Here is a 72,089-nt window from a genome sequence, read left to right as displayed (position 1 = left end):
TCACTACAATGGTTGGGCGGTTGGCTAACCCATAGGACTAGATGGGGTTAGGCTGGACTGATGGATCCCTAAAATGAGACTCAATTCCGTTATGGTACGATAGATGAAGTAAATCCCGGATAAAAATTGTTCTATGGAAAAGAATCAACGACTGTGCCTCTCAATGAGGAAAAAAGCGTTGGTCTCTATGATCCAAGTGCAAGTGTTTTCCTTGATCTGACTATGGGACTTCGGGTTCGGTCAGATCAGTTTAGTTAGTGAAGGCTCTTGACTATGTTAGAGTAAAAATATCCTGGAGGAATCGCCCGTGCTTTTCGGGCAAGGGAAGTTTTTTCGGGTTCGCGGTTTTGGAAGAATCGAGGGATTAGTCTCTTGTCTGGATATACGTGGGCGAGGCCCCAAGTGAGGGACCATGCAAGAAGTGCCACTTCCGCTGCTAGCACCCCAAAATTCGTTGCACGGTGGGGACAGGGATCTCTCAAATAGTCTACTATGAGCTATTGTGATGGGCTTTGCCGAGCCTCTCAATCGTTCAAATCATTGAGAAATGATCAAATCAAGTATAGACCAAATACATTGACATCTATACATCCTCTATGTTCCATATGGGCATCATACAACCTCATTACATGCCAAACACTTGCCAAAAGTTATTCTCTGTTTTGATGTAAACCTGTAAACAATGATTAACAGTCACTAATCCCACTCTAATCACTTCAAATGAGATCTAAATTCAAGGCCCATGCATTCATTAGCTTCCTATCAATGTCCTCTAACTTCGTATGTGAGTAATTAGCCCAATTGTGAAAGTGGAGAGAGTAATTAGTGTTTTAGTGATGCTCTATTCACTAATAACAGGTTAATGTCTCTACTAATTTGCTCCAAATCATCTCTTTATTGCTCAATGTACTCAACCTAATGTTGCAAAAGCTTCTCCACATCAATTTTCACACATTTTCTAAGCTCCATGTGCATTCAACCACTTCATATGGCTCCAAGAGGCATCAACCATGTGTAAAATGACAAAGCACTTCTCTAATGAATAATAAATTCAGTTCCACCTGCTCCTAGGGGATTTTGGAAGCTTGTTAATCATCAATGATTGTGTATAAGCCTTACAAAAATACCTATACATTCTCCCAACACATCAATGCTTCCGATTTGTGCAATAAACACCTCCAATGGCATCCATTTGTGGCATGTGTTCTCTGTTTTTGTGAGGATTCCAAAATAGTGATTTTCCCACTTGCACAATGCAAAGATTTACTCCCAAATAAATCTAGGGTTTCCATATGAGTTTCTATTCCATTCACCAATGCCACATACATGTGTCCTTCACCTATTACATGCATTTCCCTCTTTGCATTCAAGCTCTCAAGCTTTCCATTAAAGCTTGCAAAAAATAGAATTTCCACTTGCTTTGGGCAACTCAAATCTTGCTTTGCTTGTGTCAAATCACCTGCAATCCACTCAAGGGTGTTTAGCTTTGCTTACCCGTGGTCCTTAGCTTTTATATATGTTGAGTAGGTGTGTGCTCCAAGCTCCAAGCTTTAATGGATAGCTCTAAAATAGAATTTTTCTCTTCTTCACTCACTCACAAAACGCTAATAGAGAGCACCAAGCTCTGATACCATGAAAAGAGAGAGGAGATAGACACAAGGGTATAGAGACAAACCCTATATAGCTCTCATTATCTCAAACCATCAACATTTACATGATAGAGAAGCTCCATAGCTTTCCTTCATTGCACACCACTAAACACAACACACTACACTAGTGATAAGTTCACACTTAAATAACCTAAGTCTAATGTCCACACACTTGGCCAGCTAGACGCGGCCATTATTCTCCACACACACACACACTGCTAGACTGGTGTCCACATGCTACCGCTATCCACCAAATCCCAATGATCTTGCATTATCAATACCACTTATGCTTGTGTTTATGAATGTGAGAATAGAGAGGAGTGAATGTCCTTGTGAGAAAAGAGGAAACCTCATGGTGATAGCTTGCGGAGGAGGCAAAGGAGTGGAGCTAGCTACTACCACTAGCATAGCATGGAGTCTTCAAAGATACAAGCTTGGATTCTAGCAAGTTCCCCATGATGTGTTAAGGTAAGCATTGTAGATTACAAAAGGAGAGAGAGATTACCAAAATTCAAATCATTTAGAACTTACCATACTCACTAAACAAGCTAAAACTATAACTCAATGAGTCAACAACAAACAAGTTTAAAATAAAATGCCAAATATACTGAAAATATGTAGGAATCTACTCTATAGAATCTAGAATCTAGAGTGTCTAGATGACTCAATTTAGCCAATACATCCTATGCTATAGAAATATCCTGATCCTCATGAAGCTCATCTTTATGGTCATCCTCTGTAAGAGCTTCCTCTTCTTCTCCTCCTCCTTCTTGAGAGGTTAGTATTTGGGCATCATTTTTCTTTTTGTGCTATGTGTAAGGTCTTTCATGCCCTCAATTAGGCAAGTGGTGGGCTACTTGAACATGACCTAAAGGAGCTACTGTGGGTGCACAACAACAAGGTAAACACAAAAGGGTGATTATCAAACATAGAGTGGCACAAAAGGTTTGGTGGGGTGGACGTTAGCATGGAGGAGGACATGTGCAGGGTATGGAACCTATGTAAGCCTGGAAGGCTTAACAACAAGCATGAAGTTAGTACGTGGTGCACTAGTCAGCGTGGATATGAGGCTTTGTGCAAGTGTTGGGCAATTGTTGGAAAGGAATGCATGGGTGCATCATAGAGCATGTGCAAAGTATGAATTAGAGGTATGCGTGGAAGAGTTTGAAGTGCGGGCATTTGAGGTTTGGGTAAAGACTCATCCTATCTGATAGTAGCATAGCAAAGTTGCGCAAGTGCTCATCTATGAGTAGGCTATTACTCCCAATCAAGGCATGTCACCATCTACTTTAAGGCTAGTCTTGCAAGCATGATAGAGATGGAAAAGCATCATGAAATTGGATAGAAAGTGGCAGTTATCAGAGTACTTGCAAACTTTTGATATAATGAAAGAGAATAAGGTGGGTTATGAAAGAAATGACCGCTTTTCTTGTGTCAATGGTGGTCTTCACCCAATCCAACTTTCCAACGTCTTTAAGTACGTTATTGAGGAAATATGTCATGCACTCCATGTAGTAATGTGTGGATACGTTTGCTCCAGTAAGGCCCATGTTGCCTTGTTGGTACTGTCACCATCCAAAACAAATTTAAGTACATTTTGTGGACCCTCAACCTCACTCTAAATCTCACATCAGATGCAAAAGGTATGAGCAAAAACATGATCGGGGCTGTCTATTCATACACATGAGCATGTTCCTCCAAAATATATGTTGAATTATATGAGAGAGAGCAAGATATTTTGTGTAATCAAATTTTGATTTATATTGAATGTTCTTTATCCATATTGCTTCAGGTACAACCTGACACTACATGAGAAACCAATGTCCCCTTGCTCGTCTCACTCCCTTATCCAAATGTTAACCCATGGATTTATCCTTAGCTATTTACTACTTATCTACCAAATAAGTAGTAAATGTATGTGTCATTTTGTACCACACCTATTAACATCATAAGGCCCAAAGCGCACAATTATGTATTCGCTTAATCATTCAGTCAAAGCAGCAGTAATATATGCAGTCATCATTGATGGTTTGCCAATTACCCGTTCTTTATTTACTTGTTTATACCGTTGTCTTTTACTGTTATGTAATTACTATATGTTGACATGCGTAATTATATACGTTGTCTTTTTCGCTAACACTTTGGTTGAGCGATTACCTCTACTAGTGAAGCGGGTGATTGTGTCTAGCCTTTTAGGGACTGGCAATGTCAAAATCATCCGTCGCAATGTGGCTTCATCGGCGGGTTTTGTCCCTGTTTATGTCTAGATAATGGTCGTAGACACCTATGCACTCTCATACATTGATCATTGTCTTGTTGAATTCACCGCCATATCCAATTAGCTAGTCATTGGGGTATTATTGATCACATTGAATTCAAAACCATTAATTTTTTCAATGGGTCAAGTTATTATTGCCATCAATTTTTACACTGTATTCCTCGTGCCATGTGGTTTGATGATTTTCATCAGTTCTTCCCTTTATTGAGTGGCATGCCTTTTCTCTTTGATATATGGATACTAAATAGTAGCTGGATGATCAAGAAACTCTCTCGGACGAGCAAGGGTATGATTCCTGATCACTTTGGACTGCATGACCGACCATACACCGCTCGTTTTAGGAAAAACTTTGCCTCATTGTCTCGCTGGCTGACGATAATCCCTTGGATGATGCCAACTAATATAATTTGGATCCCAGAGATTCATGGGAGGAGAGTTCCACTGAAAGAATCTGGAAGTGATCCTGACTGCCTGTATGGCCTCATTCGTGCACGAAACCTATTAGTCTTTGGTCTCCTCCTCACAGGTCTCAGTGCCACTCCTGCTTTAGTTCCCTATGGGGCCTTGGTATTTCCACTTTTCTACCTGTTACTAATGGCTCATCGAGTTTCCTTGAAGTATTCAAAGTTTAATGGAAAAAAGGAATCTCCGAATACTCATGTCACCAATTTCAAAAATATCTAGCACGCTAATGATATGCCACCCACTGTTCCCACAATTACCAAGTGCAATGCTTTAGCGACACTTTTGATGGGGTGAACCAACCAATTGGCATGCTCAATATTATCCCAACCATTTTCTTACCTTTGAGGCCCTTCACAATGCTTTCCTCCATTGGTTTCAGAAAGATTAAATATCTTCTCAAGTGCTGGATAAGCTTCATCGGTGTAGCTAGAAACAGAAGCACTTGCCTGTGGAGGATTATGCGGCCCATTTCCGTACTCTTTGGAGTCGGGTGGATCCTGAAGATTGGCCTACTAAAGCTTTAATGGGGGAATGGTTTGTTTTTGGATTGCACAAGAAGTTGAAACCACTTGTTGCTTTGGTGGATCATATGATCGGGGGCTTTGATGCATTGGTGGAAGCCACCAGATGTGCTGAGTGCAGTTTGACAAGTTGCACTAGCAATTGTAAGTGTACTTATGCAAGAATATGAGGATGGATGGTTTTGACCAATTTATTATGCCAGTCGGATGTTGTCAAGAGTTGAAAAGAATTATTCTACTACTACAGACTGAGAAGCACTTCGAATGATTTATTCAATGAAGAAATTCTGGCATTATCTTTTGAAAAAGAAATTTACTTTTCATGTAGATCATCAAGCTTTGGTATTTTTGGTCAATAAGCCTGATCTATCAAGAAAATCAGCAAGGTGGATGCTGATATTGCAAGAATTTGAATTTACTATTTGTCTTCTGGGCAATTAACATGTAGTTGCACCAATTTTCTATCCCAGATAGACACTGGAGAAGCTTCGGGAGGTGTATCAGATAAGGTATTACCGGATGCGAATTTTTTTTGGATTACTATAGCTCCAGATTAGTATGAAGAAACGCTTCTGTTTTTAATAGAAGGAAATTTTCCAGATGGTATGAGCAAAGATATTTGGAAGCATTTAGCTCTCTGAAGTAAAATATTTTTGGTAATTTTGGGTCAATTATATAAAATGGGCATTGATGAAATAATCCACCGGTGTGTCCAAGCACATGAGCACACAAGCAGTATTGATGGAAGCACACCAAGATGTAAGTGGTGGCCATTTTTCTAGAGAAGTAACATGTCAAAACATTTTCAAGCTAGATTGTGGTGGCCTAGAGTGATTAAATATGCATGGAAGTTTTCTTGAGAATTTGGTGTTTATCAGCCAACTACATTAGAATAAATATCATGAATAGAAATGATAAAACAATGAATAACAAGATTACCTTAATGCAAGAGAAGATAGCCTTATGCCCAGAAAGGATCCACCAATTATATTGCTAATAAATGGTAAATTGCACTAAGCAATTACAAAGGCTCCTCTCATTTACACACAATGAGTTTAGAGACCTCTTTATATAGGATTCCTAGAGGTAAGTGCGTAAGCTCCCTAGGATGTCTCCACCTTCCCCTGATTGTCTCACCAGACTCACCATAGAGTGACTCCACAATCAAGGGTGCTACCTACCATGCATACACTGGTAATTGGAGACCTTATGACCTTAGAAGTTCTATCCCTAAGGTGCACATAACATTTATCCACCACTAAGGGCTAATACTAATGGATACTAGATCATTATAATCTTAACACAATTTACACGAATGGAGTCCCATTATTGATGTGAATAGAAGGACAATGTCTCCTTGCTTGAAAATCTTGAACTTTGCATTCCTGTCCACTTTCTTCTCCTTTGCACAATTTCTATTGTCCAAACATTGTGCAGTCTCTTTTCATCTAGCTTTAGGATTTTTCAATCCTGTGTACCTTTAATTCTTCTAGAGAGAGCCTTTCAGCCACCATTGCTATCTTAAGACTATGTCAGGAACTCCATGGGCACTTAAGCCTCCAGTCCATACACCATGCTAAAGGGTGTAAGTCTTGTTGCATTCTTATAAACCATTTGGAATGCCCATAATGCTGAATGCAGCTTCGTGTCCCAGTCGTTCCTGTTCTCATTTACTATCTTATTCAATATTCCCTTGAGGATCTTATTGGTGGACTCTTCTTGCCCACTAGATTGTGGGTAGTAGATTGTCGACTTCTTGTGTATTATCATGTGCTGCTTCATTTTCGTGATCACTTAATTGATGAAGTGGATCTAGGGTCACTGACTGTCGCTATAGGGCATCTGAATCTTGTCATTATGGTTTCATAAAGAAACTTTGCTATGGATGACACCTTGTAGTCTCTAAGGGCCTTGGCCTCTACCCATTTTGTGCAATAATCAATGGCCACCAAGATGTTCCTGTCCTTTGAGCAGATGGTTTGAATGGGCCGACGAAGTCCGGACCCCACTTTTGGAATTACCTAAGTGGTAGGGGTGAGGCATTCTGTCTACATCACTTGGTTGCCCCATCCTCCGGCACATGTTACACTCTTTGCAAACTTGTGTGCATCTTTCAATGTAGATGGCCAATTTCAATGCAATTGGCCACCACAAACCCTCTTTGGAAAAATTCCCACCACTTATACCTTGATGTGCTTCTGCTAGCATAGCCTATTGATCATGCTTGGGGACATATCTCCTCAGAATCTGGTTGATTCCCATCTTATAGAGATACGTAGCCACCACCATGAATGATTTTCTCTAGAGAGTCAGCTTCTTTCTCTAATCTTTAGACATGTACTTCGAAAGGGACAAGTCAGACGATAGGGAATTGTAGCATTTCCTCATACCACCAGCTAGGTATTTCTCCTTCTATGAGGAAAAGCTACATATCTGGGAAATTGTCTTTATAAAGATAGCCCCAAAAGCCAAAAAATCTCCAAAACCTAGGCTTAGCTTTTGCTTAGCTTTTGTATTTTTTTTTCTTGTCCACCCCTCCTGGCTCTTCTCCTATTTCGAGTCTTAATAGGAAGTTTACCCCACTGTGCATGCTTGTTCCTAGGGGTGTGCCTTATGTTGAAATCAAATTCCTACAACAAGAGCATCCATCTGGCCCCACCAACTTTCCTTCTAGGTTTGGTTTGTTTATTAGGTGTACAAGAGAGCTTTGTGATCTACATGAAATTCAAACATCTTACCCAAAAAGTAGTGCCTAAACTTCTTGATGGAGTAGATCATTCCCAGTAACTCCTTCCTTGTGGTGGAGTAGTTCTTTTTTAGTGCCTAAACTTCTTGATGGAGTAGATCATTCCCAGTAACTCCTTCCTTGTGGTGGAGTAGTTCTTTTCTAGCCTAGATAGCCTCCTATACCATCCCTCCTATGCTTCTTGCATTAGAGCACTACTAATGGCTACATTAGAGGAATTGACAAACACATGGAACACCAGGTTATAGTTGGATTGCTGGAGGATCCCTCCTATGCTTCTTGCATTAGAGCACTACTAATGGCTACATTAGAGGAATTGACAAACACATGGAACACCAGGTTATAGTTGGATTGCTGGAGGATGGGAGTTGAAAGTATCCTCTTGAGATTCTAGAATGCCTCTTTATAGGATCCAGACCAAACATATTCTGCATCCTCATGGGAATTGTCACGTTTTCCAGGAACCTCATGAATCTACTATGCTTGCAAGCTCTTTCACATTCTTGGGTGGCTGCAGCTTCACAATGACACAATGACTTTGTCTGGATCCATAGCCATCCCTTATGCAGACACTATATGCCCCAAGAGCAATCCACTAGTTACAAACAAAGGCACACTTGGCTAGATTTAGGCTCAGTTTGGCCTTCCTGCACTTTTCCAGGCACATTGAGAGGTGTGTAATGTGTTCTTATTTTTTCCTGAACACACTAAAGTGATCCACAAACACCCTCATGAAGGTGGTCAGATATTTATAGAATATTTCCCAAACCACCCTTTGGAATGTAGCAAGAGAATTTTTTCAGCCCGAATGTCATCACATTGGAGGCAAATGCCCCCCATTCTATTACAAAATTAGTCTTTTCTTTATCTTCTTGGGCCATTCGCACATGATTGTACCCATTGAATCCATCCAGGAAAGAGTATGTTTCATGCCCCACTACTGCATTCAGCATAGAATCAATGAATGACAATGGGAATGGGTTGGACATAGTGCAAGCATTTAGCTTGTAGTAGTCAATACAGACTTTCAGCTTCCCATTCTTTTTTGGAACAATGTCTATCTAGTGATAGCCATTCGGCCCTATCCACAAGATAGATGAACCCTACCTTCAGGAATTTATTGATCGTTTCCTTACCTATTTGGCATACCTTAAATTTAATCTGTATCTGCTCTTCCTGATTAGGGTTGCATCCTCTTTTAGATTGATTTTATACTGGTAGAAACTTAGATCAATCCCCTGCATGTCATAATAGCTCCAGACAAATACATCCTTGTAGGACATCAGCAATTCTAGGAGTCTCCCTCTGAGCTCCTGATTCAGCTTGGCACGAATCCTAACTATCTTGGGCTGCTGATCATCCCCTAGGTTCACCTCTTCGAGCTCATCTACTTGAACTCTAATATTCCTTTTCTTGAGCTCGGCTTCCTCCTACTTTAGTGCCACCATGGCTTTTCCCTATTCAGCCTACAACTCTTCCACATTATCCTGAGTGTCCTCTTCCTCTTTACGAGTGCCTTCTTCATTCAACATCACTTCCAGATGAGCCACCAGAACCTCTGGGTCATATCTTTGCACAATCCTCTCTATGTCCACTTCAAACAATGATAGTAGCAGATCTGGATTTTTTTTAAATATTTTCTCTGCTTCATCATCTTCTACCCCTTCTAGGTAGTTTAGGCCCTCTACGTGGATTGGTCGGCTTGCCGAGTTTAGCTTGTCTTTTCTTGCAAACTGAAATGCAGACTTTCTTTTTGCCTCTCCTGATCATGATCTTGTCGTCTTTCTCCTAGTTGTGCTTTATCCTTTTACTCTTAAGCCATGGCCTTCCTAGGAGCATGGGATGTGCACCTGCTTTTTCATTCATCTTGAGAACAATGAACACAGCATTGAAGCTACATCCTACTACCTCTATATGTTCTCCTCTCATTATCCCAATAGGTTGGACCCTTCTCTGGTTAGTCCACGCGAATTTGGAATGGGGCGGGCTGCATGTCAGTAATCCCAAGATTTTTAGCTAGGCTACATGTCAGTAATCCCAAGCTTTTTAGCCAGGCTATTTGATATTATATTTACTGTTGACCCTCCATCTAGAATGACTCTTATCACTGTCTCACCTTTGATTCTGATGGTTACTTATGGAACAGATGTATAACAGTCCTGGACTATCTCAACATTTTCAATATTTAGCTGCATGGTGTTCTAGATCAGATCCTCCCACAAGTCATATTCCTTGCTGCTTTTCTCCTCACATCAGTTGACATGCCTTAACTTCTATATATCCTTCTTTCTTTCTCTTTTTCTTCTCTTTCCCATTCATGTCTCCCTCTTGTCAGTATTCTTGTCTGGATTTTTCTCTAGATTTCCTTCCTTCTCTTCCCTTAGGATGCGTTTTCTCCTCTGGGCTATACTTGGCCCCAGTCGTTTGGTGGTTCAACATCAGCTTCTTTCTTGCACCAATCTCTTCTTTTTTCTTGATCAAGTTTTTCCTATCCATATTTTCCACAAGATACTCTCCCATGAGTGGGATTTCTTGCATCATCTTCACTATTCCTTGTGTGCTCTACACTAACTTGGTGATCTGTTCTTGGACCTTTTGCTACCGTGCCTGCTGTTTTGGTTTCTTTTCTAGTTCCCGCTTGGCATTCTTACATGTCTATATTTTGACAAGTCCTTGAGATCTTGTTATAGCCATAACTTTTTATGGATCTTCTTGTCCTTTCCTTGCCTCATGGTCCACTTTTACCATATTGACAGCCGCATCATTTCCTAATGGGTTTACCTCCCTTTACGGCCTTGCCTAGCTCTTGTTGATGGTGCTAAAATATGAGGCAACTATTTTGTCTGTTCCCTAGAAGACCATTGCAATAAAATCAAGTCCTATATAGCTGTGGGCATGAGAAATATAGATTACAAAAGGGCTCATCACTTCAAGGTTGACCTCTCTGCATTTCACAACATTCTGGAGATCAACACCGAGTGCATGGTGGCTTGTGTGGAGCTACTGGTAAACATGGGTCAGATCACATGGGTGACGATGAACACACACATCAGAGAAAACCCTAATAGATTAATGTAACCATAACCACAGAGGGAAGCCATATCCACTCTCACACAATGTATAATAGAAGAAGACTACACACCACACACTACATGTACTGTGCTCACACACCAAATAACCCTATCTAATGTCCACACACTGTGGCCAGCTAGATGCGGCCATTTATTATCACACACATGCTATTGTCTACCATGTCAGCACATATCGTGCCTGGCTCTACTTTCATCGAGCTTGTAATCTTAACAGCCCCTCTCAAGCTCATGATGTACATCCATAGATGAAGATGAGCTTGGGCTATCAAAACTCCCCTCAAGCTCATTGCATGTACTCCCAACATGATACGAAAGTACCCAAACTTCTCTCTCCCAAGTGGCTTCATAAATATGTTGGCAGCCTTCTCTTTAGTCTTCACATACTTCAAGTCCACTGTCCCATCCAACACTTTCTCCCTGACAAAATGATAGTGGCCAGCCACCAGGAGTTTCTTTAACCATACTCCTTCACATGCAGCTATGGTTGCTCCTCTATACTCAACCTTTGTACTGGATAAAGCAATAGTGGGTTGCTTCTTTCTACTCGAAATCACCATGGCACTCCCAAATGTAAAGGTATAACCACTAGTAGATCTCCTGTCTCATAAGAGCTACCTGCCCAATATGCATCTGTGTAGCCATATACATTTAAGACTTCACCATGCTCATAAAGAAGACCATAATGTGCAGTGGTCTTTACCATAACGCATGATCCATCTCATTGCATCCAAATGAGGCTTCCTAGGGCTTTGCATAAACTGACTCACTAGCCCCACATCATAACTCAAGTCTGGACATGTAATAGTCATGTAAATAAGGCTGCCAACCATCTTCTTGTACATAGATAGATCCTCTAACTCTTCACCAAAATCATCCCTCCACTTCACATTTTGCTTCAAGGGTGTACTCATGGGTTTATACCCAATCATCCCATATCTAGCCAACATATCCAAGCGACATATTGACAATGAACTAGCCATCTTCCTCCATGATCTTTGACCACTTCAATGCCAAGAAAATACCTCAAATCTCCCAAGTCTTTCATATCAAACTGCCCGCTCAATGCCTTCTTGACATGCATAATATTTGTAGCATAATCACTTTGCCAGAATCAAGTCATCCATATAGATGACAACCACAACAATCCCATGATTTATCTTCTTCACATATAGTGAAGAATCTGCCATATAAACTTGAAAACCAATAGAGATAAGATATCGGCTTATCTTATCACTCCAAGCACGAGGTGCTTGTTTTAACCCATAAAGTGCTTTCTTCAACCTGCATACATGAGTGGGGTACCTTGGGTATACATAACCTTCTGGCTACTCCATAAAAACTTCCTCTTGCAAATCACCATTTAGAAATGCATTCTTGACATCCATTTGATACATTTCCCAACCATTTGCTACACCCATGGTAATAATTGACCTCACAGTTCCCATCTTTGCCACTGGACTAAACGTCTCATCATAATCCAAGCCTTGGGTGTATGCATAACTGTAAGATTCCTCCCTCCAGCTTTTGAGGTGTACAGGTGTAAGAACCTCCCCTTCTGATCTTGTAATTATTCCCCTCTTTGAAATAAAAGAAAGATTCTGTTTTACCCTGTTTTGACCTAGAGAGAGAAAATATCTAGAGAGAGGTAATCCAAAATTGAGATATTTTTGGATATAAAAATCCTCCTAGTGTCTAAAATAGTTTCCCTTGAAACAGAAATTCAAAAAGAACTTTCCAATGTGTAATTGGAATTAATTGAAAATAAGTATAAAGGACCTTAGCAGCCTAAGGTCTAGATTTTCAGAAATTTTTGGATTATGGTCCAATTAAGGTTCCTATGGGCCAATAGGATCAATCCAAGTGTGGGGAGGAGATAAATCCAATTTATAAAAGAAAAATACCCAAAAATGAGTAAATGCCCACTTAAGATGAAGAGTTGACTAAGTACAAGGTTTATTAGTAAAAAACTATGTATATTACTAAAAAATGAGATATTTTGAGTATAATGATTCAATTTTGATACCTTGGTAAGGAGAAGGGGGCTCTTCAAGGAGGCACCTATTTCACATGTGTGGTGGAGTTTTAAACTCAAAAATATTGTGATATTTTTATCTCTCCTCTCTCCTGGATTAAACCAAATCAAAAGGGAGAGCCAAACTAAATCTTGTCCAAATTCAACCAAACTGAACCTAGAAAATTCTAGAAACTAGTTGGACTTGGTTAGAGGCCACCCTCACCTATAAATAGATCCTTAGCTCTTTGTAAAAAAAATGAGAACTATACCATACCAGTATTATACTGAAATAATGATATTTTCTATTATCCTCTAAAAATCCTCTACAAATTGAAGAGGTTGGAGCTTCTCTCTCTCTTCAATCCTCCTGGGAGTCTTCATCAACATACCAAACCAATTGATTGGTTGGGGGTCTCTACTTTGATTAAAGAATCAAGCAATCTAGGAGGTAAAGTGTGGTTTATGGTCTTTTTTTTTAAATCTCCAAATGTTTCTCTCTTCTCAACCCTTCTCAAGCTTGAGAAGCATTCAATTAAATGGCTTTTTAATACAATTGAAGTTCTTTAATGAACAGTAGTGATAAAACACATAAATTTTCATTTATGCTTAAATTAAATGTTTTTTTAAAGCATGTCTCTCTCCCCCCCAAAGAATGGTCATTCCTATGACCTATTCTATATTCAAATGAAGCTTCTCACATGAAACAATTCTCTAATCTAAAAGTAATTTCTATGCTTGTCAAATTGAGGCCAAATAAGTGGCTTTTTAATGCTTTTATGCTATTTAATTCATGGAAAAATTAGGAATCAAGTCCATAATTAGATATTGATCCAATTAATTGTTATTCTATCATATGATATTATTAAACTTTATGTTTTCAAAATTATTGAGAATTATCAGTAATAGTAGCGAAGCTATGGTAAATTTTTTAAAAAATTAACACATAAATCATTTTCATTCATAATATGAAAAGAGGACTTCCTACCATATTCTAGGATTAACCATCCTAGATTAATTGAATGATTCTCATTATAATTATGGAAAATTTAATTTTTATGTTTATGCATAAATAGTTAATTAGAAAAAAGAGAAATTTATAGTAATTCATTTTTATGTTAAAAGAGTAATCCCCATGACAATGGAAATCCATGTATTCCAATGAAGTAGGGGAAAAATTGGGATGCTAAAATAATGTATATTTTATTTAAAAATTAAAGAAGGATTTTAGTTAAAATTTTCTTTTTGCATAGATAAATTTAAATGATGAAAGAGGAATTCCCACCATATTGGAATTCAAATATTTAAATGAGAAAAGTGTAATTTTTAGCATATTGAAATTAATGAGTATTTTATTTAAATTCAAAGATGAATTTTAGATAAATTTATTTTATCCATGAGAAATATTTAAATGTTAAGTGTGTGAAAAGAGAAATTCCTAGCATATTGAAATAATGGATATTTTATTTTAGATGAATTTATTTTATGAGAAATATTTGACGATAAAAGAGGAATTCCCATGACATTGGAGTGCAAATAATTAAATGCAAAAAGAGGAATTCCCATGGTAATTGAGATCCAAGAAATTCAATAGGAAGAAGAGGAATTTTTAGTATAATTCAATTTAGGATTATTTACCAAAAGTGAAAATATGGGTAGAATTGATTTCTACAAATCCCATGAATTTTTTTATTCAAAAGAGGAATATTGAATATAATTCAATTGAGAAATTGAGAAGGAATATAGAAATAGTCGTTCAAGAAAAGGAACCTTTAATTAGGCCAAGCAATTGGTAGAAATTTAGAAAAAGTCTCATTATCGGTATCAAACTAGAAAAAGCTATTACATGGGAATAGCGTGTGAGTGGATGTGAATGATGAGTTGAGAATGAGATGAGAGGATATGTGAAAAGGGTGTGGTGGAGAGTACATGGATATGGATGTAGATGTGTATGTGAAAGAATGGATATGGATGTGTTTGTGAAAGAATGGATGTGGATGAGAATGAAATTGTGAGAAAGAAGAGATGAAACAATGTACTCAAGAACTCATCAATGAACCACTAGCCAACTTGATTAGAAATGAACTACAATGCCTCATATATATAGGCACAAGATGAACGGATCTCTAGAAAAGTTCCTCCACCCTTTCCTCCACCCAAAAATGTGTAAATAGAAAAAAATGGAAATGAATGCTATAAATCCCAAAAATGCCTAGAGGCTAAAGAGTGTGCCACTAGCTTTTGTTTGGGGTAAGCTTTTGTGAATCGGAAAGACTTGGAAGGCTCAAAGATTGAGTGAATGGGTTAAAGGGTTGATATGATTGAGTGGGGAGAGGAGTAGTAGTGGAAGTAGTAGAAGGAGGAATCATAGTAGATGAAGTTGCCATAAAAGGCATAGATGATGTAGGGGGATATACCATAGAGGGCATAGAAGTATGTGGATAGGAAGGCATAAAGGACAAAGAAGAAAGAGAGCAAGGATCCATAGAAGGTAATGGATATGACTGAAAAGAGAAAGTAGAAGCACCTACTGAAGAAGGAATTGCACCAACTTCTGTTGTAGTAGTTGCCGGTCCAACCGTCGTAGGAGATGTAGGATCCATAGTATCTTTAAGTTTGCCTTTGTCTTTTGGAGTATAGGACTTCCGAGATCCCATAGGGAGAGGAGGGTAGAAAAACACAAGGGAATAAGTGTCGTACCTCCAAAAACACAGCCAATAGATGGGCTGTCCACCAAGGAAGTATCTCCAAAATATGCATAAAGATAGTGCAAAAACGCAGCCACAATACGCAGCCGATATATAAACCAATAGACTCCGTAGAAACCACCAAAAGAGGGCTGAGAATGTAGCCTTAGGTAGAAGGACTATGGAGGAGTTGATTGTCCACAAAAACGCAAACACAAAGTGTGTAGCAAAGTGGAATTTTCAGCCGGTAGAAAGGTGTAGAAAAGAGGATGAATATGTACCTCTCAAAACACCATGAAGAGGGCTAAAGTTGATGATGAAAATGCAGCCAAGAAATGGCTACAAATCTCTCCACAAGAAGCCTAAAAAAAAAACGCTATCGCATGTAGGGAAAACTAGTTGGCAATGTTTTCACCGCAAGTAGAGTTGTAGGACTCGGATTGAAGTGCTTTAAAAACACACTTGTAGAGGATGGTAAGGGGCTGGTTTGAAGCCTTTTGCATCATTAAATGAGTGGCATTAGTTTAGCATAAAATCAAAAATGAAAAAATGCCATTGAAAGCGGTTGTTGAAGAGGACTAGAGGTAGAGAGGAAGAAGGATAAGGAGGCTCTATGTACGCCACCACCTTGCTCTGATACCATGTGAGAAAGAAAAGATGAGAGAAGAGAATGTACTCAAGAACTCACCAATGAACCACTAGCCAACTTGATTAGAAATGAACTACAATGCCTCATATATATAGGCACAAGATGAACGGATCTCTAGAAAAGTTTCTCCACCCTTTCCTCCACCCAAAAATGTGTAAATAGGAAAAAATAAAAATAAATGCTATAAATCCCAAAAATGCCTAGAGGCTAAAGAGTGTGCCACTAGCGTGACACCATCTAGAGATGACACCTATCCAATAGAAATGTGGTGTGATGTAAAGAGATGTGATGTGATGTGAATGTGATGTAGATGTGGATAAGATGTGGTGTGATGTAAAGAGATGTGATGTGATGTGAATGTGATGTAGATGTGGATAAGATGTGGTGTGATGTAAAGAGATGTGATGTGATGTAAAATATGTGGATGTGAAGTAATAGATGTGAATGTATGGATAGATGTGGGTAGTCGTTACATGTGAGCGATTGGAGGGATGTGGATGAATGAGATGAGACATGTATGAATGAGATGAGACGTGTATGAATGAGATATGGATGTGGATGTGTATGTGAAAGAATGGATGTGGATGTGGATGTGGTTGTAAAAGAATGGATGTGGAGGATGAGAATGAAATGTGGTGTGGTGTAAAGAGATGTGATGTGATGTAGATGTGGATAAGATGTGGTGTGATGTAAAGAGATGTGATGTGAAATATATGTGGATGTGAAGTAATAGATGTGAATGTATGGATAGATGTGGGTAGTCGTACATGTGAGCGATTGAAGGGATGTGGATGAATGAGATGAGACGTGTATGAATGAGATATGATGTGGGTAGATGTGATGTGAGGTAATGTGGATAGAATGTATGTGATGGGATGGTGATGAGAATGAATGTGATAGATGTGAAGTGATATGAATCGGGATGTGAATGAATGTAATATGATGAGATGTGATGTGAGTCAGACAAGTATGAATGAATGATATGTGATGTGAATGGATGAGATGTGATGTAATGTGAATCAGGATGTGAATGAATGATATGAGATGTGAATGGATGAGATGTGATGTGATGTGAATCGGGATGTGAATGAATGACATGTGATGTGAATCGAGACATGAATGAATGAGATGTGATGTGATGTGGATCGGGGTAGATATGAATGGTTAAGGTGTGAATGAATGTGATATGATGAGATGTGGAGATGGGTAGTGATGAGGGTAAATGAGGAAAGATGTGATGAGATGGAAAATGATGTGATTGGATGAGAATGGGTATACATATGAATTGGACGTGGATTAAGTAATGTGGATTGATGTGGAACAATGTGGAAAGACGAGAGTTCGTTATAGAAACTATATTTATGACCTGTTTTAAAATGACTATTTTAAAACAGGTCATAAATGAGGAAAGATGTGATGAGATGGAAAATGATGTGATTGGATGAGAATGGGTATACATATGAATTGGACGTGGATTAAGTAATGTGGATTGATGTGGAACAATGTGGAAAGATGAGAGTTCGTAGAAACTATATTTATGACCTGTTTTAAAATGACTATTTTATGTCAATAATGCTGGGGAAGCATTTTGACCGTCTTGTGAATGAGGTTGTTTTGGAGACCTAGATAAAGTTGCAACAGCTGACGGAGAGTCAATGGAGAACGTCTCGCGTAGCAAGGTCGGCCGAGGTCTTGCCCAGCCTCGATTTAAATGGTGAGCTTCCGGTATACGATGGATGAGGGACCAAGGAAGCGGCCTATGAGCGAAGCGCTAGGTGACCTACAAAGGATCCTAGAGGGTGCTGACCATATGGTGCTTGGAAGCACTAGGTGACCTGTGAACGATCCTAGAGGGTGCTGACCATACGGTGCTTGGGGGCTCTGGGTCGCCAAAGATACCCACACGTGCGTCAGGGAAGATATTGGAACAAGGAGTAAGAGTTGTTTTCTAAAACCGGGCATGGATCTGGTTGATTGACCTTGCTGGTCCTCAACGGATGAGTCCATGGCTCTTTTATATGGATCTGTTGGTTGATCTTGCTGATCTTCAACAAAGATTCCATCTTGATTTTTATAAGTGAATATATTACCGGGTACTATGAGCTAGGAACTATCGAAAAGACCCCTGAGGGATAGGTGGTGAGCATTTTGGTTGCCAATGATGCCATAGGTACACCGATGAAGGAATGATTGGAAATTAGGATTCAACCAGATATTTTGGAGGATTATAATCAGTGACACTACGGTTTCATTAAATGATTGTTTTAAAGATAGCTGAATATGTGAAAAAGGCAATCTCATATTGGGTGTGTAAGTGGTGTGACTGGCGTTAAATTTGCATGAATATTCAGCTAGGGGACCTGGAAACTCTTTTCCTTGGTACCCGAGACAAAACCTAACCAAATTCCTAATTGGATCCCATCACTATAGTGGTTGGGTGGTTGGCTAACCCATGGGACTGGTTGGGGTTAGGCTGGACTAATGGATCCATAAAATGAGACTCAATTCTGTTATAGTACGATAGATGAAGTAAGATGAAGTAAATCCTGGATAGTAATTGTTCTATGGAAAAGAATCAATGGATGTGCCTCTCGATGGGGAAAAAAGCATTGATCTCTATGATCCAAGTGCAAGTTTCTTCCTTGATGTGACCAAGTGACTTACAGGCACGGTCAGATTAGTTTGGTCAGTAATGACCTTGACTACGTTAGAGTAAAATTATCCTAGAGGAATCGCCCATGCTTTTTGGGTGAGGGAAGTTTTTTCGAGCTCGATTTTGGAAGAACCGAGGGATTAGTCTCCTGTTCGGATATCCGTGGGCGAGGCCCCGAGTGAGAGGACCCTGCACCGTGCAAGGAGTGCTACTTCCACTGCTAGCACCGTGCAAGGAGTGCTACTTCCACTGCTAGCACCCCCGAATCCGTTGCGCGGAGGGGGCAGGGATCTTTCAATAACCCTTAGCAACTAGCTGTGCTTTATGACGCTGAATCAAACCATCTAACTTGAATTTCAACTTATAAACCCATTTATAGCCAATGACATTCTTGCCTTGTGGGTAAGGCAACCAAATCCCAAGTGTCATTATGCACCAATGCATCCATCTCCTCATCCATTGTGTTTTCCCATACATGCTTTCCAATAGCTTCTACATATATAGCATGTAGGTTCCACATGATTTACCAAGGATGTTATATATGCATAGTGCATAGAAAAACCATGATATGTCAACCTATCAATTGGATACCTAGCTCTCTGTGATCTCCATAAAGCCTGTGGATCACTCTGTACACCTGTCACTCTAGCATGTGGAGGTACATATCTCTCTTGCTTCGCACCTAATGTGCATAAGACTGGTATGCCGAGTCCTTCATCCAAACTCTCTGAACTAGATGAATCATATCCTATGATGCCAATACCTTCAACTTTCTTCTTTCCTTTGTCCACAGTACTACTACTAGTGCTTCCACTATCATGCCTCAGATGTCCTAACCATGGACGTACACTGCTACCACTTGACTATTCTGGCCTAGACATAGAAGTAGAACTTGCTTGTGGCAAGTCCACATGAACATCATCATCACTAGAATCACTGGCATCCTCATCTTTTGCTTTGTACCAACTAGAAAGCTCATCAAACACCACATCTCGTGAAATGAGCACTTACCTAGTATTTGGATTGTAACATTTGTATGCTTTGCAATCGTGTGCATACCCAATAAAGATGCACTTTTCTTCCTTTGGATCAAGTTTCTTCCTCTTCTCATCTGGCACATACACATAAGCAATGCTACCAAACACTTTTAGATGCCCAATGTTTGAGCCTATATCCAGTAAGATGCATCTCTGGCATACTTTCATGTATGGCAGTTGTAGGTTTCTTGTTAAGCAAATACACTGTTGTGGCACATGTTTCTACCTAATAAAAGTTTGGCATTCTCTTCTTATTTAGCATTGCCCTAGCCACATCACCTCTCAACACCATTTTGCTGAGGTGTGTACTTGCATGAAAGCTGCCTTCTAATGCCATTCTTCCTCAAGAAGTCCTCAAATGCATGTGAGGTGTATTCACCACCTCCATCTATCCTCAAGAATTTGATCCAACAACCATATTGCTTTTTTGCAAATGCTTTGAAATCTAGGAACTTTGCTAACACTTCGCTCTTCTCTTTTGAGAAAATAGATCCAAGTCATCTTGCTATAATCATCAATGAAGGTTACATAGTACCTGCTGCCACTAATGGATGGGCTTTGTGCAAGCCCCCATACATCACTCTGAACAATCTCAAGTGGCCTGCTACTCTTGTTGCCTTCTCTAGAGAATGGCAACCTTGCTTGCTTTCCAAACTAGCAAGCATCACATACTTGCATACTTCCATCATATTTGAATCTAGGTAGCCCACCAATTATGCCTCTAGATTGCATATTCTTCAACTTCTGTATGTTCACATCCCCAATATGTTTGTGCCACATCTCAATATCTTGGACCACATTATGGCTTTTAGAAAACATAGCCAACTTCAACTCTAGAATACCTACATCCAATTTGAATAACTTGCCTTCCTTCTTTCCCTTGGCAATAACTCTATAGCCAACTTCAACTCTAGAATACCTGCATCCAATTTGAATAACTTGCCTTCTTTCTTTCCCTTGGCAATAACTCTATAGCCATTCTTAAAGTCTTCAATGAAGCCATTCTTAAAGTCTTCAACTCTATAGCCAACTTCAACTCTAGAGTACTTGCATCCAATTTGAATAACTTGCCTTCCTTCTTTCCCTGGCAATAACTCTATAGCCATTCTTAAAGTCTTCAATAGCCAACTTCAACTCTAGAATACCTGCATCCAATTTGAATAACTTGCCTTCCTTCTTTCCCTTGGCAATAACTCTATAGCCATTCTTAAAGTCTTCAATGAAGCAACCATGCTCGTTGAATCATAATTTGTAATCCTTGCTCAACCATTTGACCAAAAAAAGCCAAACTCTTTGTAATAGAAGGCACATACAAAACATCTGACATAGACTTCAACTCACCATTATGCATCACCAATGGCACGCTCCCAACATGAGTGATAGCATGCTGAGTGTCATCACATGTCTCCACATATCCTTTTTCATACTTTGGTTTCATGTGCTCAAACCACTCACCATGGCAAGTCATGTGATTTGACACTCCTAAATCCATATACCATGTATCATCACTGTCTCCATGTGTCATCATAGAACCCACTACATGCTTCATTGCAAACAAATGATTTGCACTACCATAATGAATGTTGGATGTGAAATTACCACCATGTGCAAAATTACCATCATGTACTCTACCCCCTCTCAAATCATTTGGTTTGCTGATAACAATCATAAGCCATGTGACCAAACTTTTCTTAATTGTGACAATCCACATGCCCATAGATGATTGTTGGCCTTGCCAACGACCTCTTCCATGAGCATTACCTCGACCTCTTTGAGGCGCATAACCACGACCACCTCTAGCACCAAATGGTGGCTGAAAATTCTATTGAGATTGTGGTGACCTAACTTGCCAACCACGTCCACCTTTACATCCTCTCGGAGTAAATCTCCCCGTACCTCTAGCACCTCGATAAGTATAAAATGCTTGATCCCTTGAATTTTCATTGGTGCTAGAAAAGGCACCTAAACTAAGTTTCATCTCTTCCACAATAAGCAACGAAATCAACTCATCAAAATCTAGGAAGTCTCCACCTCTAACCCTGATAGAGGTTTCAAATGCCTTGTACTCCTTACCCAAGCCATTTAATGTAATGGCAACCAAATCATCATTATCCATGGGAGCACCAATAGATGCTAATGCATCAGCACGTTCTTTGATCTCCTGCACATAATCATTTATACTTCTATTGTTGCGAGTCACACCATGTATTTTTTGCTTTAATTACATCTTCTTTGGTGTTGTAGTTGTATCATATAGCTTCACCAAAGCATCCCATGAATCCTTGGGATTATGTGTGTCTTGTATATGGCATAACATGGTGTTTGTTACACAAATCGAGATAATGCAACACTTTGAAGGTCCTCTCTGTCTAATTTTGATGTGTTGTAAGCTAGGCGGGTGTTGCATTCATTTGGGGAACCCTTTGCTCTATCCCCTCACCTGTCACCAAGTTCCATAGTCCTTTGCCTTTGAGAAAATTTGTCATACGATACTTCCAGATGCGGATGTTGTGTTTATCAAGATTCTCACCAACAATTTTATCAGAAATTTCACTCATTTTTCTTAGCACAATGTTTACTGAGGATTTCCAACAATCAACTTAGACATGCACATACATACATATGCTTCGGCACCAATGTTGTCCACACATCCCACAATTTTTATGGCAATAACTTCTTGGACTCAAAAACACTGTTTGCAAAAGCCGAAAACAACTTGGTGCCGCTCAAAAAATCTTAGAAATGCATTTGAAACATTCCTCCACTTTCCAAAACTCTTCAATTAGCTCGTATTATGTATACAAGATCATCCAAATAGCATTTGAGCTCAACTATGTATGAACAGTCCACTATGCCCTGTTGTGATGGGTTTTGTCGAGCCTTCCAATTCTCCAAATCATAGGAAATGATCAAATCATGCATGGAACATGTACATTGACATCCACACATCCTCCATGTTGCATATAAACATCATCTGAGATGATTATATGATGCCAAACACTTGCCAAATATTGTACTCTGTTTTGATAAAAACCTATAAACATTGATTTTTAGTCGCTAATCCCACTCTAATCGCTTCAAATGAGATTCAAATTTAGGGCCCAGGAATTCATTAGATTTGTATGATGTTGCTCCACCTCTGTGTAGAATTGCTCTAATTTTGAGTAGTGAGTGAGTAATTGATGATTTAGTGAGCTTTGTTTTGCTAATTACAGGCTTAATCATCTACTAATCTGTTCCAAATCAAATCCAATCTTGTTGTTTCACATAAATGAACTTTCAAAAAGCTTCTCCAAGCTCACATACACAAAATTTCTAAGCTTCATATGTATCCAACCACCTCATATAGCTCAAAGAGGCATCAAACATTATCCACCCCTGAGTCTTCTTGATTGGAAAAGTCAATGATCTTCAATCCTAGCTTTACATAGAATTGTCCTTTCCTAGTTTACTTCAAGTCATGTCTGCTGGGTGAAAAGTGTCCAATGATAAGCAAAACTTATTTGCTTTTGTAGTTTCTCCTTTTGGCAATACATTGCATGTGAAGCATGGGTTTGCTCTTGCATCCACATCATCCTTAGCGCCTACCACAATCCCCATATCTCCATATGATGTATCACCTTGAGATAGAAACAAATGGAGGACTCCTTTGAAGTTTGCACTAGCATCGTAGCTATCCACAAACCATTTTACTCCTTCTTGGTTACTCAATTCGAAGATTTTATCCACCTTAATTCTAGGAGTGACACTTTTAGCTTGAGTTGTTGTTTTGAGAGCATCCAGAGTAAAGATCGGTGCACCATGTGGTTGCGAGGTAGCGAGCGCTCTGCTAGCTTCCATTCTTGTGAAGCATAAAAAAGTTTCAAAACCTTAGAAAAAAATGGATTTAAATGCTACATATTAAATCAAAACCTATCAAACTTAAGAAACTTAATGCATGCTACAATTATTGATGCTTCACTTAGTTTTCTTGAATAGTGGGGGCCTCACTTACATTTACTTAATCCATACAGAAGCTCGACTTAAGCTGGAGCCTAGATCCAAGTTGTGCACTCATATGCCAGGGGTACGCTAGCATAGAGAGGCAAGGCTCAAACTCAAGTTTGAGCCTTAAGGCGAAGTTCCATGTATGGGAGGCTTGAACAAGCTAGAGTCTAGATCCAAGTTGTGCACTCATATGCCAGGGGTACACTAGTATATTGGAGCCTTAAGGCCAAGTTCCATATAGGGGAAACCCGAACTTAAGCTAGAGCCTAGATCCAAGTTGTGCACTCATATGACAGAGGTACACCAGCATATAGAGACAAGGCTCAAGCTCAAGTTCGAGCCTTATGTAGGAGAGGCTCGAACTTAAGCTGGAGCCTAGATCCAAGTTGTGCACTCATATGCTAGGGATACGCTAGCATAGATAGGTAAGGCTTGAACTCAAGTTGGAGCCTTAAGGACAAGTTCCATATAGGGGAAACCCAAACTTAAGTTAGAGCCTAGATCCAAGTTGTGCACTCATATGACAGGGGTACACCAGCATATAGAGACAAGGCTCAAGCTCAAGTTCGAGCCTTTAGGCCAAGTTTTATGTAGGAGAGGCTCGAACTTAAGCTGGAGCCTAGATCCAAGTTGTGCACTCATATGCTAGGGATACGCTAGCATAGATAGGCAAGGCTTGAACTCAAGTTGGAGCCTTAAGGACAAGTTCCATATAGGGGAAACCCGAACTTTAGCTAGAGCCTAGATCCAAGTTGTGCACTCATATAACAGGGGTACACCAACATATAGAGACAAGGCTCAAGCTCAAGTTTGAGCCTTTAGGCCAAGTTTTATATAGGAGAGGCTCGAACTTAAGCTGGAGCCTAGATCCAAGTTGTGCACTTATATGCTAGGGATATGCTAGCATAGATAGGTAAGGCTCGAACTCAAGCTGGAGCCTTAAGGCCAAGTTCCATGTAAAGTTAAGCATGGAGAATGAGCCTTAACACATAAGTTCCATGTAGGCGAGATTCAATCTGAAGTTCGAGCCTTAAGGCTGGTGTACACTAGCATCGAGAGCAAAGGCTCCAACTCAAGTTTGAGCCTTAAGGCCGGTGTACACTAGCATGGAGAACAAAGGCTCAATTTGAAGGTCGAGCCTTAAGGCCGGGGTACACTAGCATGGAGAACGAGAGCAAAGGCTCAAACTCAAGTTTGAGCCTTAAGGCCGGGGTACACTAGCATGGAGAATGAAGGCTCGATCTGAAGTTTGAGCCTTAAGGCTAGGGTGCACTAGCATGGAGAGCAAAGGCTCAAACTCAAGTTCGAGCCTTAAGGCCAGGGTACACTAGCATGGAGAATGAAGACTCAATCTAGGTCAAGCGTTAACACATAAGTTCTATGTAGGGGAGGCTCGAACTTAAGGTGGAGTCTATATCCAAGTTATGCACTCAGATATGTGACACATATACCATGTTTATATAGGGAGCCCTTGTCATTTAGATTATATAATGTGCACAAAGATCAGTTTTACAGGTTCTCGACATATGTGAAGATACAAAAGAGAGCAGCAAGATGTGCAAACAATCTATGATGAGCAACGATTGACAAATGGCACACTTAGCGTGCAATCAAGTAAGCGTTTATATTGATATAGACAATCAATTAAAGAAAGGCTTACTTGTTGCGTAAAGTATTCAACAATTAGATGAGGGAACACACGAAATGCAGATGGGCGCACGAAAGTCTCCGATGTCGTACAGACGTGATGGATGCTTGAAGTCTCCGATGGCATGTGGGCGTGATGGTTTTGTAGGAAACAGAGGTCGGAACCAATGCAGACGTGTCGATTGCGGGAGGAAAAGGACCTGTTTTAAATGCAAGAAGACGCAGGACTGAGCGAGTACTTTAGAGACAGGAAACAGAGATGATTATTGCATACGATGGCGATTACGAGCACTGTACGCTCACCACACAGAATCGCTTATGCTTTGGGTGCAGAATTGCGTTAATCGCGTTTAGGGTTCGCAGGTCGCGAGGTCGGTTTTTTAATGGAAGGGACGTGTGAGGTCGGTCATTCTTTTTTTTTTTATAACATGGATGGAAAATTTGAATTGGGGGCACGGGTGCCGAGCAGGTAGTTGGGGGGAAATTTGAAATTCAAATTTCAAATGAAGCAGGGCAGGGCGAGCGCGGCTGCACGAGAGGAGAGGGGGGCAGGCGGTACTGCGGCTCCACGAGAGGGAGAGAGGGGACAGGCGGCGTTGTGGCTGCACGAGAGGGAGAGAGGGGGGGCGCTGCGGCGAGAGGAGAGGAAAGAGGGGCGCTGCAGAGGGAGAGAGGGGGGACGCTGCGGCAAGAGGAGAGGAGAGGGGGGCACTGTAGAGGGAGAGAGGGGGGGTGGCGACTGCACGAGAGGGAGAGGAGAGGAGAGGGGGGTGGGTGGTGACTGCGGAGAGGAGAGGGGGGCAGGGCGCTGCAGAGGGAGAGGAGAGGAGAGGGGGGCAACAGAGGGAGAGAGGGGGGTGGGCGGCGGCTGCACGAGAGGGAGAGCGCAGGCGTCGTCATGCAGAAAGAAATTTCGATTTCATTCCCTAGGCCCAGGCCCACGCCCAGGCCCCAGGTCCCAGGTCCCAGGTCTTTTGATTATAGTTAGTTTCACTTTTGTTTATATACCCTTCTTCACCCACACCCCACTTGTTCTCTGGGATTATCCTAGCTTCCCTCTCTATTCCTACTTGCTTGTGTAATAGACAAGGCTCAAACTCGAGCCTTGAGCTTGAGCTTGAGCTTGAGATTTCTTCTTTTCTTCCCTCTTTCCCCATACACCCAAATATACTTTCAGCTTCCTAGAAGCGAACTAGCATCTGCGGGTGAGGCTCAAACTTTTGTTGGAGGAGCCTACCCTTCTAGCTAACATATGCAAACTAATATATTATGCAAGTGAGAATGGTGAACCATTAGTGAAGGACACAAGATCTTCTTCTATTGATGAGGGTATTCAAGATCACTTCATGCAAAAAAATATTGACAGCCTAAACAATTCAAGTGATGAAAAAGAGGATGATGATGTAGAGGGCAATGATGGCAATAGTTCTGATGATAGACACCATGATGCCATGATCACTGACTATGATATCATTGAAGGGACAAATAAGAAAAGGAGCTATGTCCATAGGGTAAGGGTAATGAAAAATTACGATAAAACCCATGGAGCTAGCAAAAAATGTGATGTAAACATTCACAATGTCGCAAACCATTGATTGTTGCGAGAAGCACTGTTGTCAATTTGGAGATAGATCCAAAATCATGCAAGCTAGGGTACACTTTTGGGGACAGAGCTATAGTACACGATACACATTTGTATTGGATAGCATGGGCATGGCCTATAGACAAGGTCAAGATGACGAGTGCTTTGAGTTCACATTTGATGGGAAGAAGGTTTGTAGTAAAGCATGGTATGTAATGCATGGCATTGGTAAGTCAACGTTCTATAGGCTCAGAAAGAAGTTCTTGAATAGTGCATGTAATGTCAGCCATGGCAATAGTGGGATAATACGGAAGGGCATGACACATGTTGAAACGGCAAAATCAATCATACAAGGCTTCATAGATAATAATGCAAATCAAATGCCACATAGGTCAAGGACAACTATGCATGGAGCCCGCAAGACCCAACGTGTTCTATAGCAATGTACAAACAGGTGGACATATTGCATGAAGTGAATGACACACTTGTCTCATTCGAATACCGGCCATTGTCACAACCATCATTCTCAAGATTGTGGAACACAGAGTTCAAGACAGTTAGTTTATCAAAAACCAGCACCTTCTCAAAATGCGACATTTGTACGACAATCAAGGTCAAGTTGGAATCAACAAAAAATCAAGAGGAGCATGCCAGATACATGGCACAAAGAAGGGCACACATGTTGCAGCAAATGAGTTGTAGAAATCTATACTATGCTTGGAGGAGCTCTTTCGAAATGAACCCAAACAGGTATTTGTGTATTATACATGATAAGATGGACCAGAGCAAGACTGCCATACCACAAATTAAACGAGTTCCTAAATCTCTCAATGGGGTTGAGAGGCTTCCAGTATCCTTAACAGGAATGCTCACTCATGGACATGGACAAACAGCTTATGGTCACTTTGCCTTGGCGTTATGGCCAAGTGATCCCAACTTCACAATTTCATCTCTCTCAAAATGTTTAAGAAACTTATAAAGATGAGAGCAACACATGTATGGTGACTTGAGCTCACAAAACTCAGATGCAGAACCATGAACAGATCTTTTTGATTGTGTTTTGTCTACTATGGCCCTGTATCAGCATATGGAAGTGCTAAAGGAGAGAAACACATATTGCAAGCAGAGCATTGAGGATGCAAATGCAGAGACACATGTAGAAACAAATGTGGATACAGAGGGAAATTGTTCTTCACATATGTAGTTAGTCTTTCATATGGAAGTGCTAAAGGAGAGAAACACATATTGCAAGCAGAGCATTGAGGATGTAGATGGAGAGACACATGTAGAAAAAAATGTGGATACAGAGAGAAATTGTTCTTCACATATGCAGTCAGTCTTTCATACTAACACACATGTGCAGGATAGGGGCAATGTCAATGCCTCAAGTTTAATGCCATCAAATTCAAGGACATTTTTCAAGAGATTGCCAAGGACGTTGTTGTTGTTGCAACTTGACAATTGTGGTTCTGAAAATAAGAATCGTTATGTATTTGCCTATCTATCCCTATTGGTTGCACGAGGAGTGTTTGACATGGTGTAGCTTGGTTTTCTTATGGTTGGTCATACTCATGAAGATATTGATGCATTGTTTAGTCACTTCTCTAAGAAGTTGAGGAAACAAACCATTTTCACATTTCCACATTTGATGAAGATCTTTAATGAGTGTGTTAACATGCATCCAACACCCTTTCTCCTACAAAAGGTGGCAGATTTCAAAGGCTTTGTCAAGGGATGCTTACATGATGGAGCCGATAGCTTGATTGGACATTCAAAGCCATTGCAATTTAGGTTTTATATGAGTGATGGAATACCTTTGATGCAATACAAAGTACACCCCAAAAATATTGATTGGTTACCAGAAAGCAGTATAGAGTTATGGAAGAGAAATGATCAGGGAGGATCCAAGCTTCTTGAAGGTTTTCCAAAAGTATTGCCACCCTTTGAGTATGTTAAGGAAAATGAGAAGGTTGTGGAGGGCTTAAAAAAACATGTCAATTGGTGGAAAGAGCACTTGCAAGAGAAAGGAGACCAAAGTGATTATGCTAAGTGGATCAATCCGGTCCTTGCCTATTGGGAGAATCTTATGCTAAACATGCAAACCCCTAGTGCAAGGGAAGACATTGGATTTCATGACTTTTGGCCAAGGAGTGTATGCAAAAAAGCTGAGCCTCTTAACCTTCAAGTGGAGGATGATGTAGATGAAAGGTTTGATGTAAATGAGAACCATTATTGTGGTCCAATGCACAACAAACCTGCTGAAGAGTTCAACTCGACTCTTGATGTGTCTAAAGGAGATTTTGTGCTTGTACAACCTTGTGATGCAAATTACCCAATATGGTTGGGAGTGACAACAAGTGATGTTGATTAAAACAACAACTTGATAAACTACCTACAAGTTCAGATACAATATTGGGCACCAATTTCAAAGGAGAAGAATTCCTTGAGGAGCTTGAAAAGAGAGGGTTGGAGCCGCATCGAGAGCATCTTTCCTAATCTCGTTGTTGCGCGGTCCTTTCGAGGCAATATTCTGACATTTTTGGGATGGGGCCATCTTGGACGTCGACTTGTAGGGCTCGCTGTTGCGGTCGAAACGCTTCAGTCGAATCTCAATTCTGAGATTGTTTGCTCACCGTATGAGCAAAAGACTATAGCGCACGAACCCTTTATTAAGGCAAAAACTCTTATTAAAGTCTACGCAAATGGGGGGGGGGAATTGTGAGATGTCCTTAAGACAAAAACGTTTTGCTAAAGGGGAGAAGGGGTGAGGGATGCTCTAAGTCTCTTCACACGGGGGGAGAGAAGAGTTAAGGACACTGCCTCCTATAGCAAGAGGGGGATGGAGGAAAATTGCCTTAGCTGAAAAGAGGCAAATGAGGGGGTGTGAGAGGGGTGGCTGCAAGGGGCGGCTGTACTACAGCAAGTATGCTGCACAAGGATAGACGGCGGTACAACAAGGCATACGCTGCGCAGAAATGTGTGTTGCCTGTGGAGCACCCGGGGGTTTATATAGCTGTGGGGTGCGGGTACGGGCACGTCAGTTTATCAGGGAAAGGAGTGGTATGCATGTACCTTATCCGATCTGGGGCAGCATGGGTGTCCACGTAGCTGTACGTGTGGACCACACAGTGGGCGACCGTCCTTTGGTTCTTGTACGGCCATCGTACAGGCACCCTGGTAAGTGTGTACGGTCCAAATTTTGGGGCGGGATCCCCAGATTTGGGGCTCCTGCCTCGATTTGCGTGTCGGACCGCCTCGGGGGGTAAATTTTTTTTTTTTGTCCGGGAGGTTCTCCTGGTCGTTGGGGTTTAGACCGTTCGTCAATCGGACGCCCGATTGTGCCATTAGGGGAAGGTTGAGGTCTATAGGGGCCCTTTAAGATGCCATGTGATTAAAAGGTTATTAAGGAAAAGAGCCAATCGTGTGATGCCATGTATACAAAAATGTTGGGTGATTAAAGGTGGTCAAAAGATTCTCTAGAAGATGCCTTTTTGTACTTTTCATTTCCAAAAAGTGGGGGGAAAGTTTTTGAAATTTCGGACATCCATAACTTCTACATATGAGCTCAACATTTGTCGGAGATTCCAAATCCAAAATCTACTCGTCGAGCTCTTTCCATAGATATGTCACATGATATAGTTTTGCTCGCTCGATTTCAAATTCAATTTTGGCGGGAAACTTTGAAATTCAAACTTCTAGCCGTTTGAAGAACAAGAAGGTATCTAAAGTCAAAGAAACTTAACGTTTTAACCAAAAGTCATTAAAATCATAATATGGTAGCTTAAAGGGCCCCTATAGACCTCAACCTTCCCCTAATGATTTATTAAGGTTTAAAGGTCGTCGTCGCTTTTTAACTAAAATGACTGAAATTTGGGTATAAGCTTGATCCGGTGTCCGTTTTTGGATGCTGTAAAATCCTATAATAGGGTAAAATCGCACGACGCAGATTCTAAATTTGGGCTTAGAATTTGAAGATTCTAAGTAGAAATGACTCAAATAATAAAATCATTGATTTTTATACCATAAAAACTCATAAATTTATCTATTACATGAACATTTCTTTATTAATGAAGATGGGTATGTTACACACCCAAACTCATGAACCCAGTGATAGGCACATTTGTGATAGTGAAATAGCAGTACAAGTCCTTGTTGGCATCCTCCTCCACATTGCTATTTTAGTTTTGTAAAGATACTCCTCTCCTGATCACCAGGCAAAGTCAAACGTCACCATGCCCTCCATGGTAGACGTAAACTGGCATCCACATTGCTGTGAAATCTTTACTTTGATATGCTTGGGCACATTCCTAATCCCTTGGGTCTGGAAGTTTTAGTCTTCGATTCTTTCCATATCATCATCATCGTTTACGTTGGTTCGTATTATTCAAGTTGGGTGGAGCGGGGACATGGTTGGGTAGCCGCTGATGGTTGAGGGTGTGCTAGTGCAAAAAGGTTTCCATCCTTCTCTAGGCTCGGGGTTCGGGTAGGTTGCCTGCTACAATGGTCGTTGTGAGGATTTGCATGTCGTAATAGGCCTCGTCGATTATTGGGTAGAGTTGCCCTATTGCCGGATTGCTTCTCGCTCTGCAGGTTCGTGATCTGCATTTGCGTATAGGCGAGTTTGGTGCGGAGGGTCACATTCTTGGCCTCTTTGATGCTAGCGATGGGCCAAATGGATGTCTTTGGGGGTCTCATTGGGCTTCTTTTGCCGAGTGACATCACTCTTATTGACGAACTTGGTTTGAGCTCATCAATGTGAGCTTGCATCTTCCCCCTGTCCTCCATGGCCCACTGATGCTGTTCTTTGTAGGCAATCTTCATGGCAGCCATCTTGTCGTACATCTCGTCACGTAGTTCTTCTGGAGGGCCATTACATGGTCTTTCAGGAGGGCCATGGCACCAAAAAATGTTCTTTAGATGTGGCTCCCCCAGATTAGGGCACCATCGCCATGTCAATTGGCTCATTCGGGCCCAGGGTAGTGAGTTTGGTGCTCTGCTCTTTGTAGTGGGCGAGCTCTTGTTCTAGCTGGTCCATCTTTAGAAGGAGGTCGTCATGGTCAGCGACGGGTGGAGATGGACGCTCTCTGGGGTCGAGCTCTCAATAAAGTCAAATGTTGTGGGGTGGGAGTTTGGCTTGGTCCTTGAATTGAGCGTCGCCTTCATCATCCGAGTTAGCATCCTTCTTGGGTTGGATGGCCGGCTAGTTACATTGGCCAGGCAAGGAGCAGGCAGAGCTCATCCATGAGCTAGTCCCAAAGACAGCTTAGGTCATCCTGTAGAGTGTTGGAGAGCTCGGCTAGGACTTCAGTATTGATATGGATATATGGATGGTACTAGATGAGGGGCTAATATGGACCTTGAGCTGGGCATTGAGGAAGTTGATTTGGGATTTCTCTTTGAGGGCTGGGGCTTTGAGCGAGTCAAGGAAGCCAGTGAAATGGGTGGTGGCTCAGCTTTTGGCTTCCCTTTTGCCACGGTCAGCTCCCTCTTTGGGTATCCGACACCTGCTCTCAAAGGGTGGTGTTCTCCTACTCGAGGTGATTAATGGTGTCTTGCAAGTAGAGATTCTAGGCCTTAGCTTGGTAGGTGATCTTCTCCTTGGAAGCACTGGGCCAAGTACTCGGCATACTATTTGGCCATGGAGATGTTGATGGGCGGCCCCATTGGATGGAGTGACCCACTGGGTGGTGTGTGACTGGGGCTATTGGGGGTCTCTTGGTGTGTGACTGGGGCTATTGGGGGTCTCTTGGCTGGTTTGTGTGATGACAGCTCCATCAGGATCCATCAGGATGCATTGCTTCTTTTCTTTGGAGAGCTAGGTGGCCAGCAAGCTTGAATTTAAATTGGGACGCCATGGCCCCCAAGGATCGAGTGCGTCCCATCTTGGTGTTGAGATTGATGGTATGCTCCAAGATGACCACCTCAATGGGGATTGGTGTAGTTTGGACCTCCAACTAGGTTTCTAGAGTGTTTTGCACTTCCAAAAGTGGAGGGCGGGTGTGATACTTTGGTGGCCAGGGGAGGCGGGCTCAGCACTGGAATGGGAACAACATTGTGAGCTTGGATCATCTTGGTGTGTGTGTTTCTCTTCTGAAGGTGGGTGGCTTCTTTTTGAAGCTTGGCAAAGCAGAGGGTGGCCCAACTAATATCTTCCCCTTTCTTTGCCTTACAAAGCCATCCCATGGCCTACTACCAATATGTGCTGTGTTTTGTTTTGTAGCCAAAGAGTTTCCAGGAACATCTTGTAAAAACTAAGAATAGTGGTGGCATTTTTGTGGTTTCCTAGCTTCTACTTGCCAACCCCACTGAGACAGTCACCAAAGTGCCTCACCATATAGTCATGTTTGTCTGGGGAGACATCTATCAAGCTAACCAGGGGAAGCTTCACGCGCTCAGCCACCAAAGCCTCTGTGATCTTCATCTCAACGCCACATAGGTTGATGGTGGTGCCTGTGCGCAGTTGCCTCACTAGGTCCTTAACTTTAGGATGCACGGGGATTGTGTGCCAAGGCATGTTGAGGAAATCAGCTAGGTAGGGGATGCCTAGACATTGCTGCATATCAACATTCTCAGTGACAATGTTGTTGAAGGACTCCAAGGTCACCCCATGACTGTAAGGAAAATAGGTGTTACGCGAGAAGAAAGAGAGATGGCAGTTGCAGGCAAGGTGAAAGCTAGCAAAGAGCTGGGAAAAACAAGTGCAAGGTTGTTGCTTCATATGCGAGAAGATGGGCTACATGCAAACAAATAGATATAAAACAATTAATGGGGTAGTGCACGATAATCTAAACATAGTTACCGTGCATTGTAGCGTGCATGATTGCCATGTAGCCATCGAATAACCATGATGAAGGAGTATCAAATCGTCTGACTTTCCATGCAAATCTACGATGATTATTCTTGGAAGCGTGCTTGTATATTAATGTAATGGATCCCCATGTAGTGGATTAGTGGCACCTCCTCATAAGTGAATGGATTAGTGGCACCTCCTCATAAGCGAATGGATTAGGTGGCATCAGCCCATTGTATCGGTTGTAGGTGATAGCCATTGATTGGCTTTTGGAAGCGCTCTCTTGTGAACATCCCAAGGAGGAATGGATTAGTGGCACCTCCTCATAAGTGAATGGATTAGGTGGCATCAGCCCATTGTATCGGTTGTAGGCGATAGCCATTGATTGGCTTTTGGAAGCGCTCCCCTGTGAACATCCCGAGGAGGAATGTTCCATCATGGAATTTTTCCACAATCCAGAAGGGTCCAGTCCACCCTAGCTTTAGCTTCCTCAAATGCAGACCCATCTGTGGACTGGAACAGTAGGACCAGATCTTCTTCTTTGGACAGCCAAAACTTACGGTGCTAGTCGACCCATTTCTTCCTCTGCTTTTGGATCACTGTAGTGATAAGAAAATTTTGAATTGATCTTCGTCTAGTTGGAGGAGCTAATCCAAGTGATGTTGCAGGGATTCCTTGGGGCTTAGCTTCTCGGCTATGGCTATCCGAAGACTCGGCACTAACAACTCCATGGGCATGACAACTTCAGTGCCATATACCAATTTGAACTGAGTCATTCCTGTGGAGACCTATAGGTTTTGTGAAATGTCCATAATGCCGAGTACATCTTCTCATTGCAATCGATGCTTCTTGAGAATGTGTTGTAGTATCTTGTTGGTGGACTTTGCTTGACTGTTGGCCTATGGATAATAGAATGTGGATCTCTTACCAGATGACGAGGTGCTGAGTGAGGTGCTGGCTGTTGGATGACATCATTCACAAAGTGTTTGCCCTGGTCATCATCACTGATCAGCTCGATCGAGTAGCCGAACTGGCTGATGATCATCTTATAAAGGAATTTGGAGCTCGACTTGGTCATGTTATCCAAGAGGGCTTGGCCTTCCACCCACTTGGTGCTATGCCACCAGGACATATTTATTATCGTGCTAAATTAGGCTAGCGGCTTCAAATGGACCCATAAAATCAAGGCCCCATTTCTAGAATGGTTCCAAGGGAAGGATCAGATTGTGAGGTATTTGGTCTCTATGACTCGGCTGGCCAAGGCGTTGGCACACATCACATTGTTTGGCCCATTTGTAGGCATTGCCGAGTACAAACGTCCACCAAATATTGTCTTGGAGGATCTTCCTTCCTATTACCTCCCCTGCAAAGTGACTGCACATATCCCTTGATGGGCTTCTCTAAGGACAACTTCTTGTTCATGAGGTGGAATGCACCTCCGGAGGATCTAATCAATGCCCTTCTTACATAGCTGTCCGGCTATTACTTGGAAAGACCGGCTTCAGCTATCCACTTTCTCTAATCTTGAGAAAGGTTATCCTCCATCAGACTTGTGGCCACAAATGTCAACCTTTCATTGTACCAGGTCCGAGGTATCAGCATGATAGCTTTTGCTGTGAACAGCTTTGCATCAGGCAGATCATCCGCCACTCCAATTGGGGCTTCACTAGACTCCAATCTAGATAGGTAGTGTGCCACTGTATGGCTTTCTCTTGGGGTATGCACAATGGTGAACTCAAATTCCTTTAGGATTAGCATCCATTGAGCCATCTTGCCTACCATGCTCTACTTATCAACAAGATAAAGCAATGTGGAATGATCCACATGATGGAAGGTGAACTTGTTACCAAGCAAAGAGTGGCAAAACTGAATCTTACATTGACACTTGGCTAAGCATAGTTGCAGGTGTGTTAGATGTTGGCATGATTTCTCAAAGACAGTGAAGTCATTGATGAACACCCGCATAAATCTGGTAAAAAATTTGGCAAAATCTTTTGAACCATCCGCTGGAGGGAGGAATCTTACATTGACACTTGGCTAAGCATAGTTGCAGGTGTGTTAGATGTTGGCATGATTTCTCAAAGATAGTGAAGTCATTGATGAACACCCGCATAAATCTGGTAAAAAAATTGGCAAAATCTCTTGAACCATCCGCTGGAATGTGAGGGGAGCATTCTTGAGCCCAAAGGTCATGACATTGGATGTAAAGGCTCCCCATTTGATGAATGAAGGCCATCTTTTCTTGATCTTCTAGTGACATTTGGACTTGATTGGCCACTGATTCCATCCAATAATGAATACAACTTGTGTCTGGCTATTGCACCTAACAAGGAGTTTTGATTGGATATATGAATCGGACATGCAGTAGCTTGTCCAGTTCCTCCTTGTCCCATTTTGCATAGTTGGGTTACACCCGGTACCTTTGTTGCTAGATGGGGACAACATCTTCCCTCAAATTGATTCGATGATGTGGTAGAATTGGGGGTCAGTCCCTTTCATTTTAGTGTAGCTCCATGCAAAATCATCCTTGAAGGATGTGTGAGCAGCACTCGAATCTCTTCCCGAAATGTAGCATCCAGTTTGGCACTGACTCTAACCATCTTTGGGTCGGCATTTGTACCCAAATTGATCTCCATCAGTTCATCTTCTTTGACCTATTTGGATTGCTTCAAGTCTCCTTCAAAGGCTTTCTCTACCACAATGATTTTCTATAGACTCGTGTATTGCCATCATTGGCTAAGACTTCATAAAAATCTTAGGCATAATCAAAAAATTACCCTTAACTCAGCGGATCGGGATGATCCTTGGTAGCTTCATTCTTGTGATGAAGTGTTGGTTGATATCTCTCCATGATCCGGACCACATCAACCTCGAACATGCCAATCAGATTTGCATTCTACTAGAGATATTCCTCCTCTTCATTGAGGTCCAATCCTTCCACCATGTTTACTCCCTCGGCTACTTTCAGCTGAGAAGGATTCTTCACTTTCCTTTGATTGGCTACAAAAAACCCGACTTTCTTCTTTTTTTTTGCCAGATAGTTATCCTATCCGCATGCTAGTCTTGCTTAATCCTTGCCTGCTTGAGCCATTGTCTAACTCGTAACATTGGCTAGACACCTTTTATGTCCTACATGAGCACCACTACTGTAAGCTAGAACGTGAATCCAAAGGCTTCCTGAGCTTGCGGATTAATCCGTTACTCATGTCAGCATTCTCACTTCTGGTACCTAAGTGGCTGAATCTACCATTTTTACGACGAACGGGGTTGGATCCCATCTGCTCAACCCGAGCATTATGCATGTTGTATTTGAAAAAATGTTTAGCCTAAGGGTCTAGATTTTCAGAAATTTTTGGATTATGGTCCAATTTGTTGAGATTCAAGCTCGATGTCAGTGTGAGCCAGCTATGCTATGTGCTGGCAGATTAGGTAGGAACATGTGTGAGACATAAATGACCGCGTGTCCAGCTGGTCATAGTGTGTGGACATTAGCTAGGGTTAGTAGAGTGTGGACACAACTCATTGTGTGTTGTGTGGATTATGGATTAGTGCATTATGCTTTGTGTGAGAGTGGACATGGCTTCCCTCAATGGTTAGGGTTTGTAATATACATTAGGGTTTGCTCCTGTGTGTGTGTCTCCTCCCCCTCTACCATTCTTTCAACATGGTATCAGAGCCTTGTGCTGTTTATTAGGGTTTATGAGTGAGTGAGTGAAGAGGGAGAAGTAGCTGTGAAAAGAAGCTGTGAAGCTGGCCATTGGAGCTGTGAAGCTTGGAGCACACCAAATACTATCAGATCTGAGAGCTTGGCCTACCGGGTAAGGTCTTCTAAACATCCTTGAGCGGATTGCTGGTGATACAGGCAAAAACAAAGCAAATCAAAGCAAAGCAAAATTTTGGTTTTTGAAGCTTTCCATTAAAGCTTGGGAACATTGATGTATGGTGGAAATACATGTAAATCTGGCAAAGCAAACATGTATCTGACAATGAGGGATGTAATGGCAACTCTTATGCAAGCCCTATTGTGATTTTGGAGCAATTTGAATGCATTTCAAAGTGTGAAAATCTCTGGTTTTTGAGCTCTCACAAAACAGTGAAAAAGAAGCCCAAAATTGAAGCATTTGGAGTGTGATTTTGGCTCAAATCCAACCATTGGTGGATTGCACATGTACCTAGCTGTGTTGGGCATCTATTATCATCATCAATTAGCATCACAAACTCTCCTAAACCCCCCTACAGCAGGCGGCGCTGAATCAACAGAGAAAACAGGGCAGATTTTGTTCATTTTGGCTACGAGGAGATCAAATTCTCAGTGGGTGCTTGATATCTTCCACAACTTCTTTAGCAATTGGATTCTTTACACTTTGGAGAAGAGGGCTATGTGATTTGTTTGGTCAATGATGCTTAATTGAGCTGGGAATGAGCTGATTAAAACAGGCTGTCCACTGGTTGCAGAGAAACAGGGTCATTTTAATTGAGCAATTAATCCTTGGTGTTTTACAATTGGACAAATTCCTCTTACATGGAGTTGATGGACACTAATGCTAAGCTAATTAATGCCTGGTTGCTCAATTTGGACAAATATTGAAGGAATTAGAGCAAATTTTCTACTGGTTTTTCTGGTTTTTCCAAAAACAGAGAAAGGGGTTTTCAAAAATTGATATGTACACATGTCAGATGGTGTTGATACTCAACATTGAGGTTCATTAGGTGTCAATGCAAGTTGCCCATACTTGATTGCACCATTACATTGCGATTTGGAGCCTTGGAAGGCGTGTCAATTCAGGGTATCCCGCACTGAGTGAGTTAGTTCATCTTGGATGATTACAGGTTGATTTTCTACATCAAATTTGGAGTTTGTTGGCTACCTTGGAGTATCTGGAACATTCATTGGAGTGTGGTTGAGCTGAGGAAGGCTCATTTACAGATTTGAAGTGTGCAGAAGGTGTACGCATTGAGCAACATGTCGGATAATCCAGTTCAGATTGTTGGTGAAAAGCTGGATAGGAAGAACTTCCAGGCATGGAAGTACAGGATAAAGAGTTTCTTGAAAGGGAAAGGATTTTGGAATCTCATTACAGGTGCTGAGCCTGAGCCTGAGCTACCTCGACAACCTACACAGCAGCAACTTATTGCTCATAAGCAATGGTCAGAGAGAGCATTCAAAGTGCTGCATTATTTGTCTATATGTATTTCTGATGCTATGCTCATACACATTCAGGATGCTGAGAATCCCAAAGATGCATGGGATACTTTGGTCAAGATGTTTGATACAGATACGAGTGCTCGCAAGTCTCAATTGCGACAGCAGATACACAATGTGAAAAGGAATAAAAGGAGCATACATGATTATGTGCAAGAAATCAAGAAGTTTGCAGATGCATTGGCCACAATAAATGCCCCCATGCCTGATGATGATTTGGTGGATATTACCTTGCGTGGTCTTGGCAAGGAATACAAATCCTTTGATACATCTATCTCAGTGAGGAGTACAGGTCTACCCGACTTCGATGAGTTGGTTTCACTCTTGTTGGTTGAGGAAATCAAGCTCAGTGATTCATTTCTGGATGCATCTACTAGCCATGATGATGGCAAAAATCAGGCTTTCTACTCGCAGAGAGGCTTTAGAGGCAGGGGGAGATTTGCATCACGTGGACGTGGTGGTAATGGTCGTGGATGGCAGGATAGGCATCCACAATAGAATTTTCAGCCTTCATATGGTGCTCGAGGTGGTCGTGGATATGCACCTCAGCGAGGCAGAGGTAACCCCCGTGGAAGAGGACGTTGGCAAGGCCAACAAAATTCTATGCAAGATGTTGAATGCCATTATTGTGGAAAATATGGTCATATGGCGAGAGATTGTTTCCGCAAACAGCATGATTTGAGAGGGGGAAGAGCACAACGTGGTGGTCATTATGGTGGAAACTATGCACAACATGGTGGCAACTATGCATCAAGTAGCAATGATGGAACTGCAAATCATTTGTTTGCCATGAAGCATGTTGTGGGTTCTATGACGACAAATGCTGAGAATGATGACACATGGTATATGGACTCAGGAGCATCAAACCATATGACATGTCATGGTGAATGGTTTGAGCATATGAAGCCTATGGATGTAAAAGGCTATGTGGAAACAGGTGATGATACCCAGCATGTCATTACACATGTTGGAAGTGTACCATTGGTCATGCATAATGGTCAGACAAAGTCTATGTCAGATGTGCTGTATGTGCCTTCGATCACTAAAAGCTTGGCCTCAGTTGGTCAAATGGTGGAACAGGGATTACAGGTTCGTTTCAACGAGCATGGATGCTTCGTTGAAGATTTCAAACATGGATGTAGAGTGATTGCTAAAGGCAAGAAAGAAGGAAGATTGTTTAAGCTGGATGCTGGAATTCCTGAGCTAAAATCAGCCATGTTCTCAAAGAGCAGGAATGTGGTACAGGACATTGATATGTGGCACAAGAGGATTGGCCATGTCAATATACAGAGATTAAAGAACATGCAAACAAGAGGCATTGTCAATGGATTGCCTAGGTTCAAATATGATGGACATATGCATGTTTGTGAAGCCTGTCAGTTTGGGAAGCAGGCAAGGTTGAGGTTTCCTAGAGAAAGAAATATGAGTAACAGGCCACTTGAGATAGTACACAGTGATGTATGGGGTCCTGCACAAAACCCATCTATCAAAGGCAGTTTATACTATGTTACATTCATAGATGATTTTAGCAGGATGACATGGATATACTTTCTCAAAGAGAAGAGTGAAGTGTTGGAAAAGTTCATGGATTTCAAAGCTTTTGCAGAAAAGCAATATGGCTGTTGGATTAAATGTCTGAGGACAGATGGAGGTGGTGAATACACCTTAAAAGCTTTTGAGCATTTCTTGAGGAAGCATGGAATAAGAAGACAATTGACTTGCAGGTATACACCTCAGCAGAATGGTGTGGCTGAGAGGAAGAATAGAGTCATATGTGAAGTGGCAAGGGTAATGCTTAATGAAAAGAGCATGCCAAATTACTATTGGGCAGAAGCATGTGCTACTGTAGTGTATATATTGAACAAAACACCTACAGCAGCCATTCATGGAAGCACGCCAGAGATGCGGCTCACAGGTTACAAGCCAGACATTGGACATCTTAAAGTTTTTGGATGCATAGCTTATGTACATGTGCCTGATGAAAGAAGAAGGAAGTTGGATCCTAAAGCAGAGAAATGTGTATTTGTTGGATATGCACAGGATCGAAAGGCATACAAATGTTATAATCCACAAACTAGACAAGTGGTCATCTCACGAGATGTGGTGTTTGATGAACTTGCTAGTTGGTACAAAGCAAAAGATGAGGGTGTTATTGAGTCACTTGAGGCTGATGTTCATGTGAACTTGCCACAAGCAAGTTCTAGTTCTACTACTATGTCTGGGCCAGCAGCAGAAGCTGAGAGTAGTAGTGTACGTCCATGGTCAGGACGTTTGAGGCATGAGAGTGTGAGCACTGGGAGTAGTGCTATGGATAAAGGCAAAAAGAAAGTCGAAGGAATTGGAATCACAGGTTATGAGTCATCTAGTTCTGAGAGTTTGGATGAGGAGCTTGGCATACCTGTTTTACGCACACCTGGTGCTAGGCAGGATAGATATGTGCCACCACATGCTAGAGTTACAGGTGTTCAGAGTGACCCGCATGCATTGCGGAGATCCCAGAGAGTCAGATATCCTGTTGACAGATTGACATATAGAGATTTTGCTATGCACTATGCATATATGACATCTATGGTGAAGCATGTGGAACCTACATGCTATACAGAGGCTGTTGGAGAGCATGTATGGGAGAAAGCAATGGATGTAGAGATGGACGCATTGGTCCATAATGATACATGGGACTTGGTTGCACTACCAAAGGACAAGAATGTTATTGGATGTAAATGGGTTTACAAAGTGAAGTGCAAATCTGATGGTTCTATTGAGAGACATAAAGCAAGATTGGTAGCAAAGGGTTATGCACAGACCCAAGGTTTGGATTATGATGAGACGTTTAGTCCAGTGGCTAAGATGGGCACAGTGAGAGCAGTCATTGCTATGGCTACAGCTAATGGCTGGGAAATGCATCAAATGGATGTCAAGAATGCATTTCTGAATGGAGATCTACAAGAGGAAGTGTACATGGCACAACCAGAAGGGTATAGTCACTTTGGAGGTAGCCAGCTGTAGTCAGCAGAGAGTTACTAGTTGATTGGGGATAGTCACTTTGGAGGTAGCCAGCTGTAGTCAGCAGAGAGTTAATAGTGTGGTTTCCCTTCAATTTGAGAGGTTCTTGAGGGTCTGTAGAAGTCTAAGGAAATTTGGAGAAGTTTCTATGTCGTAGAAAGGTTTTGAGGAGATGGTTATGTGGTAAAATTCAGAGGTAGAAGAACATAGTAGGTGGGAGATCAAGGAAAGGTTAGAGGAGGGTTGGCTGGACAACCAGGAAGGTCTAAGGATTGTAGCTATAAGGTCTGCTGACACTGGAGGATCATAAGGGATACTAGAGGACCCGTTTTGGACTGGGGTAAGCTATCAAAATTTGGAAGCAGGTATAACAATGAGAATCTAACTTGTTTGTGGCAGTTTGAGAGAGTATATTGTCAGCCAGTGTGGTAACCTGAGGGTAGTTGCTTGGTCTTGATAGGTTTTAAGACTAGATTTTGAGACTAACTGACTGTGGTGGAGAACATTTTGGGACTCTGGTGGGTGTATTTTGGACAAGAGGACTTTAGAAGAAGTTGTTGGCTAGTTCTAAGGAAGCTGGAAGTAGTTTTGATGATCAGCTTGGAGTCAGCCAAGGTCAGGAAGGGCTCTTAGCAAGATTAGAGACATTGGAGGTGAGGGCTAACCTAAGAAGACAATTTGACTAGACAGCTGGATTTAATAGGGAGGGTGGGATGGTACTAGAGTATTCACTTGGGGCAGATGAGGACCTAGGGATGTTAGCTGGGTGTGTTAGTGTCCTGTAGTGGTGTTTTTAGTGGGATGTGGTGCTTCTGATAGCTTCCTCCCCACGGGGGTGTGCTTTGGATAGGGATATAAAGGCAGGTTCTCCTAGTAGACACATCATTGTTTTGGTGCCTCCATAGAGGAGGTCTTTCAAGGTACCCTTCAGGTTGTTTGTAGGTCTGATAATTGCTAGAATAGTAGATGGCAACCATGATGATGTACCTAGTGTTCCATGGGCTTACTACAAGGTGAATCCCTTGATGTTCTATGGTAGGAAATTCAGAAGCTAAGGTATGATCTGACATATGTGTTTGATAGATTCGTGGAACATTTTGAGGACTTATGGGGCAGATGGGATGTTTCCTTGGGAGCAGAGCATCTGCTGGATTTCCTTAAGAAAGATATGTTTATCTAGTCCTTACATACAGATGTGAAGGAGAAGGTGGAGCTGAAGAAGCAACCTAGAAACTTTGAAGAGGCCATGAGGATAGCCAGAGAGACGAGTGAAAGTTATAGAGGTTAGATCTAAAGAAGAGGGCAATTCACATTGAAGAAAGGCTAGCTATGCATGGGGAGAGGATAATAGGAGGGAGGACTACTCCAATAGTCTCATTGATGCAGGGTATATGTACCAGGAGGATGGGTGCTTATAACTTATCATTACTATTTAGAAGTGAATACAGACAAGATGTCAGGAGAGAAGAAGAGATGTCAATTCAGGAATCTGAAGAGAGGCATCCTAGGAAGCACCAGTGAAGTCGGTACATTTGATTTGTTTAATATGTGTCTTGCTAGGAGCAGTGTACAAGTTATAGATCCCTATAAAAGCATTGTAACAGAAGATGCAAAGGTTGTGGAACCATGTGTTTTTGAAGTTGAAGAGACTATAGTTTGTATGACTGGGGACCCATAGTTGGAAATGGTAGATGCTAGAAAAGTGTAGGAGGAATGCCTAGATGGTGAATCTATTACAGAGGGGTAGTATGCTGGAGATTCTACATGAGCCTAATATGAGGACTACTTCACCTCTTATCACATCTTATATCTATTTATAGAATACAAGAGAATTCTTATATTTGATATAAGATTTCTTTACACATTTATTTATGCATAAATTCTATTTAAGGAGATTAATACTTTCGAAGTAAAAATCAATCTTTTATGCATCTTCCTATGCATAAATTCATTTTAAATGAAAATGACACTTTTGAATTAAATTTCAATCTTTTATGCATTTTCCTATGCATAAATTCAATTTAGATGAGAATGACACTTTTGAATTAAAAATCAATCTTTATGCATCTTCTTATGCATAAATTCAATTTGGTAGGAATTACACTTTTAGAATAAAAGAATTTCTCTTACGCATCTAAGTTATGCATAAAATCCATTTATGATGAAAAATCACACTTTTAGTAGAAAAAGAATATCTTTTATGCATACCTCTATGCATGAAATCCAATATGATAAAAGTAACACTTTTATAATAAAATAATCAACTTTTATGCATACCTCTATGCATGAAATTCAATTATGATAAAAGTAACACTTTTATATTAAAATAATAATCTTTTATGCATACCTCTATGCATGAAATCTAATTTTGATAAAAGTAACACTTTTATGTTAAAATAATAATCTTTTATGCATACCTCTATACATGAAAATCAATTATGCATAATATAAAAATCAATTTCTCTAGGATTACAATGAATATCTTTCAATTAATCTAGGATGATAATTCCTAGAATATGGTAGGAAGTCCTCTTTTTATGCTTTGAATGAATTATTTTATGCGTAATTTTTATAAAAATTTTGCCATAGCTCCGCTGCTATGACTGATAAATCTCAATTTTTCTAAGGGATAAAGCTTATCATTAAGAAAATAATTAGAATGATCTCTAATTGGATCATTAATCCATAATGGATTGAATCATCAATATACATAAACTAAAAGCATAGAAAAAAGGCATTAATTTGGCCTCAAGCATAGCTTAATCTTGGATTAAGGAAAAGCTTTATGAAAAGCTTCATTTGGATTGAGAATGGGTCATGAGTATGACCATTTCTTGAGTGAGAGAGAGAATTTACATAAAAACCATTTGAATTAAGCATAAATGGAAATTTATGTAATTCTTAACTATCATTAATCAATTAACTTCAATAGCATTCATCAATTTTATGTAATTCTTAACTATCATTAATCAATTAACTTCAATAGCATTCATCAAATTATGTAACTCTTCACTACCATTCATCAATTAACTTTAATAGCATTCAAAAACCATTCCAATTAAGCTTCTCAAGCTTGAGAGGGGTTGAGAAGAGCAAGATCAAAATTCACCATTTACCTTATAATTGCTTGATTCTTTGTTCACGGTAGAGGCCCCTAACCAATCAATTGGTTAAGTATGTTGATGGAGCCACCAATGGGGATTGAAGAAAGAGGGAAGCTCCAATTTCTTTAATTTGGAGAGAATTTTAGAGAATAGTAAAAATTAGCATTATTTCAGCATAACTCTAGTGTAGTAAATTCTTCTATATCTTTTTTCAAAGGACTCGTGTTCTATTTATAGGAGAGGGAAGCTCTAACCAAAGCTAACTGAATTCTAGAATTTTCTAAATTCAGTTTGGTTGAATTTGGACTAGATTTGGACCTAGTTTGGTTACTTTTTTGATTCGGTTTGGTTCCATTTTGATTTGGTTTGGTTAAAGGGAGAGGAGAGATAAAAATATCACATTATTTTTGAGTTTAAAACTCATTCAAGCATGTGAAATATGCACCTCCTTTAAAGAACTCCACTTCCTCACATATGTGTCAAAATGGAATCATTATACCCCAAATATCTCATATTTTTAATATTGCTCATAGTTTTTTACTAATAAACCTTGTACATTTTCAACTCTTCATCTTATGTGAGCATTTACTCATTTTTGGATACCCAAAATATCTCATATTTTTAATATTGCTCATAGTTTTTTACTAATAAACCTTGTACATTTTCAACTCTTCATCTTATGTGAGCATTTACTCATTTTTGGGTATCTTCTTTTACAAAATTGGATTTATCTCCTCCCTACACATGGATTGATGCTATTGGCCCATAGGAACCTTAATTGGACCATAATCCAAAAATTTCTGAAAATCTAGACCCTTAGGCTAAGGTCCTTTATACCCATTTCCAATAAATTCTAATTGCACATTGGAAAGTTCTTTTTGAATTTCTGTTTCAGGGGAATTCATTTTAATAATATGAGAAATTTTTCTATCTAAAAATATTCAAAATTTGAATATTCTCTCTCTAGAAAATTTTCTCTCTCTATGTCAAAATAGGTAGAGATAAGATCTTTTATATTTCTGAAGAGGGAATTGATTACAGGGAAAGATGCTGGACATCTTGAGAGGCTGGGGAGGAATCTTACATCAGAGGTGCTAGCAGCAGAAGTAACACTTCTTGCACGGGGCAGGGTCCCACACTTAGGGCCTCGCCCACAGATATTCAGACAAGAGACTAATCCATCGGTTCTTCTAAAACCAAACCTGGAAAAACTTTCCTTGCCCGGAAAGCATGGGCAATTCCTCGTGGATAACTTTTCTCTAACATAGTCAAAAGCCTTATCTAACAGAAGTAATCTGACCGAACCCGTAAGTCCCATAGTCAGATCAAGGAAAAGATTGCACTTGGATCATAGTAGAGACTAACGCTTTTTTCCTCATTGAGAGGTAGAGCCGTTGATTCTTTTCCATAGAACAATTTTTGTTCGGGATTTACTTCATCTATCATACCATAACAGAATTGAGTCTCAATTTAGGGATCCATCAGTCCAGTCTACATCCAGTCTCATGGGTTAGCCAACCGCCCAACCACTGTAGTGATGGGATCCAATTAGGAATTTGGTTAGGTTTTGTCCCGGGTACCAGGGAAAAGAGTTCCCAGGCCCCCTAACCGGATATTCATGCAAACTTAAAACTAGTCACACCACTTACACACCCAATATGAAATTGCCTTTTTCATAGAATCAGCTATCTTTAAAAACAATCATTTAATGAAACCATTGAGTCACTTAAATTAATCCTCAAAATCTCCGATTAAATCCTTATTTTCAATCATTCCTTCATCGGTGTACCTATGGCATCATTGGCAAACCAGAACGCTCACCACCTGTCCACTCAGTCGATAGTTTCTAGCTCATAGTAACCGGCAATATATTCACATATCAAAATGGAAACTCCGTTGAAGATCAGAAAGATCAATCAACGGATCCATATAAAAGGGCCATGGACTCAACCCGTTGAGAACCAGCAAGGTTAATCAACCAGATCCATGCCCGAATTCAGAAAACAACTCTTACTCCTTGTTCCAATATCTTCCAGGACACACGTGTGGGTATCTTCGGTGACCCAGAGCCCGAGCACCGTATGGTCAGCACCCTCTAGGATCCTTCGCACGTGACCTAGCCCTTCACTCATAGGCCGCTTCCTTGGTCCCTCATCCACCGTACCGGAAGCTCACAATTTTTATCGAACCAAGGCTGGTCAAGACCTCGGCCGACCTTGCTACGCGAGACGTCCTCCATTGACTCTCCATCAGCTATTGCAACTTATTAGATTAGGTCTCCACAACCTCATTCACAAGACGGTCAAAATGCTTCCCCAACATTCTTGACATAAAACATTCATTAAAAAATAGGTCATAAATATAGTTTCTATATTTAACTCTCGTCTTTCCACATTGTTCCACATCAACTACATTATATAATTCCACAATCATTTCACAAGTATTCCAATTCTCATCCAATGACATCATTTTCATCTCATCACATCTTTCCTCAATTTATCCTCATCATTAGATCTCATCCACTCGCATCTATCCATATCCACATCTCATCACATCACATTCATTCACATCTCATCCATTCAGACCACATCACATTCACTCACAACTCATCCATTCACTCACTCACTTTTGGAATAAATGGTGCAGATTGCATTTACACGAATCGTGCTCGCTGAAGCTCCCGCCCCTCCTTGCTCGCGCTACCTGCACACCTGCGCCCCCCCGCCTGCCTGCCTGCTCGCCCCCTCGTACCCCCCTCATTCCCCCCGCCCCCCCCGCCCCCCCCGCCCCCTCGCGCCCCCCCCCGCCCCCCCGCCTGCCCCCGCTTCTGCGCCCCCCTCCCTCGTTGTTCTGCCCACCGCCCCACCTCGCCATCGTGCCCCCCCTTCTTTTCGCGCCCACCTTTGCAGCGCCCCGCCTCCCCCCTCCGCCAGCTCTTTCTCCACCCCTCTTGCGCGCAGCTCCCGCCCCCCCTAGGGCTTCTCCTTCGCTGCCTCACCCCCCTCCGATTCTGTTTAAAAAAGGAAGACCTTTCCCCAGAATACTTTCTCAGGAACCCCACCTGTTTTAAGGATTCAGAACGATGAGTTCAGAAGTGAGAATCGGTGTTTTGGATACCAAGGTTTTGGTCTTCATTCGAGTATGGCCCAAAAGAAATTCTTTATCTCTTGGGAAGTATAAGAAGTTTTCTCCCAGATATTGTGGACCATATTTGAATTTAAAGAGAGTAGGTGACAGCCTACGAGCTTCTTTTAACTCCTCATCTCAAAGTTCTTAATGTATTTCATATAAGCCTTCTAAAGAAAAATGTGCCAAAACCAATTCATCGAAAGGAGATAAAACTTCAGTGGCAAGATACCCCGTTGGCTTCTAGGTTACGCTAGTTCCTTCTTCTATATAAGTCATAACTCTTACTTGTCCCTTGCAGTAATCTTACTTCCATCGATCTCCTTTCTTTCTTAATCTCCTTTATGGCTTGGCAGCAAGAACTGGTTTTATCCATGATGATTTCTCACCTTCAAGATGCAAGTGAGTTTGTGAATAAGGATTTTATAGAATTGTATGAGCGCTCACTTTTCCCTCACTTGGGAACTTCTGTAGCTTAGACCAAATGGCAGACCTGTCGAGATATAACTAGGGTAACACCGTGGGGGCGACAGCACTTTCGTAACAATGTTTGCCTGGCGATGGTTATTGAAGCCTTGGGTTTGGGTCCCCGATACTACTGTGTGATGAGATCAAGGCATGGTGGATTTTCTGAGCGGGTCTTCTTACTAGCATGTTTTCTTCCTCACCAGAAGATATGCCTTTATCCCGTTTTTGGCTTGCCTCTCAGAGGTTCTTTTAATAGGTCACCTCATACCAGTGAGATAGGTGCGACAATAACCAGCCGAATTATTCCCATAGATGAGTTACCTTATACGTGCGCAGCTTGTGAGTGCTGCTTTTGTGACCATATGATGGATGGGCTTATGGAATTGTAAAAAGTCCTTCTATCTTTGCTGTATATGTTCCAAGAGTAAATAAAGTTGAAATCTTTGTTCTTGTCTTGAGTCTTGCTCTCTTTGAGACTTCTCTTGGTGGTTAATCTTAATTAAATTTTCTCTCAGTGTCTTGCGAAATTACCCCCAGTTTGCGAGATGAGGGCATCTCGCGTTTTTCAAGTGGGAGAGAATGTAAGATTCCTCCCCAGCCTCTCAAGATGTCCAGCATCTTCCCCAGTAATCAATTCCCTCTTCAAAAATATAAAAGATCTTGTCTTTGCCTATTTTGACATAGAGAGAGAATATTCAGATTTTGAATATTTTTAGATAGAAAAATTTCTCATATTATTAAAATGAATTCCCCTGAAACAGAAATTCAAAAAGAACTTTCCAATGTGCAATTAGAATTTATTAAAAATGGGTATAAAGGACCTTAGCCTAAGGGTCTAGATTTTCAGAAATTTTTGGATTATGGTCCAATTAAGGTTCCTATGGGCCAATAGCATCAATCCATGTGTAGGGAGGAGATAAATCTAATTTTGTAAAAGAAGATACCCAAAAATGAGTAAATGCTCACATAAGATGAAGAGTTGAAAATGTATAAGGTTTATTAGTAAAAAAACTATGAGCAATATTAAAAATATGAGATATTTTGGGTATCCAAAAATGAGTAAATGCTCACATAAGATGAAGAGTTGAAAATGTACAAGGTTTATTAGTAAAAAACTATGAGCAATATTAAAAATATGAGATATTTGGAGTATAATGATTCCATTTTGACACATATGTGAGGAAGGGGAGTTCTTTAAAGGACGTGCATATTTCACATGCTTGAATAAGTTTTAAACTCAAAAATAATGTGATATTTTTATCTCTCCTCTCTCTTGAACCAAACCAAATCAAAATGGAGCCAAACCGAATCAAAAAAGTAATCAAACTAGGTCCAAATCTAGTCCAAATTCAACCAAACTGAATTTAGAAAATTCTAGAATTCAGTTAGCTTTTGGTTAGAGCTTCCCTCTCCGATAAATAGAACATGAGTCCTTTGAAAAAAGATATAGAAGAATTTACTACACTAGAGTTATGCTGAAATAATGCTAATTTCTACTATTCTCTAAAATTCTCTCCAAATTGAAGAAATTGGAGCTTCCCTCTTTCTTCAATCCCCATTGGTGGCTCCATCAACATACTTAACCAATTGATTGGTTGGGGGCCTTTACCGTGAACAAAGAATCAAGCAAATTATAAGTTAAATGGTGAATTTTGATCTTGTCTATAATTTCTCAATGCTTCTCTCTTCTCAACCCCTCTCAAGCTTGAGAAGCTTAATTGGAATGGTTTTTGAATGCTATTGAAGTTAGTTGATGAATGGTAGTGAAGAGTTACATAATTTGATGAATGCTATTGAAGTTAATTGATTAATGATAGTTAAGAATTACATAAAATTGATGAATGCTATTGAAGTTAATTGATTAATGATAGTTAAGAATTACATAAATTTCCATTTATGCTTAATTCAAATGGTTTTTATGTAAATTCTCTCTCTCACTCAAGAAATGGTCATACTCATGACCCATTCTCAATCCAAATGAAGCTTTTCATAAAGCTTTTCCTTACTCCAAGATTAAGCTATGCTTGAGGCCAAATTAATGGCTTTTTTCTATGCTTTTAGTTTATGTATATTGATGATTCAATCCATTATGGATTAATGATCCAATTGGAGATCATTCTAATTATTTCCTTAATGATAAGCTTTATCCCTTAGAAAAATTAAGATTTATCAGTCATAGCAGCGGAGCTATGGCAAAATTTTTATAAAAATTATGCATAAAATAATTCATTCAAAGCATAAAAAGAGGACTTCCTACCATATTCTAGGAATTATCATCCTAGATTCATTGAAAGATATTCATTGTCATCCTAGAGAAATTGATTTTTATATTATGCATAATTGATTTTCATGTATAGAGGTATCCATAAAAGATTATTATTTTAACATAAAAGTGTTACTTTTATCAAAATTAGATTTCATGCATAGAGGTATGCATAAAAGATTATTATTTTAATATAAAAGTGTTACTTTTATCATAATTGAATTTCATGCATAGAGGTATGCATAAAAGTTGATCATTTTATTGTAAAAGTGTTACTTTTATCATATTGGATTTCATGCATAGAGGTATGCATAAAAGATATTCTTTTTATACTAAAAGTGTGATTTTTCATCATAAATGGATTTTATGCATAACTTAGATGCATAAGAGAAATTCTTTTATTCTAAAAGTGTAATTCCTACCAAATTGAATTTATGCATAAGAAGATGCATAAAGATTGATTTTTAATTCAAAAGTGTCATTCTCATCTAAATTGAATTTATGCATAGGAAAATGCATAAAAGATTGAAATTTAATTCAAAAGTGTCATTTTCATTTAAAATGAATTTATGCATAGGAAGATGCATAAAAGATTGATTTTTACTTCGAAAGTATTAATCTCCTTAAATAGAATTTATGCATAAATAAATGTGTAAAGAAATCTTATATCAAATATAAGAATTCTCTTGTATTCTATAAATAGATATAAGATGTGATAAGAGGTGATAAGATGCTTATGAAATAAGTTAGCAAGTGATAAGATGAATTAAGTTGTGATAAGATGTGTATGAGATGAGGTAAGAAGTGTATGTGATAGGATAAGATGTATATGGGTCGTGATAGGGCAAGAATGGATGTGATGTAAAAGATTAGATGTGAAGGCATATGGGGATATATGAATGGGAATGTGGATGTGTGAATGTGGAGATGGGAGTGTGGATGTATGAATGTGAGTGTGGATGTATGAATGTGAAAACGGATGTATGCATGAAGATGTATATGCATAGATGTGAATGTGGATGCATAGATGTGAATGGGAATGTGGATGTGGATGTATGTGAATGTGGATGTAGATGTGGATGTATAGATGTGAATGTGGAATGTGGATGTGGATGTATGTATGTATGTGGATGTAGATGTGGATGTATAGATGTGAATGTGGAATGTGGATGTGGATGTATGTATGTATGTGGATGTATAGATGTGAATGGGAATGTGGATGTGGGTGTATGTGAATGTGGATGTAGATGTGGATGTATAGATGTGAATGTGGAATGTAGATGTAGATGTATGTATGTATGTGGATGTATAGATGTGAATGGGAATGTGGATGTGGATGTATGTATGTATGTGGATGTGGATGTATGAATGAGGACGTGATAGTGGATGTATTGCATGTGGATGTGGATGTATGGATGTGGATATGGATGTGTATGTATGAATGTGGATATGGGATGTGGATGTATAAATGAGGATGTGAAAATAGAGATAAGTATGTAGATGTGGATGTATGGATGTGAATGTGGATGTGGATGTGGATATGGATGTGTATGTATGAATGTGGATATGGGATGTGGATGTATAAATGAGGATGTAAAAATGGATGTATGCATGTAGATGTGGATGTATGGATGTGAATGTGAATAAATGTATCATCGATATGAGGAAATGGATGAGAATAAGTACACATTGAATGGAATGTGGAATAAGTAATGTGGACTAAGGAGGGATAATGTGGAAAGACGAGAGTTCGATTTAGAAACTGTATTTTGTGACTGTTTGTAAATGAATGTTTTATGTCAAGAATGCTGGGAAAGCATTTTGACCGTCTTGTGGATTAAGGTCATGAAGACCTAACTGTTAAAGTTACAACTGCTGACGGAGAGTGAATGGAGGACGTCTCACGTAGCAAGGTCGACCGAGGTCTTGACTAGCCTCGGTTTGATTAAAATGGTGAGGGACCAAGGAAGCGGCCTATGAGTGAAGCGCTAGGTCACCTGCGAGGATCCTAGAGTGTGTTGACCATACGGTGCTCGGGCTCTGGGTCGCCTAGGATACCCACGCGTGCATCGAGGAAGATATTGGAACAAGGAGTAAGAGTTGTTTTCTGAAACCGGGCATGGATCTGGTTGATTGACCTTGCTGGTCTTCAATGGATGAGTCCATGGCTCTTTTTATGGATCTGTTGGCTGATCTTGTTGATCTTCAACGAGAGTCCATCTTGATTTTTATAAGTGATTATATTGCCGAGTATTATGGGCTAGGAACTATTGAAAAGGCCCCTGAGTGGACAGGTGGTGAGCGTTCTAGTTGCCAATGATGCCATAGATACTCTGATGAAGGAATGATGGGAAATTATGAATCAACCGGATAAATTGGAAGATTGTGATCAGTGGTACTATGGTTTCATTAAAGGATTGTTTTAAAGTTAGCTGATGCTAAGAAAAAGGCAATTTCATATTGGGTGTGTAAGTGGTGTGGCTAGTTTTATATTTGCATGAACTTTCGGCTAGGGGGCCTTGGAACTCTTTTCCTTGGTACCCAGGACAAAACCTAACCAAATTCCAAATTGGATCCCATCACTACAGTGGTTGGGCAGTTGGCTAACCCATGGGATCGGATCGGGTTAGGCTGGACTGATGGATCCGTAAATTGAGACTCAATTTCTGTTATTACGATAGATGAAGTAAATCCCGGATAGTAATTGTTCTATGGATAGGAATCAACGGCTGTGCCTCTTGATGGGGAAAAAAGCGTTGATCCCAATGATCCAAGTGCAAGTTTCTTCCTTGATCTGACCGACTACCTTTGTAGGTGCAGTCGGATCAGTTTGTCTTGACTACGTTAGAGTAAAAAGTTATCCTGGTGGAATCGTCCGTGCTTTCCAGATAAAGGAAGTCTTTTTTGGGTTCGAAAAACCGACGGATTAGTCTCTTGTCCGGATATCCGTGGACGAGGCCCCGAATGTGGGACCCCTGTCCCGCGCGTGAAGTGCTACTTCCGCTGCTAGTACCCCGAATCCGTTGTTGGGCGATGGGAACAGGGATCTCACACCTGAATTCGTTGCGCAGTGGGGACAGGGATCTTACAGTGGCATTAGGGGAAGGTTGAGGTCTATAGGGGCCCTTTAAGATGCCATGTGATTAAAAGGTTATTAAGAAAAAGAGCCAATCATGTGATGCCATGTATACAAAAATGTTGGGTGATTAAAGGTGGTCAAAAGATTCTCTAGAAGATGCCTTTTTGTACTTTTCATTTCCAAAAAGTGGGGGGGGGAAGTTTTTGAAATTTCGGACGCCCATAACTTCTACATATGATCTCAAAATTTGTCGGAGATTACAGATTCAGAATCTACTCGTCGAGCTCTTTCCATAGATATATCACATGATATAGTTTTGCTCGCTCGATTTCAAATTCAATTTTGGCGGGAAACTTTGAAATTCAAACTTCTAGCCGTTTGAAGAACAAGAAGGTATCAAAAGTCAAAGAAACTTAACGTTTTAACAAAAAGCCATTAAAATCATAATATGGCAGCTTAAAGGGCCCCTATAGACCTCAACCTTCCCCTAATGTGGTGTTAATGAGGGGTTCGTATAACAATGGTGTTAGTAACAAGTGGCGAGGGGGGGATTCCAGATGGACAAGGAGGTAATTCACATGGAAAATGCTTACACTACTCCAAGATGATGTATTTTGATGGGTGGTGATGAACATTTAGCTATAGCATCTTCATCAAGGCACCTTAATGGGTATCTTTGCTCCCGTGAGTGTTGATTTATTGGGAGTCAGTTTTCTCTCTTTTTCTTGCAATGGTTTTCCTTCTTCTATCGGTTTGTAGCCTAGGAGTCTGGGATCCTATGTTGATGAGAGTGGTAGTTTCCATCGAGGATCCATAGGAGTAGTAGCTTTTGAGTATGGTAGTAGAAGCTACTTTAGATTATTTGACATCCCAAGCTAAGGTAGCATATGAAGAAGTTATGGGTAGGATTGATTAAGCATAAAGCATAGTTATTCAGGTGAAGCAAGGGTGATTAAGAGTTCTAGGCGATGGGTTGTACGATTGACCAGGCTTGTGCCCTCCATGGTACCCCCATTGAGAGATGTACCTAGATGGCTGACAATGATGAAGCTTTGTGCACTGTGTGCACAAATGATAGCGCCCAATGAGAATTGCAGGTGTTGTGCATGGGTGAGGGCAAAAGGAGTGCCCATGGTCCTAATCACCTAGATCTTCCTAATCACCTATGGACGCTTTTTTTAGGGTCCCCGTGGGTGAGGACTTACATGTGTTTATTGGTCCAACACCCCAAAAGAGGGTTTTATATTGATTAGCCCATTTGGCTAGATTTGTGAGCTTACCCTTGAGGTTATCTTTCAATGGCTATATAAGCTCTGGCATTTGTGGCACTCACCCATGGTATGGTGAAGTTGGGGTGGAGGTTCGTGGATGAGGCTATTTTGGTTGAAAGGACTAGGAAAATTAAGCTTTTGAGTGCTTTGGTTTGGTGTGTGTGAAAGTTTGTAGGATTTATTTAATGAAGAGGGTACTTTCTTCCTCATTGGTCGCTAAACCATCTACCCTGATTGGTGTTGGAATTAGGGTTGCAAGAAAGCACACAAAGCTTGGAGAAGAAGAAGCAAGAATGCACACAACACAAAGTATTAGATTGTGTCAATGTACAAAAGATAAGTTAGCCCTAGAATGATGGGCGTATATACAAGCCGGGGAAAAAAACCTCGTAAAAAGGGAAAAAGTGCCCCGACGGTCCTAAGTGTGTTCACACACATCACTGCCTATATATATATGGCAACAAATCCCCCCTGGGAGTGATGGTGTGAACGAGAGCTGGCACTCATGTATAGGGGAGTGCCATGCCCGAAGTAGATCAATCCACAAAGGGGAGCAAGCCCAAAGCTTTGCGGAAAGATTCGAACTTCTCATGGGAAGCACCTTTGTGAAAAGATCGGCGAGGTTGTCCTGTGTTGGCACATAGGCCAAGCTGATCTCTCCTGCTGAGAGTCTCTCCCTGACATAGTGATAATGCACCTCAATGTGCTTTGTGCGAGCATGAAAAATTGGGTTTCTCGCAACTGCCAATGTGCTCTGACTGTTAGTGAAGATAGAGGTGGCAGACTCCTGTCCAACACCCAAGTCAACCATAAGCCGTCTGAGCCACACACACTCAACCGTAGCTGTGAAAGCTGCCCTGTACTCAGATTCACAACTAGAAGTGGCCACAGTAGGTTGCTTCTTGCTCAACCAAGATATGCATGAGCTACCGAGCATGAAACAAAAACCACTTGTGGACACTCTTGTGTCATAGCAACAACCAGCCCAATCTGAGTCCGAAAATGCATGCAAATCTGGCGGCAATGATCCCCCCTTGGGATAAAACAACTCAAGATGTATGGTGCCACTCAAGTAGCGAAAGATGCATTTAACTGCCTTCCAATGCTGAGACCCTGGGCTATGCATAAACCTGCTCACCTGTGAGACTGCAAACTGAATGTCCGGCCTCGTAATGCATACATAAATGAGGCAACCAACAGCTGTCTGATAGAGTGTGACATCAAAGTGATCTCCAGTAGCATCATGAAGACTCAACTTCAAACCTGTCTCCATTGGAGTAGCAATAGGCTTGCAGTCTTCAAGGCCAAATCTCTGCAACAATGTCTCAATATACTTTGTCTGACACAAAGCAATACCTCCATCACACTGCTTAAATTGTATCCCCAAATAATGATGCAAATGCCCCAAATCTGACATCTCAAAAGAAGCATTCAAATCAGCCTTAAAATCAGAAATATGACTCTCATTTGGTCCTGTGAGCAGCATGTCATCAACATATAGAGCAATGATTAGATGTACATCATCCACACGTTTAGCATACAAAGTGCTTTCTGTTGGACTATTCTGAAAACCTTGTGCAGCCAAATATGCATGTATCTTTTCATACCAAGCTCGTGGAGCTTGCTTTAAACCATATAAAGGCTTTTTCAACCTACACACTTTGTTTTCCTGCCCTCTTTGAACAAAACCACGAGGCTGCGATACATACACCTCCTCATGCAAATCTCCATTCAAGAACGCAGTCTTTATGTCAACTGATGTACTTTCCAACCATTATGAGCTACCAATGCACAAATGCTACGAATGGTAGTCATACGACAAGTGGGAGCAAAGGTCTCATCAAAATCAATGCCCTTTTCTTGAGCATAACCCTTTGCAACAAGTCTAGCCTTATAGCGATCAACACTGCCATCTGGCTTTCGTTTCAACTTAAAAACCCACTTACATCCAATGGCCTTTTTACCAATAGGCAAATCACACAAAGACCATGTACCATTCTTCATTATAGCATCATATTCACTTTGCATTGCAGCCAACCAATTTTCTGATTTTTGTGCCTCATCAAATGAAAGAGGCTCTTCCTGTTCACACATACTAGACACAGCCAAAGCATAACAATCTGATGCATAAGAGGCATGCTGAAAACCTGAACGAGTACGACTAGACATAGGTGCATCAATTTTATTATCACGCAAGGTTTGCACCAGCCATTTAGGCATACCTCTAGCTTGCTCATTTTCAGCCCTATCCTCATAGATTACATCCTGTAAATCTGCATCAGAAATAGGCTGATCTATGATGTCGTTTGAAATCTGCATAGGCTGAATATTTACCTCATTAGGACTTACATTTGAATTCCCACATGTAAACAGAGGCAACAGCGTATCAAATACATCCCGTGAGCTCACACCTGTCTCTTTGGTACATGATAACAAAGGCTGTACAACATCTTCCACAAAAACAACATCTCGACTAATCAAGATACGCTTTGACTGTGCGGATGATACAATCTGTAACCCTTGCTCTCAGCACTGTAACCAACAAAAATGCATTTGACAGCCTTATCATCCAATTTTCTGCGTTGTTGCACAGGCACTAAAGCATAGGCCAAGCAACCAAAGACACGCAAGTGACCAATAGAAGGCTTCCTGCCATGCCAAGCTTCATATGGAGTAATAGACTGCAAGGCCTTAGTGGGACACCTGTTGAGTAATAGACTGCAAGGCCTTAGTGGGACACCTGTTGAGTACATATGTAGGACACATGACAGCCTCAAGCCAAAACGCATGTGGCAAAGCTTGGCTCTTGACCATACATCATGCCATCTCCATAAGTGACCTGTTTTTTCTCTCAGCAACACCATTTTGCTGAGGGGTATACAGCACTGTACATTGGTGTTTTATCCCACGACTAGCCAGAAATGCATCAAACTCTTTAGACATGTACTCCCCCCCTCGATCAGAACGGAGGGTGCTCACATTACAATTGGATACATTTTCAACCATAAGCAAAAACTGTTTGAAGCACAAAAACACTTCGGACTTTGCCTTCAGTGGATATACCCATGCATGCCTTGAGTAATCATCAATGAAAGTCACGAAGTACAAGTGTTTACCAAATGACGGAGTTTGCATAGGCCCACATACATCACTATGTACAAGTTGCAATTTGCGAGTGGCCCGCACAGAACCATCCTTTGGAAATGCAGAACGCTGCATTTTGCCCAAAATACAGCCTTCACAAACATGTTTCAATGGTGACTCAAGAGGGGGCAATGAAGCAACCATATCAAATTTCTACAAACGCAGCAAACTAGCAAAGTTCAGATGACCAAAACGAACATGCCATAGTTTTGCATCTGAAACTGCCTTTTCATCAGAAACTGCATTTGCTGAATCTTCCACACACTTATCATAAGAATTGAGCCTATACAGCCCACGAAATAAGGTGCCAGATGTAATAATCGTATCACCAGAAGTCAAATCATGAACAGTACATCTGTCATCCACAAATTTGACTACAAATCCAAGTCTAGCAAGCGCAGAGACAGAACATAGATTCTTCTTTATCCCTGGCACATATAAAGCATCTGAAAGTGTGAAAGCGCTACCATTTACAGTAGTAAGCATAATTTTACCAATGCCCTTCATTCAGTGGGTAAGAAGCATTATTGGCACATGTGACAGTATTCCCATTAGGGACAGCCTCAAGACAAGTGAACATATCACAATGCGAGGTAATATGCTTTGTAGCACCACTGTCAAAATACCATACATCAGAGTCAACAGAAACTGCCAAACATGCATCATGTACAGATGGGTCATACTGGCAATACACACTAAACGTCCATTCTGTATCTTGCACAACATTTGCAGAATCTGGATTTGTAGAAGCATCCGCTATTGTGGCTGCATTTGACTCTTTCTTCTTTGCCTCTTTAGCCTTTAGCTTAGGGCAATTCTTAATGACATGATCATTTGCCTTACAATAGTTGCACCTGATCTTTTTCTTGCCTTTATCAAGAGCCTTCTCAGACCTGTTGTTGCTACCTGTGGAAGGAGAAGAAGTTGTAGACTTGCTAATAGGAGAAGAAGCAGTGGAAGGGGTTGCCTTACCACTTCTTCTCTGCTGGGCAGCAACAAATGTCTGATCAACTGCACGGTGCCTAGCCCTGTTTTGCCTGGACTGCGCTTCTTGCAAGAGCTTGTTGACTAAATTATCATACTTGACAACATCAGGTCTGTCCTCAGTAACAAGTCTCCATGTGGAAACAAAAGTTTGATATGACTCAGGTAAGCATCAAGAACAGTCTGCACAAGAGAATGATCAGGAATAATCTCACCTGCAGAAATCAATTGTTCCTTGAGATCTTTAATCTCAGCAAGAAAAACATTCATGTCATCATCTTCCTGCATAATCTTCGATTCTAGCTCTTTACGCAGGTAAGAGATTTTTACCTCGTTACGACCTGCATACAAACCAGCTAGAATATCCCAAGCCTATTTTGCTGTTTTAGCTGAACGAATATGTGGGGTGATGTTACGTTTGATAGAAAGTGCAATCAAGGCATGAGCCTGCGCATCTTTACCATCCCAACGAGCTTGTTCAGCAGTGGGTAAAATAGCAGCAACAGTAGAGCTGCTAGAACCTGCAACATCCTCAACAGATCCTACATCCACAGAACTTGGACGTACATCCATACCCTGCACAATGTTCCACACTCCTTTTGCAACCAAAACATGCTACATCATGTATGCCCAAAGTGGGTAGTTGGCTGTCTCCATCCAATTTGTCATCAGCAGATAACATGCGAAATACATCATTGCTGTTTATCAACCATGGCCACTGACTGAAACTGATGCAAAAGCTACCTGTAATGAAGCAAAGACTGAACAAAAAACAACTCGTGCTATGTAGCACGGTCCACAATAGAACACATATGCCTGTTTTGCAGAAAACTGCACTATCAAAATTTCTGTAGAAAATGACGAAAACACCTGTGCAGAACTTGAAATGCAAAAACGGAGCCCGAAACGACCTCAGATGCGAATTTTGAGAATGCATAGCTCTTTGGGCTGATTTGCAGAGTTTAGGGACCTGCAAGCGCTCGTAAAAGCTCACCTCAATCGAAGAACATGAGTCGGAGGGAGCCGATGCCTGCTCTGATACCAATTGTTGGAATTAGGGTTGCAGGAAAGCACACAAAGCTTGGAGAAGAAGAAGCAAGAATGCACACAACACAAAGTATTAGATTGTATCAATGTACAAAAGATAAGTTAGCCCTAGAATGATGGGCGTATATACAAGCCGAGGGAAAAAACCTCCTAAAAAGGAAAAAGGTGCCCCGGCGGTCCTAAGTGTGTTCACACACATCACTGCCTATATATATATGGTAACAATTTTGGGCACCCATCGTTTGTCGAGTGATGAGGGCCCATGGTTGATGAGGATTCTTGGTTTTTTGTCGACAAGGCTTTGAGCTACAAGTAGGTTGTCAATGCTGAGGATAGCCTTTTGATGGTGGCTTTGGGAGCCACATGTGTGTGTTGCCTTCATGGAAGCCTTGAGCTTTGAGCATGTTGGTAGTAGGCACCCATTGTTTTTGGCTTTCTTGTGCTTGGGGTTGCCTAACCTTCCGCCATTTGGGTCTTTTTTTATAGCTCCTTGGGGAGTTGTTGTGGTGGATGAGCATAGGGCGTGTTCTTGGGTAGCCAAAGGTGAGTGTTGCCTTTATAGTAGCCTTGTGCTCTAAGCAAGTGGTCAAGAACAAGCCAATGTTAAAGTTTTGGATTAGGATTGGTTCTTGTTGGCTTTGTTTGCTTTTTGCACTTGTGTTTTTGAGATGGCCATTTTGGGATCCAAAGTTCTGTGTAGCCATCATAGAATCCTTGAGCTACAAGAAGATTTTTGCACACTCACCATTGATTATCATGTGGTAAGATATCACGGTGCTTGCAGTGTGGGTGGTTGAGAATGTAGAGTTGAGGGCGATTGTTGGCAAGATGAAGCATGATTGGTAGTGCTGGATGGTGTCAACAATGCCCTTTCAACCTGACTGGGTGAGGTACGGGGTGTGGTAACAGGGGAGACTGCTGGTGACGAGGATGGGACTTGAATGTGGAGGGTAGTTGAGGGTGAGGCTGTGTGTATGATTTTATCTTGGGGACATAAGAGAACTATGGATTTGTTTCCCATTTACTTCCATCATGGCCGTTGATTTGGAAGTGAGTGGCATCAATCCACTCCTTTCCCATGATAATATAGGCTTGGAGTGCTCCTACATCTATGCCATGAAATATGCACTCCAATTGGTTATTTCCTATAGATATTTTAGGAATGAAATACCCGACACTTATTGATGCATTTCATGTGAAATTTGAATGTAAGTGTTTTCTTGTGTAAGTATTGATTTTCTAAAAGTTTTCTATGCCTTCAAGAATATGAGATTGGTGTGGACCATAGGATATATATGTGGGCTTGCTACCATTGTAGACCATTATCAATCGAGAGTCAAATCCATATTCTTGGTGGATTTAGTTCTCATAGGAGTTCGGGGGCAGTGGAAGACTTACCAGTTTTGTGGGTGAGAGAGTACCCTTTGTGGAAGCAATTGGTGATGGCAAAGGGTTGGATATGATGCATTCCCCATCCCAGAGGAGCATTGCTAACTTTACCTTGGGAAGCTTGAGGGTAGCTATGTTGTCAGCAGCTGAGTTGATTGTACATGTAGCATTCTTGATCCAGCTCCCTCCAAGGATGACTGCTTCTTTAGTCTCACCTGTGGGAACCACATAAAACCTACAAGCCAATGGGTTAGAGATAGTATGTACCATGTGTGTAAAAGACCCAAGGCTTTGTATACGTTGTCCACTAGGTAGTTGAATTTGGCATGGGCACTTTGAAGAGATGGTTTTCCAAGGGAGACCCATGTTTCCCATGTGGCAGAAGAATATTGCTAGCTTCGGTAGATAGCAAGGCACGATTTCTTTACATATTTCTACCAAAGGGTTTTCGCTTCATGTTGGGGAGGAGTTGTACTTACACTCAAGGTGTTAAGCGAGGCAAAGGCCTGGTGTTTTTGAATTAAAAACCCTTCCACACATGTGAAAAAGGCACCTACCTCAAGAGTCCCCCTTTCCTTACCAAGGTGTCAAAAATGCATCATTATTCCAAAATATCTTATTTTTTTAGTAATATCTCTTAATTTTTAACTAATAAACCTTGTACTCAGTCAACTCTTCATCTTATGTGAGAATTTACTCATTTTTGGGTATTTTGTTTTATTCTTTGGATTTATCTCATCCCAATACTTGGATTAATCCAATTGGCTCATTGGAACCTTAATTGGACCATAATCCAATTTTTTTTGAAAATGTAGACCCTTAGGCTAAGGTCCCTTATACAAATTTTCAATTAATTCCTAATGCACATTGGAAAGTTCATTTTGAACTTCTGTTTCAGGGGAATCCATTTTAGACACTAGGAGGATTTTTATATCCAAAGATATCTCAATTTTGGATTACCTCTCTCTAGACATTTTCTCTCTCTAGGCCGAAACATGGTAAAATATCTTTCTTCTATTTGAGAGAGGGAAATAATTATAAGAACAGAAGGGGAGTTTTGCATCGAGATAAACCCACCGCCCCTGCGGGAAACCAAATCTTGTCAAGACACCTGGAAATGACATTCAGGAAGCTCAAATGTTTTATTGATATATTGAGCTAAGCTAAATCAAAGGTTTTCCCAAGTGTAGAAAAAAAGATGACACAATGCAGAGCTTAGTCCGACTACCTAGGTATAGCATCATTACCATGAAAAATACTTTACTAAACTACCACACGCTCCTAAAATAGTCAATGTAACTATTTTCCTTGGTAAAAATAAATTTTCTGATACTTTACTAAACTTCTAGTTGTTATGGGACAACTCTCAGAACCATTCTAGACCAAAATACATCACTTGGAGGATCAAAATAAATCCAAAACTATCTTCATAATTTGTGTGTCTGGCAAGATGTCAAATGATGGCATAAACCAGATTGTTGCTGAGAAGCTTGATAAGAACAACTTCCATGCTTGGAGGTTTAGGTTGACAAATTTCCTGACGGGAAAGGGTTACTGCTGGGACTACATAGAAGATGAGCATGAAGAGGTATTGGAGATACCGGAGATCAATCCGACTACTGCTCTACAAATGTGAAAGAGTTCAAGGATTGGAACCAAGGAGCAAGAAAAGTTATGTATTGGCTCTCTATTAGTATATTTCTTCCCAATGTGAATTGAGGTACTTAATGTGTGTTGTGTAGTCGCGTAAGCACTCCTTTGGTTTTTGTTCCAATTGGAACAATTGGATATCAGATCTCCATTTGGGCCCTTATGGTGCAAATCGAAGAGTGAAGGCCTCTCTCACTTGCCTTTCAAGGATCAATCCAAAGAGATAGACCTTTGTTATATCATCAAAAATTTCAAATGCCTAATAGATTTGGTTAGAGACTTCTAGGCGGGATACGGGCTCTCCAAACTCGTAGAATTTTGGCAAAAGTTTGAAAATTTTTGCCCACATTGGTTGTGTATGTGATGTCTATGGGTGCAATTGTTGTGCCACTCCCCTTCCTATAGCTGGTGTCACAATGTCAATTTGGGAAACAAGGGGAGGTGGTACGTGGGTGGGGGGTCAAAATTGTTGAGATGTCAAGCTCAACATAATTTGACATTCACAAGGCACCTGCATGACCGTTCGACATTTACATCACTAGCGGGTTTGGTAGCTGCTGCCTCCTCAGTAACAAACAAAAACAACTGAGGAAATTGACATGACACTAGAATGTGTAGATGCTTCTCTTCTACTGTGCTCGTACGAGAATCCACATTCAAATGCAAGAGAAATCTCACTATTAGTTGGTGTAGACTGGTAAACTTTGTAGTGTAGCTGAATCAAGTCGATATACATCTCTGGAAAAGACATATTGCACTTCACGTTCTCTTTCTCTCTCTTTATCTCTATACCAGAGTGCATCAAGATTGACCATCAAATTGCGTGGATTAATCCCGTTGAGTTTGTGAACCCTGATAAAATCTTCATTTGTCACGTAGAAAATTGTTTACATGGGAACGTTAACCACACGGGAGCCCTAAATCAGGGTGTTTGAGACATCCTACAACAATAAAAAGTAAACAAAACACAAAGGCACCTCAAACCAAAGGAGCATTGAGCTCCCACCATAGCAATGAAAAATACACAACATAAGAGATTGCATGGCATACCTTCCAGTTGAAAATTTGTAGAATTGTGACAAGAGTTAGTGAGCGCTACAAGATAATGGCAAGTAGGAAGTGAGAAGCTATGCTAGACCAAAAAAACCCATGTACTCAACCTTGAAGCTGCTATGATAAGGTTGAAAAGGATAAAATGAGGGAGAAAAGCAAATTGGGGCCCCAAAAGAGAAGATAGAAGACAGATGCTTGAATCCTAAACGTTTGAAACCAAATATTTTTTTTTAAAAAGTCAGGCAATTTATTACATCAGGGTCCCGCTTACTATTGAAAAGGGACTAATAAAAAACTATTAAAAAGAAACCATATAGTTACAAAAGTGGTCCACCTTAATGTGCATCCACCCTGCACACCGATTCTAGAAGGATAAGACCTCTTTACTAGTTTTGGAGAAATTGCACTATTTGGAATAGAAGACCTTGCCAGTGAAAGATTATGCGACCAAATTTTGTACTTTATAGAGTTGGGTCGTCCCGCTGATCGGCCACAATTGAGGCCCTCATGGGATAATTCTTTATCCAAGGTCTGCAAAAGAAGTTGAAACCTATTGGCATCCATGGATCTGACAATCAATGGGTTTTATATGTTGGTGGAAATTGCTCAAAGTTCAGAGCGCGATTTAGGGAAGAGATTCACTTTGAAGAAGGGGAAAACAAAGCCTCAAGAAGTGAATTCTTTAGAGGATGAGTAATAGGAAGACACTTAAGATGACAACTCATATGCAGATTCAAAATCCGAGCACAAGAACCAGAAAAAGAAAAGCCAGAAGCTAGAGATAGTCGAGGAATGACTTATGGCAGCATGGGCTATGTTTCAAGGTGGAGGTGTAGGAGGAGATGGATCTAGGCTATGATCCAATATATGGTGTACAAAGTGTTCAAATGAAGGTCATAACAAGAAAGAATGTCCACTTATTCCCTACTATGCTATATGCCAGGCCACCACTAATGTTATGGGGGCTTGTTGATACAATGGTAGAGTCAATCATAGCAAACTTAGTCTACAGTCTCAATGAAACACATAGGACCAATTTTCTCCACCATTCGTAGAGTGCCAGATAGAGGAAATCAACGGTTATGGGGGCTTGTTGGTACAATGGTAGAGTCAATCATAGAAAACTCACTTTGCAATCTCAATGCAATAGATAGCACTAGTCAATCCACCCACTATAGGAATACAATAGGCTCACCCTTATGGCTACAAGGTTGTGGAGGTTTGTCAGGTGTTTCTTTTTGGTGTTACTACTGCAAGGTAGTAGGTCATTGGAAGATATAGTGCCTGATTTGGCAGTGACATCAGCTCTAGAACTCCAGAAAACACAAGCAAAGAATTTCACTGTAGGTCAACCTCCAGTAATTATTTTAGTTCAAATCTAATCAATTCTAGAGGAAGTAGGGCCTCCATAAGTTGTCATGGTAGTCACAAGGGCGCAATGTCCCATATGGAGAATGAAAATCAACCAAGGACAAAGGATAAACCCTAAAATTGGGAGAAGCAGTAATGGCCCTGCTGGAACCAAGTTGCCAAGTTAATGGAAGAAACACAGGGTGAGGTCCGACACATACACACAGCTCTAGAGCAAATCACGGTGGGTTAGCAAATTATCCAAAGGCCATTCAAAGAAGACAAGGTGTAGAGAAGAGCAAGAAGCACTGGAATCAAGAGGAAAGGTGCCGAGAAGAGCCACAAAGTGCTAGAAGCACTAGAATTAAGCAAAAAAGGTGTGGAGAAGAGCCAAAAAGTGCTGAAAGCATCATCATTAAGCAAAAAGGGTGTGGAGAAGAGCTAGAATTACATAAGAAAGGTGTAGAACGAGTCCAAAAAGAGCTGGACGCATCATTATTAAGCGATCATTTAGTGAAAAGGGTGTGGAGAAGAGCCAGAATTACATAAGAAAGGTGTAGAACGAGTCCAAAAAAAGCTGGAAGTATCATTATCAAGTCATGAAGTTGGTAAATATAAGTCCACAAGCAGAATCTAGAGGGATGTAGCTATGTGGGAATCAAAGAGGAAAGAAAAAACACACTCAAATCGCAGGAAAACTAGGAATGGTGTGTGCATGAGAAAGGGGTAGGAATGCTACCTCGTACTGCATCAAGTGCAGTACAGATAGCTAATCCATTAACAGAATATGATTTATGGGAGGATTTGTAGAAGATGAAGCTTAATATCACATTGGATTAATTCGTGTGCTTAGTGCCTAATTATAGACAATAGTAATATTTGATCGCTTCTTATGCTAAGTGCCTAATTATAGGCAATAACTTTTGAAAAAATCATTCATGTGGAATCGTTGAGTAGAAGTTCATTCCAACAACATTCCAATGAACACAGCTCAATGTGGTTGAGTACAACTAATTTCGGACTATGATGAAGTAGTTTCGGAAGTTAGAGTGAATTTTAAAGGTCGGAGAGTACCTAGTGTTCTCATTCATAAAGGATCCAAGGTTAATGTGTTATTAGAAGAAATGGCCCATAGCCATCAGAGACATCTAATCGGCACCCTGTGCTATCAAAATGGCAGATCAACAGAGAGCGATACTTGCGAGCATTGTCTGGAATCAAGAAACTAGTGTAACTTTTAGGCATCCTTTCTGATACTCTAGATGTTGGAGAACTCTAGATGTTGGAGAACTCTAGAGAATATCGGATGTTGCTTAGCCGACCATAGGTCTACCATGGAAAGATCTAACACAATTAGGAGACAGATCAACTGACCATCCAGAAAGGAAAGAACAAGGTTCGGGTGTTTATATTCTCTAAAGGAAAAGTTGACCCGCCAAACTGACCACTCTATGTAGACAATTGGTTGGAAGAAGGAGTGAAAGATGATGAGGAAGAAAAATTTTAAAGGAAAATCTAGACTTAGTTTCCTTATTCGAGGTGGATTATGACCTGGAAGTTATGGCAGTGCAACCAATCCTAGGGACAACCATGGAGGAAGGAATCTTGGCTATTTCAAAGCATAAAATCCAAGAAGTATGTCCAAAAGCAGAAAAGGATGAGGCTCCTAAAGAAATCAAGGCATTCATGTCTATCGAGGAGCATGTAGAAGAGTAGTCAGGTTAAGAAGATCAATTGTTCGAAATGAACTTAGGAGATGATTAGAACCCTCAAATGGTCCGGGTAAGTGCTAAATTTACAGAGGAATGGAGACAACATAAAAATAATCTCAAGGAAGATGCAATTACCATCCACAATAGTAGACATACCAAATGAATCCAAATTATGCTCGGTAAGTAAAAGAAGAAATTGACAAATTGCTTAAAGTAGGTTTCATTTATCCGATTAACAAAGCTAGTTGGGTGTCTCCAATTGTCATTGTTTCTAAGAAGAATGGCAAGTTGAGGGTGTGTGTTGATTATAGAAAGTTGAACGCGGCCACAATCAAAGATCCTTTTCCGCTATTGTTTACAGATTCATTGGTGGATGCAATTGGTATGTATTCATTCTTGGATGAATTTAGGGGATAGATTTAGGTAAGGATGGCACCAAAAGATAAAGAAAAGATAACCTTTTTCACGGAGTGGGGAGTGTTCACCTTTAATGGAATGAATTTTTGGTTAAATAATTCACCATCCACATTCCACAGGATGGTTCAAGAAATCTTTTATGAGTACCTCACAACATTTATGAGGGTCTTTGTGGATGACTTTAGTGTCTTTAGGAGGTTTTTGCATCATTTCCAACAATTGGCATTGTGTCTATAGAGGTGTCGTGAACTAGACTGGGTATCAATCTAGCAAAATGTGCTTTTGTAGTAGGTAGTGGAAATTTTCTTGGCCACATTATTTCACAAGATGGGTTAGCACTGGATCCCCGGAAGGTGATTGTCATTGTTTGATTACAAGATATGTGCAATACTAAAGAATTGAGAAGATTCTTGGGATAGATTAAATGGCATACAAGGTTTCTCAGATATCTGGCACATGTGGCATGCCCACTATACCTTGTGCACCTTTAGATTGGGATAGGCTACTTCATGTCTTTGTAGGTGCATCAAATTTTTCCATTAGTAGTGCCTTAATGCAACAAACTAAGGCTGGATGGTTTTGTCTGATTTTTTAATATGCCAGTCGGATGCTGTCTATTCAGCTCTGAGAAGAATTACAACAAGATAAAGAGAGAAGCTCTAGGCATGGTTTATTCTATCAACAAAGTTAAGCATTGTCTTTTGGGTAATTGACTTAGTCGATCACCATGCATTAATTTATTTGGTGAGCAAGCCTAATCTTATAGAAAAAATGGCAAGATGGATGCTGTCACGACAAGAGTTTGAGTTCACCATCAGACATAAACATTGAGATGAGGAGATAGTTGCTAATTTTCTATCTCAAATTGAATCTAGAGAGCCAACGAATGGTGGTTCAAATCAGTTTTCAGAACCTGTTTGTTCCACACCAAGTACATGGTATGATGAGATGTTTTTTCTCGATATTCCACCAAATACATGGTACGATAAGATGCTACTGTTCTTGATGAATGGATCATTTCCAAAAGGTATTAGTAGAGAGCATCAAAAGCGGCTTGCACTTTAAGTAGAACATTTATAGTTGTGTGGTAGGAAAGTTGTACAAGATGGGAGTGGATCAAATCTTGAGGCATTGTATTCAAGATCACGAGAAGATAGTAGTAATCATAGAATCCCATCAAGGCAACGTCAGAGTGGAGGACACTTATTTGGAGAAATTATAGGCTGAAAAATACTCCAAGCTAGATTATGGTGGCTGATAGTGTTGAAATATGCATGGAAATTATCTTGTGCTTTGTGCCAGAGATTAGGGTAACCACCACAAGAAGTGTATAGGATGTCGCACAAACCAATGTTGCCTCTAGAACCATTTCAAAAGTGGGCATTGGATTTTGTGGGTCCATTCCAACCACTAGTTTAGAGAATCGATAACAAATATATACTGGTGGTGGCCCCGCTGATTATTAGCAAATGGGTGGAAGTTATGGTTCTTAGAGATAACACACCTGCATCCAAAAAATGTTTTATATGAAATGATCATGATTAGATTTGGCATCCGAGTGGAATTGGTTATACTAATTAGGGTGGACACTTCCTGAATCTAGTTATCCAAAATCTTACTGAATATGATATGATCATTCACAAAAAGTCTACAGTGTATTATCCACAAGCCAATGGTCAAGAAAAATCCACTAATCAATTATTACAACAAAGAATACTAAATAAGATTGTGAATCAAAGTAGAACAGATTGGGATATCAAAACATGTATTTGGCACTATGGGCATTCTAGATAGCATATAAGGTAGCAATTGGAGGTACTCCCTTCTCAGTGCTATATGGTTTGGAAGCAGTGGTGCCAATAGAATTTATAATCTCTATTTTTTGAGTGCCAATGACTCATAGATTATCTCTAGAGGAATCATAATCTCTAGTTTTTGGGTGACAGTCTCATAGAAGAAGAACTAGGAATATGACCAAAGTTAGGGATGGCAAGGACTAGGTGTACTATGATTAAAGAGACAAAGTCCTTAAGAAAGGTCAAAGTTTGAAAAGATGAGGACTGGATTTGTTCAAATTAAAGAGACAAAGTCCTTAAGTTTCTGGAGGAACCAATAAAAAAGAAAACAAAATGAATCCAATCAAGAGAAGAAATCAAAGTAGGGCTAATTTGAGAACCCTACACTAATTCTAGTTGCATAAGTGTGCACTTAAAGAATGATTATAAGGCTCTTCGAGAAATTCTACATAAAGATAAGACCCAAATAAGAGAAGTAGATGGATGATCTTAGAAAGACCTTGTTTGTATAAAAAGGCCTTTACTTGAAGTTGAATGGAATCAATTATGGAATCAAGACTTGGAAGTGACCTTAAGGAAGGGAATATCTTGAGGAGGTCTCACCATGATACATGTGGCTAAAGGAATTCCACTTGCTTAGAGTTTTAAGTGGAGACTGATAATGTCTCATTAAGCTTGCAAGCGTTTAACCCTACTTTGAATATGAATATGGTGTTTATTATTTTAAATTTTGCTTTATTATTTTGGCACTGTATTCACGTGATGCATGTGTGTTTGTTTGTGGAAGACTATGAAAGTACCACACATATTTATGGATTACCATTTTGAGTGTAATCTACACAAATTTATGGATTACTATTTTGGGTGTAATTTGCACAATACATCACATGAAGGTGGTTATCCCATTACCTTAACCCCCTCTTCACTGAACGTGGGTGTTCTTGTGGCATAATTGGTGTGATGGACAAGCTCGGGGGGTTCACTATATGTAAACTCTCTATATCACGTGCTTCAAGGCCTAATTAAAGAACCCTTTTTTTGTAATTTCTTCTGTTGAACCGATATGCTGTGCTTACATATTTATGAGTTAACCCCCGAGTGGACAAGGAAGAAACTACGAAGTGAAACGGGCAGGGTAGTGCCTAGTGGCTAAGTATACATGCTAGTACTGACATATGTGGCTCTTGACATTGATAACTAGAGTGTTCATAGTTTTGGGATGGGGAAAATTGATAAAAACAACTCCTATGGTTATTTGACACGTGTGTTGAGGTGAATGTGAGATATGTAGGGCTCTTGTGATCATTACCATGGTCCAGGAGTGTTTGGTCTCATTGGTGGGCTCAATGGTGCATGTCATCCTAGTCTAAGGATCACGATAATAGTGCAGGGAGACTTATAAGGATGATGTGACACTGATGTGTTACTTGTGATATGTGATATGCACATATGGAATATGCATGAAATATGAAAGAAATTTATAATGTATGTTTATATGAAAAGACTATTTTCAAAGAAGTGCACGTGTGAGTAAAGTGGCAATTTTAATTATGGGTGTGAATAAAGTCACAATTTCAATCATGACTGTCAACTTATTTTAAGTAGTGTGTATGTGAGTAAAGTGGAAATTTTATTTATTGGGTACTTGAAAGTTCACATTGGCTCCAAAGGTTTAGTGGAGAGTGGAAGGCTACACTCATGGGATTGGAGGAAGCTAGTGTGAGCCTATGGATCTAGTTTAAGTAGAAAAATGATTAAACACTACAAAGTGGGTGGAAATGTGGGGTATTATCCAAAAATTGAACAATTTTGTGTTTATAGAATAAAGAAACTTGAGACCAGGAGTTTGGTCTAGCAATCATGAACAAGGATAGAAGAATAGCCTTCATAATTGAGGAGTCAAAACATCTTTTGAGCCACTCGATGTGCCATGCTTATGCAAATTATGAAGGGAAAACTATAAAATGAGGCCTCGAGTGAATCTGTGTATCCTTAGTGTGGTTTTGATTCCATAGATGAAGGGGTATGGGCTTCACAGGGACATTGCCTTTAAGTTCATCCCCTTTACGATGCTTTTACCCATATGCATAGGGGATAGTCAACTAGCTTAACTAACTAACTACTAATCCATGTTAGAATCTCATGGATTATAGAGTATCAACCCATGGCCCATGGTAGGATTGTAGCACACATTGTTTGTTTTCTTAAATTATGTAAAATATTTCATGCATGAATT

This window comes from Cibotium barometz, chromosome 50 (assembly GCF_041138505.1).
Source record: "Cibotium barometz isolate CiBa-2024 chromosome 50, ASM4113850v1, whole genome shotgun sequence".
NCBI lineage: Eukaryota > Viridiplantae > Streptophyta > Polypodiopsida > Cyatheales > Cibotiaceae > Cibotium > Cibotium barometz.
The sequence above is the reverse complement of the archived record's forward strand: the minus strand, read 5'-3'. Positions refer to the sequence as shown.